Below are 72,089 nucleotides of genomic sequence, written 5' to 3'. Positions count from 1 at the left end.
CTTGGTTCAAAAAAGCCACCCATGACCCGTGTGTATGTAATATATTAATATTTTATATTGATTATTTGATTCTCAAATGGCACATTTGCCATGGCAAGGATTAGGCCCTCTCCACGGTCCACCTCACTCACCTCATAGAGAAGAAGATGAGATAACGAAGAAAATGCTCCGAGTCCTGCTCCCGCGTCCCGCCGCCCGTGTCACAACTCCTCTCAGTAAGTGCCCTAAGGGGTGGAGTCTGAGTGACACACAACACGTTTAGAGGCGGAGACCTCGAGCGGGAAGACGGCAGCATGGCTCCTCCAGTGCGGTCTTAACTTGATGGTCATGACAGTGATTCCGCGGGCCGCGGCGCGAGTGAGGCTGTGGGATTGATTGAATTGAGTTGTGCTGCCTACTGCTACACGCTACCTACTACTAAATTGTGAGTCAGTATATTTTATTTCATTTTTATATATAAAAGCGGTATTGTTGAGCACTACTAGCCACTAGATCTCCTGGCTGTCACTTTGTCACATGTTGGGGAATCACAGCGGCTCGGCTCCAGAAGTGGCGGGTGTCCCCGTCATCCTGCCAGGGCTGCCAAGAAGTTCATCACTTAAGTTATTAATATCTTATGGGGAGAGGACCAATGAGATTTAGAATTGAAATAATTAAATATATATGGCTTTTTGAACCAGTGCAGTCAGTGCCACAGTGCCACCCAGACGCTATCCACCAGTGCCACCACCATTAAGTGTGTTGGTCGGTCACTCGAGCACTGAAGGAGGTGGAAGCATCTGACAAGTGAAGTGACACTTTAGATTTGCACACTGGAATTCATTTATAGACTTTTCGTTATAGATAGGTTTACACACTTCAACTTGTTGCACGCACCTGACCTAACTTATTTCATAACTTATTTTATTGTGATTTATTGTCATATTTTATATGAATTGAATTTACTGTTACATTGTGGGAATAATTATTTTCACTGCATTTAGGCTTTAGCACATTCATGTCACTTTATTTTTGATACTGTGTGGAGTGTGGGCAGGGCACTGGGGGCAACGATGATATTATATCGATTGCACAGGCACTTTATTCGCACAGCCAAGTTGTGTTTGTTAGTAGTTTCTTGATGCACTTTAAGCGCTGTAGCACCATTTATTTGTTTGTTTCATATTTTCTTTTTATTGGAAAGATTTGGTATAGCAGCTTTTATTATACACAGCCTTCATTTTCGTATGCGCTGATTTACAAATGACATTATACACATTTTTTTGAGCTTTATGTAACCTGCCATCTACTGTTCTGGCAGTGGTAATTTTTTTAAAAGTAACGAGTAACTATGCAGCACAAAAAAAAAATACTTGAGTAGAAGTATCGAAATCATCGAAAAAATGTAGTGAAGTAAAAGTGGAAGTAGGAGAAAAAAATTCTACTCTAGGAAAGTACAGATACCGCATTTCGGTACTTAAGTACAGTACTTAAGTAGTTCTACTTCGTTACTATACATCTCTGTATATACTGTATATATAATGTTTGGGGGGTTCTAAGTAATTTTCTAGCAAATAAAAAAAACATAAGTATATTTTTACATGTAGGAGAGAAGTGTCAGGATTGGCCGGATATGGAAGTGGTTAAAGGGGAGACTTCTTTTCCCCGTTTCTCGACCATTAAGGCCCCCCTTTGGGACTGCAAAGTCAGATGACAAGTCGTACCCCATAATTTCCAATGAGTACCGTTCATATCTGTGCGACTTCAAGGTAGTCCCTGCACTACTTTGGTCTGACTTTGATGCGACTTGAGGTCCATAGACCTCAAGATTACACAGGCATTGCTTCAAGTCGCGTCAAAGTCGCACGGCTTTCAGGTCACACAAGTGTGAAAGACCCCTTTTACATTTGTGCAACCTGAAAGTCACGCAACTTTGCCATGGCCTGCAAGCTCCCTTTCACGCTTGTATGACCTGAAAGTCGTGCGACTTTTCCATGGCCTGAAATGCCCCTTTAACACTTGTACGATGTGAATGTTGCGCGACTTTGCCATGGCCTGAAAGACCCCTTTTACACTTGTATGACCTGAAAGTCGTGCGACTATCCCATAACCTGAAAGGCCCCTTTCATGCTTGTACGACCTGAATGTCGCTTGACTTTTCTGCGACTTTGCCATGGCCTGAAAGGTCCCTTTTACACTTGTATGGCCTGAAAGTTGTGCGACTTTGCCATGATCTGAAAGCCCCTTTCAAACTTGTACAACCTGAAAGTTGTGCGACTTTGCCATAACCTTAAAGGCCCCTTTCATGCTTGTACTACCTAAAAGTCGCACGACTTTTCCATGACCTGAAATGCCCCTTTAATACTTATACGACCTGAATGTCGCACAACTTTTCTGCGACTTTGCCATGGCCTGAAAGGCCCCTTTTACACTTGTACAACCTGAATGTCGCGCAACTTTGCTGCAACTTTGCCATGGCCTGAAAGTTCTCTTTCAGGCTTGTACGACCTGAAAGTCGTGCGACTTTTCCATGAACTGAAAGGCCCCTTTCACACTTGTAAGACCTGAAAGTTGTGCGACCTTGCTGCAACTTTGCCATGGCCTGAAAGTCCCCTTTTAGGCTTGTATGACCTGAAAGTCGTGCGACTTTGCCATAACCTGAAAGGCCCCTTTCATGCTTGTACAACCTAAATGTCCTGCAACTTTTCTGCGACTTTGCCATGGCCTGAAAGGCCCCTTTAACACTTGTACAACCTGAAAGTCGTGCAACTTTGCCATGGCCTGAAAGGCCCCTTTTACGCTTGTATGACCTGAAAGTTGTGCGACTTTGCCATAAGCTGAAAGGCCCCTTTCATGCTTGTACAACCTGAATGTCCTGCAACTTTTCTGCGACTTTGCCATGGCCTGAAAGGCCCCTTTAACACTTGTACAACCTGAATGTCGCGCGACTTTGCCATGGCCTGAAACTCCTCTTTCAGGCTTGTACGACCTGAAAGTCGTGCGACTTTTTCATGACCTGAAAGGCCCTTTGCACACTTGTATGACCTGAATGTCGCACGACTTTGCTGCAACTTTGCCATGGCCAGAAACTCCTCTTTCAGGCTTGTATGACCTGAAAGTCGTGCGACTTTTCCATGACCTGAAATGCCCCTTTAACATTAGTACGACCTGAATGTCGCGCGACTTTCCTGCGACTTTGCCATGGCCTGAAAGGCCCCTTTTACACTTGTATGACCTAAAAGTCGTGCAACTTTGCCATAACCTGAAAGGCCCCTTTCATGCTTGTACAACCTGAATGTCCTGCAACTTTTCTGCGACTTTGCCATAGCCTGAAAGGCCCCTTTTACACTTGTATGACCTGAATGTCGCGTGACTTTGCCATGTCCTGAAACTCCTCTTTCAGGCTTGTACGACCTGAAAGTCGTGCGACTTTTCCATGACCTGAAAGGCCCCTTCCACACTTGTGCGACCTGAACGTCGCGCGACTTTGCTGCAACTTTGCCATGGCCTGAAAGTCCCCTTTTAGGCTTGTATGACCTGAAAGTTGTGCGACTTTGCCATAACCTGAAAGGCCCCTTTCACATTTGTACGACCTGAAAGTTGCGCGACTTTCCCATGACCTAAAAGGCCCCTTTCACACTTGTGTGACTTGAAAGCCGTGCAACTTTGCCATGCGACTTTGACACAACTTAAAGAAATGCCTGTGTAATTTTGATGTCTATGAAACCCCAAGTCGCACCAAAGTCCGACCAAGATAATGTAGAGACTACTTTGAAGTGTCTGCGACTTGAAGGCGCACAGATATGAAGGGTACTCATTGGAAATCATGTGACTTCGCAATCCCAAGTCGCAGGACAAGTCGCACAAGTGTAAAAGGGGGCCTAAAATGAATGGGCCCTACATGTGGCGCACAGAAACGTGTGCACGCCGTAATTGGAAGCAGTCACTCCCTAATGAGAACCCCTGAAAGGAGTCCAAACCTTGACGTGACGCAGAGCCCCCTCGTACTGGTCTTATAGTGGCGAACAATGGTGAGCGGCTGGTAAAATCCACCTACTATGCCTTTTCATGAGATCCAATCGGGGTCTGCGGCGGTCACATGGTACCGGCCGGTCATCGCCGTCTCCCTAATATAAAAAATAAATAAATAAATCCAGCCATTTTTATCTGGCTTATAAATAAAGGACGTGCGTGGTTTAGGTTTGTGCGGCGCGGAGCAGCTGGGATGACGGGGCTGTGCGGCGGGCGCTGTGCAACCTCTTCCTAACATACACACTCAGCAGGAGTCTGACAGCTCTGTGATGAATGGCGGGACGGGGGCCTTTCCTGATTTTATTCTGTTTACATGGGCTGCCCCGGCAGCACTCCATATAAGGACGCGGAGCGGGCCCATTAAATTCTCCGGCATGGGAAAATGTCCCAGCTGCTGGTCACACTCGGCGGGACCACGCGCTCACGCGGCTGCGTTCACCAAAGAGGACGTTTATTTGGCTTATATTACCCCCCCCCCCCTCCCCAGTCCCCCTGTTTATCAACGTGCTAATGACACCATTAACCGCTTGCCGACCAGCCGCCATACTTATACTGCGGCAGGTCGGCTCTGTCCAGCGAAACTACCTACCTGTACATCCTGGACCGCTAGTGGATCCGCGCACACGTGCTGATTGGCCACAGGGGGAGCCAATCAGCGGGTCCAGGAGAACTACCTACCTGTACATCCTGGACCGCTAGTGGAGCCGCCCGCACGCACTGATTGGCCACAGGGGGAGCCAATCAGCGGGTCCAGGGGAACGACGTACCTGTACATCCTGGACCGCTAGTGGAGCCGCGCACACGTGCTGACTGGGCACAGGGGGAGCCAATCAGTGGGTCCAGTGGAAAGACGTACCTGTACATCCTGGACTGCTAGTGGAGCCGCCCGCACGCACTGATTGGCCACAGGGGGAGCCAATCAGCGGGTCCAGTGGAACGACGTACCTGTACATCCTGGACTGCTAGTGGAGCCTCCCGCACGCACTGATTGGGCACAGGGGGAGCCAATCAGCGTATCCAGTGGAACGACGTACCTGTACATCCTGGACCGCTAGTGGAGCCACGCACACGCGCTGATTGGGCACAGGGGGAGCCAATCAGCGTATCCAGTGGAACGACGTACCTGTACATCCTGGACTGCTAGTGGAGCCGTGCACACGCGCTGATTGGCCACAGGGGGAGCCAATCAGCGTATCCAGTGGAACGACGTACCTGTACATCCTGGACTGCTAGTGGAGCCGTGCACACGCGCTGATTGGCCACAGGGGGAGCCAATCAGCGGGTCCAGTGGAACGACGTACCTGTACATCCTGGACCGCTAGTGGAGCCGCGCACACACGCTGATTGGCCACAGGGGGAGCCAATCAGCGGATCCAGTGGCCATGATATCCGCCAGGCACCCCGAAATCGCTCCCGGTGGAGACAGAAGGGCGGTCTGCCAATGTAAACACAGCAGATAGCTGTTCTCTCACAGGTCTCTGTGTTCATGCAGCAAGCCCATCCCCCACACAGTTAGAAAGCACCCCCTAGGCACACATTTAATCCTTTGATCGCCCCTGGTGTTAACCCCTTCCATGCCAGTGTCATTATTACAGTACCAGTGCATATTTTTAGCACTGATTACTGTAGTAATGTCAGTGGTCCCCCCAAAAATGTCAGTTAGGGGTCCGATCTGTCCGCTGCAATGTCGCAGTCCTGCTAAAAATCGCAGATCAACGCCTACTGGTAAAATAAATAAATAAAAAAAATATGAATCTCACTTATTGGAGAGATATTTAGTCATATTTATTGATGTATTTTTGATAATCACGTATTAGATAGACATTTTTATTTTATTAATTTATTTGAGCGCGGCCCCTACTAAATTAACTAACTAAATAAATAAAAATGACATAAATCTTTCCCCAATTTGTAGACGCAATAACTTTTGCACAAACCAATCAAAATACACTTATTGGAATTTTTTTATTTTTTACCAAAAATATGTAGCAGAATACAAATTGGCCTAAAATGATGAAAAAATTAGATTTTTACGTATTTTTTTTATTGGGAATGTTTTAAAGCAAGAACGTAAAAAAAATATATATATATATATTTTTTTTTCTTTCATCATGCTCTGCTTCAGTATGTCACAGTACATGTTGGCATTCATGGTTCCCTCAATGAACTGCAGCTCCCCAGTGCTGGCAGCACTCATGCAGCCCCAGACCATGACACTCCCACCACCATGCTTGACTGTAGGGAAGACACACTTGTCTTTGTAATCCTCACCTGGTTGCCGCCACACACGCTTGACACCATCTGAACCAAATAAGTTTATATTGGTCTCATCAGACCACAGGACATGGTTCCAGTAATCCATGTCCTTAGTCTGCTTGTCTTCAGCAAACTGTTTGCGGGCTTTCTTGTGCATCATCTTTAGAAGAGGCTTCCTTCTTGGATGACAGCCATGCAGACCAATTTGATGCAGTGTGCGGCGTATGGTCTGAGCACTGACAGGCTGACCCCCACCCCTTCAACCTCTGCAGCAATGCTGGCAGCACTCATACGTCTATTTCCCAAAGACAACCTCTGGATATGACGCTGAGCACGTGCACTCAACTCCTTTGGTCGACCATGGCGTGGCCTGTTCTGAGTGGAATCTGTCCTGTTAAACCGGTGTATGGTCTTGGCCACCGTGCTGCAGTTCAGTTTCAGGGTCTTGCAATCTTCCTATAGCCTAGGCCATCTTTATGTAGAGCAACAATTTTTTTTTTCAGATCCTCGGAGAGTTCTTTGCCATGAGGTGCCATGTTGAACTTCCAGTTGACCAGTATGAGAGAGTGAGAGCGATAACACCAAATTTGCCACACCTGCTCCCCATTCACACCTGAGACCATTTAACACTAACGAGTCACATGACACCGGGGAGGGAAAATGGCTAATTGGGCCCAGTTTGGACATTTCCACTTAGAGGTGTACTAACTTTTGTTGCCAGTGGTTTAGACATGAAAGGCAGAGCATGATCCCCTCCCTTTGGAGACTGGGCCACAGGGCAGTATTCCAACATGATAACGACCCCAAACACACCTCCAAGACGACCACTGCCTTGCTAAAGAAGCTGAGGGTAAAGGTGATGGACTGGCCAAGCATGTCTCCAGACCTAAACCCTATTGAGCATCTGTGGGGCATCCTCAAATAGAAGGTGGAGGAGCGCAAGGTCTCTAACATCCACCAGCTCTGTGATGTCATCATGGAGGAGTGGAAGAAGACTCCAGTGGCAACCTGTGAAGCTCTGGTGAACTCCATGCCCAAGAGGGTTAAGGCAGTGCTGGAAAATAATGGTGGCAAAATAAAAAATTGACACTTTGGACCCAATTTGGACATTTTCACTTAAAGGTGTACTCACTTTTGTAGCCAGAGGTTTAGACATTAATGGCGGTGTGTTGAGTTATTTCGAGGGGGCAGCAAATTTACACTGTTATACAAGCTGTACACTCACTACTTTACATTGTAGCAAAGTGTCATTTCTCAGTGTTGTCACATGAAAAAATATTTACAAAAATGTGAGGGGTGTACTTACTTTTGTGAGATACTGTTTATATGTGTGTATATATATATAGTGGCCAAAAAAATGAAAGGAACACTTTGAAAACACTTTAGATCTCAATGGGGGAAAATCTTATGCTGGATATCTATACTGGTATGGACTGGGTAATGTGTTAGGATCTATACTGGTATGGACTGGGTAATGTGTTAGGATCCATACTGGTATGCACTGGGTAATGGGTTATTTTCTATACTGATATGGACTGGGTAATGGGTTAGGATCTATACTGGTATGGATTGGGTATTGGGTTAGGATCTATACTGGTATGGAATGGGTAATGTGTTAGGATCTATACTGGTATGGACTGCGTAATGTGTTAGGAATGAAAGGATGTCACATCGTTTGATGGAAATGAAAATGATCACCCTACAGAGAGCTGAATTCAAAGACACCCCGAAAATCAAAGTGAAAAAATGATGCAGCAGGCTAGTCCATTTTGCTGAAATTTCATTGCAGCAACTCAAAATGGTCCTCAGTAGTTTGTATGGCCCCCATGTGCTTGTATGCAGGCCTGACAACGTCAGGGCATGCTCCTAATGAGACGACGGATGGTGTCCTGGGGTATTTCCTCCCAGAACTGGACCAGGGCCTCACTGAGCTGAACAGACTGAGGTGCAACCTGGCGGTGTCGGATGGACCGAAACATAATGTCCCAGAGGTTTTCTATTGCAGTTAGGTCAGGTGAGCGTGGGGGGCCATTCAATGGTATCAATTCCTTCATCCTCCAGGAACTGGCTGCATACTCTCGCCATATGGGGCCGGGCATTGTCATGCACCAGGAGAAGCCCAGGACCCACTGCACCAGCGTAGGGTCTGACAATGGGTTCAAAGACTTCATCCCGATACCTAACGGGAGTCAGGGTGCCATTGTCTAGCCCAGACTTTTTCCAAACTTATAGATGCGTTACACACAGAGTGATATATTTCAAGCATTTTTTTTTTTTTTTTAGTTTTAATGATTATGGATTACAGCTAGTGAACCCAAAATTTAGTATCTCAGAAAATTAGAATATTACAGAAGACCAATTAAAAAAAACGTTGGCCTACTGAAAAGTATGTCCATGTACAGTATAGGATGCACTCAATACTTGGTCAGGGTTCCTTTTGCATAAATTACTGCATCAATGCGGTGTGGCATGGAGGTGATCAGCCTGTGGCACTGCTGAGGTGTTATGGAAGCCCAGGTTGCTTTGATAGTGGCCTTCAGTGCCTCTGCATTGTTGGGTCTGGTGTCTCTCATCTTCCTATTGACAATACTCCACAGATTCTCTATGGGGTTTAGGTCAGGCGAGTTTGCTGGCGAATCAAGCACAGTGATACCATGATCATGTGACCAGGTATTGGTAGTTTTGGCAGTGTGGGCAGGTGCCAAGTCCTGCTGGAAAAATGCATCAGCTGGTCAGCAGAGGGAAGCAATAAGTGCTCTGGAATTTCCTGGTAGAGGACTGCTCTGACTTTGGACTTGATAAAACACTGTGGACCAACACCAGCAGATGACATGGATCCCCAAATCATCACTGACTGTGGAAACCTCACACTGGACCTCATCCAGCTTGGATTCTGTGGCTCTCCACTCTTCCTCCAGACTCTGGGACTTTGATTTCCAAATGAAATGCAAAATGTATTTTCATCCAAAAAGAGGACTTTGGACCACTGAGCAACAGTCCAGTCCTTTTTCTCCTTAGCCCAGGTAAGACGCTTCTGACCTTGTCTCTGGTTCAGGAGTGGCTTGATATAAGGAATGTGACAGTTGTAGCCCATGTCCTGGATACGTCTTTGTGTGGTGGCTCTTGAAGCACCAACACCAGCCATAGTCCACTCCTTGTGAATCTCCTCCAAATTCTTGAATGGCCTTCACAATCCTCTCAAGGCTGCGGTTATCCCCGTTGTTTGTACACACTTTTTCTACCATACTTTTTCCTTCCACTCAACTTTCCATTAAAATGCTTGGATACAGCACTTGGCCAAACCATCACTTCCAAGACTCCTTGTTCTTTACATTGAAGATAGTTCCTAATGACATTAGCTTTATGTTTGGGGTGATTGTCCTCCTGCAGAATAGCTTTGGGGCCAATCACACTCCTCCATGATGGTATTGGATGATGGGTAAGTATTTGCCCATATTTCTCAGCATTGAGGACACCATTAATCCTGACCAAATCTACAACTCCATTTGCAGAAATGCAGCCCCAAACTTGCAAGGAACCACCACCATCTCTAGCCCTTCACCCAATAAACTGCCTCCTGCTACAGCCAAACATTTCACATTTTGGCTCATCAGTCCAGAGCACCTGCTGCCATTTTTCTGCACCCAGATCCTGTTTTCCTGCATAGTTGAGTGGCTTAGCCTTGTTTCCACATCTAAAATATGATGGCTTTATGGGTGAAATTCTTCAATGAAGACCACTTCTTGCCAGACTTCTCCAGGCGTTCCTGGGTCCCAATGGTTTCCTCCAGTTCTGTGCTGATGGCACTGCTGGACACCTTCCGATGTGAAAGGGAAGTAAGCATGATTTGTCTTTCATCTGCTGCTTTGTTTCCTTGGCCGACCACTGGGTCTACGCTCATCAACGTTACCCCGACTACTGCGTCTACAGTCCTCAAAGTTGCCCGACCCCTGCGTCTACGGTCCTCAACGTTGCCCTACCACTGTGTCTATCCTCCTCAACATTCCCTGATCACTAGGTCTATGCTTCTCAACGTTCCCCGACCACTGCGTCTACGGTCCTCAATGTTCCCTGACCACTGTGTCTACGGTCCTCAACATTGCCCGACACTGCGTTAATGCTCCTCAACGTTCCCTGATCACTGCGTCTATGGTCCTCAACATTTCCCGACCACTGCGTCTATGCTTCTCAACGTTCCCCGACCACTGCGTCTACGGTCCTCAATGTTCCCTGACCACTGCGTCTACGGTCCACAACGTTGCCCGACCACTGCGTCTATCCTCCTCAACGTTCCCTGATCACTAGGTCTATGCTTCTCAACGTTCCCCGACCACTGCGTCTACGGTCCTCAATGTTCCCATGACCACTGCGTCTATGGTCCACAACGTTGCCCGACCACTGCGTCTATCCTCCTCAACGTTCCCTGATCACTACGTCTATGGTCCTCAACGTTTCCCGACCACTGCGTCTATGCTTCTCAACGTTCCCCGACCACTGCGTCTATGCTCCCAACGTTCCCCGACCACTGCGTCTATGCTTCTCAACGTTCCCTGACCACTGCATCTACACTCCTTAACGTTCCCTGACCACTGCGTCTATGCTCCTCAACGTTCCCCGACCACTGCGTCTAAGGTCCTCAACGTTGCCCGACCACTGTGTCTATCCTCCTCAACGTTCCCTGATCACTACGTCTAAGGTCCTCAACGTTGCCCGACCACTGCATCTATGCTCCTTAACGTTCCCTGACCACTGCATCTATGCTCCTTAACGTTCCCTGACCACTGGGTCTAAGCTCCTCAACGTTCCCTGACCACTGCATCTACGCTCCTCAACATTCCCTGACCACTGGGTCTACGCTCCTCAACGTTCCCTGACCAATGTGTCTACGGCCCTCAACGTTGCCCGTTTCTTTGAGCTTCTTCAAAGGAGCTTGAATGGCACATCTTGAACCCCCAGTCTGCTTTGAAATCTTTTCCTAGGAGAGACCTTGCTGATGCAGTAAAATTACCTTGTGTATTGTTGCTGTGCTCAGTCTTGCCATGGTGTATGACCAGTGACCTGAAACTGTCCTCCACAACCTCACCTTAGTAGAAGTTTGGTTGTTCCTCACCCAGTTTTAAGCCTCCTACACAGCTGTTTCTGTTTCAGTTAATGACTGTATTTCAACCTACATATGAAATTGATGATCATTAGCACCTGCTTGATATACTTGGTTAATCATACACCTGACTAGTCCTACAATATTCCTTACTGTGCAAGTGTACAAAGTGTGCAAGTGTAAGAACTGATGCAGGTTTGAAGCCAAAAGGGGGGTCACACCAAATATTGATTTGATTTAGGTTTATCTTCTGTTCGCTCATTTTGCATTTTCTAAATTGATAAAAATAAAGAATTAAAATATATCTTTTTGAAAGCTTTCTTATTTGACAGCATTTTCCCACTGTCTAAAACTTTTGCACATTATTGTATAAATGTATTAAAGCAATTAAAAAATATTTTTTACTAATATTAATAATAATTATTAATATTAATAAATACATTTCTGAAAGCATTCTTACTTGATAGCATTTCTTCACACCTGCCTAAAACTTTTGCACAGTGCTCTATATATATATACAGTTTCCCCCAAAAGTGAGTACACCCCTCACATTTTTGTAAATATTTTATTATATCTTTGCTACAATGTAAAGTAGTGAGTGTACAGCTTGTATAACAGTGTAAATTTGCTGTCCCCTCAAAATAACTCAACACACAGCCATTAATGTCTAAACCGCTGGCAACAAAAGTGAGTACACCCCTAAGTGACAATGTCCAAATTGGGCCCAAAGTGTCAATTTTTTATTTGGCCACCATTATTTTCCAGCACTGCCTTAACCCTCTTGGGCATGGAGTTCACCAGAGCTTCACAGGTTGCCACTGGAGTCCTCTTCCACTCCTCCATGACGACATCACGGAGCTGGTGGAGGTTAGAGACCTTGCGCTCCTCCACCTTCCATTTGAAGATGCCCCACGGATGCTCAATAGGGTTTAGGTCTGGAGACATGCTTGGCCAGTCCATCACCTTTACCCTCAGCTACTTTAGCAAGACAGTGGTCGTCTTGGAGGTGTGTTTGGGGTGGTTATCATGTTGGAATACTGCCCTGCAGCCCAGTCTCTGAAGGGAGGGGATCATGCTCTGCTTCAGTATGTCACAGTACATGTTGGCATTCATGGTTCCCTCAATGAACTGTAGCTCCCCAGTGCCGATAGCACTCATGCAGCCCCAGACCATGACACTCCCACCACCATGCTAGACTGTAGGCAATACACACTTGTCTTTGTACTCCTCACCTGGTTGCGGCCACACACGTATTTCACCATCTGAACCAAATAAGTTTATCTTGGTCTCATCAGACTACAGGACACGGTTCCAGTAATCCATGTCCTTACTCTGCTTGTCTTCAGCAAACTGTTTGCAGGCTTTCTTGTGCATCATCTTTAGAAGAGGCTTCCTTCTGGGCGACAGCCATGCAGACCAATTTGATGCAGTGTGCGGCGTATGGTCTGAGCACCGACAGGCTGACCCCCCACCCCTTCAACCTCTGCAGCAAAGCTGGCAGCACTCATACGTCTATTTCCCAAAGACAACCTCTGGATAAGACGCTGAGCATATGCACTCAACTTCTGTGGTGGACCATGGTGAGGCCTGTTCTGAGAGGAACCTGTCCTAGTAAACCACTGTATGGTCTCAGCCACCGTGCTGCAGCTCAGTTTCAGGGTCTTGGCAATCTTCTTATAGCTTAGGCCATCTTTATGTAGAGCAACAATTCTTTTTTTCAGATCCTCAGAGAGTTCTTTGCCATGAGGTGCCAGGTTGAACTTCCAGTGACCAGTATGAGAGAGTGAGAGCGATAACACAAAATTTAACACACCTGCTCCCCATTCAGACCTGGGACCTTGTAACACTAACGAGTCACATGACACTGGGGAGGGAAAATGGCTAATTGGGCCCAATTTGGACATTTTCACTTAGGGGTGTACTCACTTTTGTTGCCAGCAGTTTAGACATTAATGGCTGTGTGTTGAGTTATTTTGAGGGGACAGCAAATTTACACTGTTATACAAGCTGTACACTCACTACTTTACATTGTAGCAAAGTGTCATTTCTTCAGTGTTGTCACATGAAAAGATAGAATAAAATATTTACAAAAATGCGAGGGGTGTACTCAGTTTTGTGAGATACTGTATATTAAAAATGATAGAATTAAATACATTTTTTTTTTTTTACTAATAATAATAATAATTATTATTATTAATAATATATATATATATATATTTCTGCAAGCAGTCTTACTTTACAGCATTTCTTCACACCTGCCTAAAACCTTTTCACAGTAATGAATAAGAATTAAATAAAATATTTTTAACAAATAATAATAACTATTATTATTAATATTAATAATAAATATATTTATGAAAGCAGTCTTACTTTAAAACATTTCTTCACACCTGCCTAAAACCTTTGCACAGTAATGTATAAAAATAAAAAAATTAAATAAAATATTTTTTTTTTACTAATAATAACAATTATTTTTAATAATATATATATATATATATATTTCTGAAAGCAGTCTTATGTTACAACATTTTTTCACACCTGCCTAAAACGTTTGCACAGTAATGAATAAAAATTAAATAAAATATTTTTAACTAATAATAATATTAATTATTATTATTAATAATAAATATATTTTCTGAAAGCATTCTTACTTTAAAGCAATTCTTCAAGCCTGCCTAAAACTGTATATACAGTATATTAACATTTATTATTATTATTATTATTAATAATATTAATAATAAATATATTTCTGAAAGCATTCTTACTTTAAAGAATTTCTTCAAACCTGTCTAAAACTGTATATATTAACATTTAAAGAATTAAATTATTTTTTTTACTAATAATAATATTTCCCATTATTATTAATATTATTATTCATAATGGTTATAAATATTATTATTTGTTATTTATTTATAAAATATAATATGCATGATTTGAGCGCATGTTAGCGCATGTGCTAGCGTGCGTTGCTAATGCACACTAGCACGCCTGCCAGTGCACAACAGCGGCTTAAAAAAATAAAAAGCAGCCATTTTTGAAAAGGCAGTGCACCCCAATGAGATGGTGTTGCGGCGAGTTGTGCGTTTGGCTGTGGGGGTTCTGTTTAAAAGGAATGCCATTGCTCCATCGGCGTGCGTCAACGCCAGCGTTTTGGCACTCATTGGCACAGCACAGGAGTGTGAGATAATGGGAGATAATCGCCCGGCCTGACCGTTATCAGATAAGCACAATAAAAATACATTCTCTGAGCTCCAACTTCCCTTCAGAGATACGCGGAGAGGAATTTATTGGGACGTCGGACTGCGCCCAACCCAGAAATATCGCCTGCCCAGTAACGGCGCAGATAAAATATTACACCTGTGTTTCCCTTCCCATTATGTGTTTGCTAGGAAACGGGGAACCTTCACCCATCCCCCCACCCTCATAGATCAGCATCCTATCAGGCTGCCAAGTTTATTAAATGTCTTTACAGGACAAACGTCTGTTTCAGCGGCTTTTTGTGGCGGCAGCGGCTGCTCTATTTGCTTTGCAAAGTCTATTTCTTAGTCAAATTGTCGGGGGAGGGAGGGAATGGGGGGGGGGGGGTGATCAGCCCATTCACAGCCTACACCATCCTTCTCCAGACAGATCCCAGGGCTGCAAAGCATCATGGGAGTCGTAGTCTGGCGGCAGCACAAGAGGTGACTTTGCAGAATACAAATGGGGGACGGTGCGAAGGCTCGCTCCCACCTACCGATATTGGGAGCATTGGGAGGCAGGACAGCGAAACCGCCGGTGTCACGAACGTTATCGGTCGCCTATATTTTTTCCTGTCCATTATCATCGTAATGCGTCTACAGCCACCTAATTAGGGATGAGTGGAATTGAGAGTTTTCATTTTTACAGAAATTTCTGCAAAAAAATTGGAAATTGGGGCAATTTTCTTTTTTAATATAATTATAATTTACTAGAATATTTTATTGAATTTTATTTTTTTATATTTTATTGTTTTAATTTACTAGAATATTTTATTTAATTTTAATTTTTATATTTAATTTTTTTTTAATTTACTAGAATATTTATTTTAATTTAATTTTTAATTTTTCTTTTTCATTTTCTTTGCTTATGGGTTTTAGGAGTAAAATGGGCCTTATATGGCTCCTGAGTGTTCCGGAAGCTCCATTCTGGACTTGTTCTACAAAAATAAATAAAAAAACATTTTTTTCCTTTGTGTTTTTTTTCACCAAAAATAAATAAAACACTTTTTTTTCCTGTCCATTATCATCGGACTGCATTTACAGCCATCCATTTAGGGATGAGCGGAATTTAGTTTTCTTTTTTTACAGAGATTTCTGCAAAAAATTGGGAGATTGGGGCAATTTTCTTTTTTAATATAATTATAATTTACTAGAATATTTTATTTAATTGTATTTTTTTAATTTACTAGAATATTTTATTTAATTTTATTTTTTATTTTTTTTTCAAATTTTCTTTGCTTATGGGTTTTAGGAGTAAAATGGGCCTTATTTGGCTCCTGAGGGTTCCAGAAGCTCCATTCTTCTATTCTGGACTTGTTCTTCTACAAAAATAAATAAATAAATATATATTTTTTTTTTCACTGAAAAATAAATAAAACACTTTTTTTTCCTGTCCATTATCTTTGGACTGCGTTTACAGCCATCAATTTAGGGATGAGCGGAATTGATTTTTCTTTTTTTTTTTTACAGAAATTTCAGCAAAAAATTGGGAGATTGGGGCAATTTTCTTTTTTAATATAATTATAATTTTATAGAATATTTAATTACATTTTATTTTTATATTTTATTTCTTTTAATTTACTAGAATATTTTATTTTATTTAATTTTTTCATTTTTTTTTAATTTTATTTGCTTATGGGTTTTAGGAGTAAAATGGGCCTTATTTGGCTCCCGAGGGTTCCAGAAGCTCCATTCTTCTATTCTGGACTTGTTCTTCTACAAAAATAACTAAATAAATATTTTAATATTTTTTTTTCACAGTAAATAAAGAAAAACCTTTTTTTTCTGTCCATTATTATCGGAGTGCGTTTACAGCCACCCATTTATGGATAAGCAGAATTGAGTTTTCTTTTTTTACAAACATTTCTGTAAAAAATTTGGAGATTGGGGCAATTTTCCTTTTTAATATAATTATAATTTACTAGAATATTTTATTTAATTTTATTTTTTAGTTTTTTTTTAATTTTCTTTGCTTATGGGTTTTAGGAGTAAAATTGGTCCTTATTTGGCTCCTGAGGGTTCCGGATGCTCCATTTTTCTATCCTGGACTTATTCTTCTACAAAAATAAATAAATATTTTTTTTTTTTCACCAAAAATAAATAAAACACTTTTTTTTTCTGTCTATCATTATTGGAGTGCATCTACAGCCACCCAATTAGGGATGAGCGGAAGTTTTCATTTTTACAGAAAGTTCTGCAAAAAATTGGGAGATTGGCGCAATTTTTTTCTATATTTATAATTTACCAGAATATTTTATTTAGTTTTTTATTTATTTATTATATAATTATTTTTTGCTTTTAGTTTTTTTCCTTTGAAAAGAAATAAAACCCCATAAAGAAATAAATAAACATAAAAAAACAAGAGCAAGTACACAAATAACAATACAAATATAAAATAAGCATTATATGGTTCCTGAGAAGTCCGAAAGCTCCATTTGTCTATCCTGGACTTGTTCTTCTACAAAAATGAATAAATATTTTTTTTTTTTTCACCGAAAAGAAATACATTTTTTTTTTTATGTCCATTATCATCCTAATTAGGGATGAATGGAATTAAGGGTTTTCATTTTTACAGAAATTTCTGCAAAAAATTTTGCAATTATTTTTTTTTTCTATATTTATAATTCACTAGAATATTTTATTTTATTTTATTTTTTATATTTTATTTTTTTAATTTACTAGAATAATTTATTTCATTCTATTTTTACATTTAGTTATTTTTTTATTTATTGTTTTTTAATTCTTTCTTATATGTGTTTTTAGGAGTAAAATTGGCCTTATATGGCTCCTGGGGGTTCTGGAAGCTCTATTCTTCTATCCTGGACTTGTTCTTCTACAAAAATAAATAAATAAATATTTTTTTCTTTTTTTTCACTAACAGGAAATAAAACACTGTCAAAGAACAACAAATACAAAAATAAATATACGCACACAGATTTATATATAAATGGGCTTTATATGGCTCCTAAGAGTTCCGGAAGCTCCATTCTTCTATCCTGGACTTCTACAAAAAAAATTAAATAATTATTTTCATCTTTTTTTTTTTTTTTTTCACTGAAAGGAAATCTAACATCATAAAAAAAAAAACAAATGCAAAAAAAAAAAAAAAAATTTAAGAGAAAGTACTCAAATAACAATGAAATTATAAAATGGGTTTTATATGGCTCCTGAGCATTCCAAAAACTCCATTCTTCTATCCTGGACTTCTTCTACAAAAATAAATAAAGAATTATTTTTAGATTTTTTTTTCACACTGAAAGGAAATGAAACACCATAAAAAAAAAAAATAAATAAAAAGGACGCAGTTTTCTAATCTTATTTTCCCAATTTAAAGGAAATAAAACACCGTAAAAAAAATAGACATTAAAAAAAAAGTGATTGCTGGGGGAGAGGAGACTGAGGAAATGCTTCCTCCTGCCTGCAGCCTACGGATGACATCTCAGCCTAGACACAGTCACCGACCGGAACTCAAGGACGGCTTTTTAGTAAACGGTGGAATTTTCCTGCAAATGTTGCTGTATATTGTGACAGGCCGGGAATGTACTCATACAGGCCCTGCCCAGAACAAGCATGCAGCAAGTGAAGTCAAAGTGAATAATTTCCTACTTCTGTTCAATGGCCGCAGTTGTGTCACCCTCCCCTAATGGATTGTCAATAATATAAAATACATAACTAGTACATCCAGCGGTCAGAGAGTGACACCCTTATGGGAGAGGCCAATACATGGGAAGTCCCACCTCTGGGGACAGAGAAGTCGAGTAATGACCCAGGACAAGCATGTAGCAAGTGACGGCAAATAGAAAAAAAGAAATCCTACAGGTGCACATTTGTCATAATAGTGTCACCCTCACCTAATGGGCTGTGTTTTATATATAATAATTAATGAGCACATTCAGCTGTCAGAGAGTGACACCCTCCTTATGGCCTTATATGGGGGGGAGGCCAATACAGGGGGAAATTCACCACTGGGAACAGAGTGCTCAACCTACTGGCCCAGAGCAAGCATGCAGCAAGTGAAGTCAGACTGAAAAAATGCTATATGTGCACAATTATTACCTCAATGGTGTCACCATGTTCTAATGGATTGTCATTATTTATAAAATAACTAATAAGTACATCATAATATTAGTAATACTATCACATACATTTTTATATTAATTATTGTTATCTTATTATTATTATAATCATCGTTATCATTATTCTCAACATATTATTATTGGTATCATTATTTATATTTTATACATTTTTTATTATATTATTATTAATTATTATTATATCAGTAATAATAATATTATTATTATTGTTGTTATTATTATTATGTTCATATTTTTATTATAATTATAACTGTTTTATTTATTATTAATATTATTATTAATAATATTATTTATATTTTGTATTAATATTATAATAACAGTATTATTTTTATGCATTTATTTATTTATTATTCTTTTTTTATTATTATTTTTAATAATAATAGTTATATTTTGTATTATTATTATACTAACAGTATTATTATTTATTTATGTATTTATTTTTTTATTATTATTATTATTATATTAATATTATTGTAACATTATTAATCATTATTAATATTATTTATAACTATTAATATTATTATTATGTTCATATTCTTATTATTATAATTATAACTTTTATTTATTATTATTAATATTATTATTTATATTTTTTATTAATATTATAATAACAGTATTATTTTTATGCATTTATTTATTTATTATTATTATTACAGTTTTTTATTATTATTATTATTTTCAATAATAATAGTTATATTTTGTATTAATATTATACTAACAGTATTATTATTTATGTATTTATTTCTTCTTCCTATTATTATTATATTAATATTATTGTAACATTATTAGTTATAATTATTAATATTATTTATAACTAATATAAAACTATTATGATTTATTTTTAATATTATTATTATCATATTATTATTAGAACAGTAATATTTATTATTTTTAAAACAGTAATATTCTTTATTTAATATTACCGTTATCATATTATTATCATATTAATATTATTGTAACAGTTTTATTTATAATAATTATTATTATTATTTATAATTAATAACATATGTCGGAAAGTGTGCACTGAAACGCGTAATCGGGCCCTCCAAGGAAGTTTAGGAAGATAATTTAAAAAAACAACGTATAGGCGCTGCTTTGCACGGTCAGGTCACCCCCGGTATGGGCGGGGAGCTCAGCGATTGGACACCCTAATCGTAACCTTTTAACCCCTGCGACTTAATTCCACCTATACACAAACGTTTTATTAATTTATTTTTAATATGATCTTTAATAATAAATGCACATTTATAACATTTTAGGTCACAAAAGCGAATCATCAATTTCTACCCTGGCGCTCAGCAATTGGACACCCAATCATGACCTTTTTAACCCCTGCGACTTAATTTCACCTATACACTGCGGGACAAACATTTTATTTATTTATTTATTTTTTACTATTTTTAGTTTCATTTTTTTTCTTTAATAATAAACGCACATTGATAACATTTGAGGTCACGAAAGGGAATCGGCAATTTACACCCCGGCGCTCAGCGATTGGACGCCCATCATGACCTTTTAACCCCTGTGACTTAGTTCACCACCTATACACTGCAGGACAAATGTTTATTTATTTTTTTTAGTTTTTTTTTTGTTAAATAATAAAAACACGCATTTAAAACATTTGAGGTCGCAAAAGCGAATCGGCAATTTCCACCCCGGTCCTCAGCAATAATCATGACCTTTTAACCTATACACTATGGGACAAATGTTTTATTTTTAATTTTTTTTACTTTTTTTGACCTTTTAACCCCTGCGACTTAATTCCACCTATACGCTGTGGGCCAAATGTTTATTTATTTTTTATAATAAACGCACATTTAAAACATTTGAGGTCGCTAAAGCGAATCGGCAATTTTCACCCCAGCACTCAGCGATTGGATGCCCATAATGACCTTTGATCGGTCATGATGGATGTGATTGGATGCCATAATCATGACCTTTTAACCCCTGCGACTTAATTTCACCTATACACTGCTGCCCAAATGTTTTATTTATTTATTTATTTATTTATTTATTTTTTACTTTTTTTAGTTTTATTTTTTCTTTAATAATAAACGCACATTTATAACATTTGAGGTCGCGAAAGAGAATCAGCAATTTCCATCCCGGCGCTCAGCGATTGGATCGCCTAATCATGACCTTTTAATTCCTGCGACTTAATTCCACCTGTACACAAACGTTATTCATTCATTTATTTTTATTTTTTTACTTTTTTAGATTTCTTTTTATTCCTCTTTAATAATAAATGAACGTTTATAACATTTTGGGTCACAAAAGAGAATCGGCAATTTCCACCCCGGCGCTCAGCGATTGAACGCCCTAGTCACGACCTTTTAACCCCTGCGACTTAATTCCACCTATACACTGCGGGACAAATGTTTAATTTGTTTTTTTTTTTAATAATAATAATAATGGTACATTTAAAACATTGAGGTTGCAAAAGCAAATCAACAATTTCCACCCCCGTCGCTTAGCGATCGGATGCCCATCATGACCTTTGATTGGTCTTGATGGATGCGATTGGATGCCCTAATCATGACCCTTTAACCCCTGCGACTTAATTCCACCTATACACTGTGGGACAAATGTTTATTTTATTTTTTTTTTGTTTATTTATTTATTTTTTCCTTTAATAATAAACGCACATTTTAGGCCCCAAAATGCATCTACAATTCCCAATTTCAATTTCCAATTTCCACCCCGAGCGATTGGATGCCCATCATGACCTTTGATTGGTCATGACGGATGCGATTGGATGGCCTAATCATGAACTTTTAACCCCTGCGACTTAATTTCACCTATACACAAACATTTTATTTATTTTTTAATTTTACTTTTTTTAGTTTTATTTTTATTTTTCTTTAATAATAAATGCACATTTATAAAATGTTTAGGTTGCGAAAGCGAATCGGCAAATTTCCACCCCGGTGCTCAGCAATTGGATGGCCTAATCATGACCTTTTAACCCCTGCGACTTAATTCCACCTATACACTACAGAACAAACATTTATTTATTTATTTATTTTTAGGTTTTTTTTTAATAATAAACGCACATTTAAAACATTTGAGGTCGCGAAAATGTATCGACAATTTCAACCCCCGGCGCTCAACAATTGGATGCTCTAATCATGACCTTTGATTGGTCATGACGGATGCGATTGCATGCCCATCATGACCTTTTAACCCCTGCGACTTAATTCCACCTATACACTGCGGGACAAATGTTTATTTATTTATTTATTTTTTGGTTTGTTTATTTATTTATTTTTTCCTGTAATAATAAACACACATTTTAGGTCGCAAAAATGCATCTGCAATTTCCAATTTCAATTTACAATTTCCACCCCGAGCGATTGGATGCCCATCATGACCTTTGATTGGTCATGACGGATGCAATTGGATGCCCTAATCATGAACTTTTAACCCCTGCGACTTAATTTCACCTATACACAAATGTTTTATTTATTTTTTTATTTTACTTTTTTTACTTTTATTTTTCTTTAATAATAAATGCACATTTATAACATTTTTAGGTCGCGAAAGCGAATTGGCAATTTCCACCCGGTGCTCAGCGATTGGATGGCCTAATCATGACCTTTTAACCCCTGCGACTTAATTCCACCTATACACTGCGGGACAAACATTTATTTAGTTTTAGTTTTTTTTTTTTTTTTTTTTTAATAATAAATGCACATTTAAAACATTTGAGGTCGCGAAAATGTATCGACAATTTCAACCCCCGGCGCTCAACAATTGGATGCTCTAATCATGACCTTTGATTGGTCATGACGGATGCGATTGGATGCCCATCATGACCTTTTAACCCCTGCGACTTAATTCCACCTATACACTGCGGGACAAATGTTTATTTATTTATTTAGTTATTTTTTGGTTTGTTTATTTATTTATTTTTTCCTGTAATAATAAACACACATTTTAGGTCGCAAAAATGCATCTGCAATTTCCAATTTCAATTTACAATTTCCACCCCGAGCGATTGGATGCCCTTCATGACCTTTGATTGGTCATGACGGATGCAATTGGATGCCCTAATCATGAACTTTTAACCCCTGCGACTTAATTTCACCTATACACAAACGTTTTATTTATTTTTTTATTTTACTTTTATTTTTCTTTAATAATAAATGCACATTTATAACATTTTTAGGTCGCGAAAGCGAATTGGCAATTTCCACCCGGTGCTCAGCGATTGGATGGCCTAATCATGACCTTTTAACCCCTGCGACTTAATTCCACCTATACACTGCGGGACAAACATTTATTTATTTTTATTTTTAGTTTTTTTTTTTTTTTTTTTTTAATAATAAATGCACATTTAAAACATTTGAGGTCGCGAAAATGTATCGGCAATTTCAACCCCCGGCGCTCAACAATTGGATGCTCTAATCATGACCTTTGATTGCGCATGATGGAATGCGATTGGATGGCCTAATCATGACCTTTTAACCCCTGCGACTTAATTCCACCTATACACTGGGAGACAAATGTTTATTTGTTTATTTATTTAACTTTTTTTAGTTTTATTTTTCTTTAATAATAAATGCACATTTATAAATTTTTTGGTCGCGAAAGCGAATCAGCATTTTCCACCCCGGTGCTCAGCGATTGGATGACCTTTTAACCCCTGCGACTTAATTTCACCTATACACTGCGGGACAAACATTTATTTATTTATTTTTTTGTTTTTTTCTTTTTTTTTTTTAAATAATAAACGCACATTTAAAACATTTGAGGTCCCGAAAATGTATCGGCAATTTCAACCCCCGGCGCTCAGCAATTGGATGCTCTAATCATGACCTTTGATTAGTCATGACGGATGCGATTGGATGCCCATTATGACCTTTTAACCCCTGCCACTTAATTCCACCTATACACTGTGGGACAAATGTTTATTTTATTTTTTTGTTTTTTGTTTATTTTTTATTTTTTCCTTTAATAATAAACGCACATTTTAGGTCACAAAAGTGCATCTGCAATTTCCAATTCCCAATTTCAATTTCCACCCTAAGCGATTGGATTCCCATCATGACCTTTGATTGGTCATGACGGATGCGATTGGATGCCCTAATCATGACCTTTTAACCCCTGCGACTTAATTTCACCTATACACAAACGTTTTATTTATTTTATTTATTTTTTGTTTTATTTTTATTTTTTTTTTAAATAATAAACGCACATTTAAAACATTTGAGGTCGCGAAAGTGTATCGGAAAATTCAACCCCGGCGCTCAGCAATTGGATGTGCTAATCATGACCTTTGATTGGTCATGATGGATGCGATTGGATGGCCTAATCGTAACCTTTTAACCCCTGCGACTTAATTCCACCTATACACTGCGGCACAAATGTTTTATTTTTTTATTTTTTTTTTACTTTTTTTAGTTTCACTTTTTTTTTTTTCTTTAATAATAAATACACTGCTGACAAACATTTTGTTTTTCATTTTTTTATTTTTTTTTCCCCTTAATAATAAACGCGCATTTATAAGCTCGCCAAAGCGCAACGGCGATTTCAGCGCGTTCCTGAAGGTGCGATTAAAGGGGAAAAAAGCCAAAAACCAGTGGAAGAGGGGGTTAATAAGCAGCAGCCCAGCCATTGCCTGTTAAGGGGTTGTGCAAAGACTACAGCTCCCATCATGCATCAGGCCTGGCTCAGCCCTGCCTCCTCGCAGGGAGGGGAGGTAGTTGGTGAAGAGGGGGGGAGGGGCTAGAGCTGAGTACAAAGCTTTGAGCAATGTGTTACCTTGTAGCAAAGCAGAGTCAGCTTGTAGAGAGAGAGAGGAGCTGGTGAATGGAAGGGGGGGAGCCTGTCTGCCGCTTGTTGATCGCTGCGCACCACAAAGCTGGAATAACTACCTCAATAACGCCGCCACTGCTGCCGCCCCCCCTTTTATATCATTACTATTATTATTCCTGATTTTGGGGGGGGTGGCTGATTTATACACCTCTACCTATGCAGTGGATTTAACACCCTGGGACGGTTATCCATTACGTTTTTTTTTTTTTTTTTTTTTTTGATGTTGGCGACCTGTCGGTGAGGATCGGCCGCCATGCACACGGTGCAGAAGGACACGACTTTAACCAAGATCTTCGTCGGGGGTCTCCCCTACCACACCACCGACTCGTCCCTTCGGAAATACTTTGAGGTCTTCGGGGACATCGATGAGGCCGTGGTCATCACCGACAGGCAGACGGGCAAATCGCGGGGTTACGGATTTGTGAGTATCCATCAGCCACCACCGCTGCGGTCACTTTTTTCTTTAAACGATTGGGGTGAACTTTTTTTTTTTTTGGGTATTTGCCCCGACCCCCGCCCCCCCCCCCCCCCCCCCCATCCCCAGCTGGGGAAGAGCACTTCACCTTCTTTGTTCAATATTCGCTTGCACCGGCTCTTGAGGTACCCGCTGCGCGCAGGTGCAAGACCACCGCGGAGGCTGGGTACACAGCCGCCCATTGGGCGTTCCAGACGCAGCCGTCGCCTCTCCATGGCAACCTGAGGAGCGTGACCACAGAGGATACTTCACGAGCCTGTCCAGGGGTAGCCCAGCAAGGGAGGGGATAGGTTATTTGGGGATCTGCATTCAAAAATATTGGTAATGTTTCGCTCTGGCGGCTGCGATATAACCGGCAGTCTCACTCTGGCGGCTGCCATTTTTACCCGGCAGTCTCGCTCTGGCGGCTGCGATTTTTTACCCGGCAGTCTCGCTCTGGCGGCTGTGATATACCTGGCAATTCTCGCCCTGGCGGCTGCGATATACCGGCAGTCTCGCCCTGGCTTCTGCGATTATACCCGGCAGTCTCGCTCTGGTGGCTGCGATATTCTTGTGGTCTCGCTCTGGCGGCTGCGATTTTTCCGGCAGTCTCGCTTTGGCGGCTGCGATTTTTCGGCAGTGTCGCCCTGGCTGCTGCGATTATACCCGGCAGTCTCGCCGTGGCGGCTGCGATTATACCCGGCAGTCTCGCTCTGGTTGCTGCATTCTCTGTCATGCCTGATGATGGGTTGAAGCGATTTTTGCTCAGAGAGTCGATGGCATCCTCCCCACACTGACATTTCTAGGTGGTCTCCCTTCTTTTGTTACACTTTGTATGTTATTTGTGTGTTGTCTGTGCTGCTCTCTTGTGTTGGGAAGGTCTGGGTGATGTTTAGCTCTCACTTGGTCCTTTGTATTCTTGTATTGTCTTTTGCTGGTGGGCATTGTGTGTGTTTCCAGACCCGGCCCCTTGAGGTCTCCTCCTCTCCGGGCCAAGGTCAGTACCCCCCCCCCCAAGTGTGGCTCCGGCCTTGCCGCCCCCCCCCCCTTTAGCTGTATGTTACACAGAAGTTTTGTTGCCATTCCACACAACAGGTCGTTTCACAATGACACATGTTTACACTCCAAACATCTCCACTATGTTTATTTTATATTAACAGGATTCTGTTGGCTTGTGATCTCTGAAGGTAAAGGAGGGGGGGGGGGGGGCTTTAGGCTGGTGATCACTGGAGGAGGGGGATAGCCCTGTCAGGCTGGTGATCACTGGGGGAAGGGGGGGGGAGCCCTGTCAGGCTGGTGATCACTGGGGGAAGGGAGGGGGGGGGCTCTGTCAGGCTGGTGATCACTGGGGGAAGGGGGGGGGAGCCCTGTCAGGCTGGTGATCACTGGGGGAAGGGAGGGGGGGGGCTCTGTCAGGCTGGTGATCACTGGGGGAAGGGAGGGGGGGGGGCTCTGTCAGGCTGGTGATCACTGGGGGAAGGGAGGGGGGGGGCTCTGTCAGGCTGGTGATCACTGGGGGAAGGGAGGGGGGGGGCTCTGTCAGGCTGGTGATCACTGGGGGAGGGGGGGAGCCCTGTCAGGCTGGTGATCACTGGGGGAGGGGGGGAGCCCTGTCAGGCTGGTGATCACTGGGGGAGGGGGGGAGCCCTGTCAGGCTGGTGATCACTGGGGGAGGGGGGGAGCCCTGTCAGGCTGGTGATGACTGGGGGAAGGGGGGAGCCCTGTCAGGCTGGTGATCACTGGGGGAAGGGGGGAGCCCTGTCAGGCTGGTGATCACTGGGGGAAGGGGGGAGCCCTGTCAGGCTGGTGATCACTGGAGGAAGGGGGGGGAGCCCTGTCAGGCTGGTGATCACTGGGGGGAGCTCTGTCAGGCTGGTGATCACTGGGGGAAGGGGGGGGAGCCCTGTCAGGCTGGTGATCACTGGAGGAAGGGGGGGAGCCCTGTCAGGCTGGTGATCACTGGAGGAGGGGGAAGCCCTGTCAGGCTGGTGATCACTGGGGGAAGGGGGGAGCCCTGTCAGGCTGGTGATCACTGGGGAAAGGGGGGAGCCCTGTCAGGCTGGTGATCACTGGAGGAAGGGGGGGAGCCCTGTCAGGCTTGTGATCACTGGAGGAAGGGGGGAGCCCTGCCAGGCTGGTGATCACTGGAGGAAGGGGGGGGAGCCCTGTCAGGCTGGTGATCACTGGGGGAAGAGGGGGGAGCCCTGTCAGGCTAGTGATCACTGGAGGAAGGGGGGAGCCCTGTCAGGCTGGTGATCACTGGGGGAAGGGGGATCTCTGTCAGGCTGGTGATCACTGGAGGAAGGGGGGAGCCCTGTCAGGCTGGTGATCAATGGAGGAAGGGGGGGGAAGCCCTGTCAGGCTGGTGATCACTGGAGGAAGGGGGGGAGCCCTGTCAGGCTGGTGATCACTGGAGGAAGGGGGGGAGCCCTGTCAGGCTGGTGATCACTGGAGGAAGGGGGGGAGCCCTGTCAGGCTGGTGATCACTGGAGGAAGGGGGGGAGCCCTGTCAGGCTGGTGATCACTGGAGGAAGGGGGGAGCCCTGCCAGGCTGGTGATCACTGGAGGAAGGGGGGGGGGGGCCCTGTCAGGCTGGTGATCACTGGAGGAAGGGGGGGGGGCCCTGTCAGGCTGGTGATCACTGGGGGTAGGGGGAAGCCCTGTCAGGCTGGTGATCACTGGAGGAAGGGGGGGGGAAGCCTTGTCAGGCTGGTGATCACTGGGGGAGGGGGGGGGGGAAGCCTTGTCAGGCTGGTGATCACTGGGGGAAGGTTGGTTGGTAGTTCATATAGAACTGCCCCATTAGGCTGGTTGGCGATAACTATAGGGTCACACCATCAGGTGGGTCGGTGATCACTACAGGAGCGCCCTGTCAGGCTGGTTGGGGATTACTATAGGGAAACACCATCGGGTTGGTTGGTAGTTCATATAGAACTGCCCCGTTAGGCTGGTTGGTGAGTACTATTGGTGCACCTTGTCAGGATGAGTGTCAATCAATGTTGTGCCAGCTACTTATCACTAAGACGCTGTTCACCAAACCTGGCGTATTAGTTAGTCACTAGGACTTTCATATGTACGATTGTGCCATGATCATGGAACACCTACACTGGCAAAAAAGCACATGGTGGCTAATATCCAAACAGTGCTTTGGGGCTACAAGAAAAGCACATGTATCCCATCCAATTATCGCAAGATAGCAGAACAAACCCAACCCAAAGCACTACTGCATGGATGGTCCTACTAAAAACGAGTAGGTTAACCAGCCTTCACTTCAGATCGCCATGTTTAGGACCCCTTCTATAGATCTGAATGGGGGGGACCCCAGCTATAGATCTAAGGGTGGTCGTATGGCTCAGCTACGCGCGTGAGTTGACAACTGGCAGAGATGAGACTCTCTCGGATGAGGTGCTTGCTTACAAATGGTTAAATCTCTGACCTTCCAGCCATTGTAACTGAGCTGTTGGCCCCCCAGTGTGGCCCTAGTGGGAGGTGATTGCTGCTTGTCTCATTGCCTTTTGTTCCTTGGCCGAAACTGGGATTCTCCTCCTCTGCTGGCTTTGAGGCCTTATCTATTATATTAGCACCTTTTTGGCTATTTTCCCCAGAGGACCCCAGGTCACAAATGTTTATATGCTCAAGTAGACCCCTTTATCATGGTGCATCTACAGCAACCATTCTTATTCCACCTGTTGGCGGTAAAAAGTGGTCAAATGGGGGCCTTTACTGCCAGCATACTTGTTGATAATGACTCTCTAGTTCCCTTTAATCATTTTCATTTTCCTAGCAGTGTACGATCGGCCAAGTGTGTAACCAGTGTTATGGGAACTCCAGGGAAATTCAGGAGGTGGGATGACTCGGTCTACTTGTGGGGGAAGTTATTGAAGGGGAAAAGTCCAACCGCCATCCAGTTTTATTCCAGGCAACCCAGGCAGAACTAAGAGCCAAACCTGGACTTCCCTTTTTGCCTGGTGTTTGCACTGTTGGATGGCTGCTGCAGCACTTCTTTTCCTGGAGTTTTTAGGAAATGGCAGCAGATTCTCTCTGTCTGTCGTGACAGGTTCACTTTAAACAACCATTTACGACTTAGCCTGGTGACCAATTGCTATGTCATTGTAGGTATGATGTAAGATCAAAGCGAATTCCAAGAGCTGGGTCAGCAGTGTGACAGATTAAAAAAAAAAAAAAAAATTCAGTTTTAGGAGCCAGGTTGCCAATGTGACTTTGTTAAAAGAAAAGGGGGGGGGGAGGGGGACACGTTTGTGACCTGAAATTGCCCCTGATATTTTTGTTTTTTACTAAAATTCACAAAGTCACATTTGTGACCTAAAATTGCCCCTGATATTTTTGTTTTTTACTAAAAGTCACATTTGTGACCTAGGATTGCTTTTTTAAAAAAAAACAGACACATTTGTGACCTCAAATTGCCCCTGAAATTGTATTTATTTTTTTTTAAAAGCAATTCCAGGTCACAAATGTAAGTTTTCAGTGAAAAAACAAAAATATCAGGGGCTAATTCAGGTCACAAATGTGGCTTTTTTTTTTTTTTTTTTCATTGTGGTCAATCTCAAGTCAGGCCACCAATGTGTTTGACATAAGAAATCAGTAAAACAGGGGGGGGGGGGGGGTATATAGATGATAGATTTTATTTATTTATTTTCCAAGGACAGTTCCAGGCCACAGGTTTTGGGGTTTTATTTTTTTACTAGTCAGGGAAAAAAATATACAATTTCAGATCACAAATTTGTCTTGTTTTTTTATTTCCTATTTTGGGATGGGGTTTGTTGGGCTGTCAGGCTGGTTTATCACTGTGGGAGGGGTGGTGGGGGGGGGGGGGAATATTCGCCTGGCAGAGGCCAGGCCCCTCTTTTTTGAACTGATGGGCCTAGGCCCAGTACAGGGGGGCTGGCTGTACTGCCTTATCAGCTGCCCTGAGTGTTTACCACCCCTCCCCGAGCTCTTTATTGGCTCAATGGGCCATACACCTCCAAAGGATGGGGGAAGCGGAATCTGAATTCGGTGAGCCTTATTTGCTGCAAGCGATATCGCTATTTCTGAGTGAGTTGACCTCAGTCGCAAGAATGCTGACCGATGTGACTTAAAGGAAAACTCCAGGCCTGAATGACAGGCCAAGTGATTCAGCAATGGCCCCAAAATGCCTTCATGCATAGAAGTGATGTTTCCTTTATTGTCCTCCTACTATTCTTCAAATATTAGGAAATGTGCTGTCATTGGTGGCGGAGGAATAGTGTTCCGTCATTGGTGGGCTGAGGAATAGTGTCCCGTCATTGGTGGGCTGAGGAATAGTGTCCCGTCATTGGTGGGCTGAGGAATAGTTTCCCGTCATTGGTGGGGGGAGGAATAGTGTCCTTCATTGGTGGGGGGAGGAATAGTGTCCTTCATTGGTGGGCTGAGGAATAGTGTCCTTCATTGGTGGGCTGAGGAATAGTGTCCCGTCATTGGTGGGCTGAGGAATAGTGTCCCGTCATTGGTGGGCTGAGGAATAGTGCCCCGTCATTGGTGTCGGTGGGAGGGCAAGCAAAGGGCCACAGCTTGGAGACCCCTGCTCTAGATCAATGGCTCATTTTAATGGCCAATATAGGGACCTGGTGGTCTAGCTATGAATAGTTATATTCCAGGGTAATGGCTTAGTGGTGATTACTTTTAATTTCTACTGGAAGGTGTTCTCCTCCCACTAGCCGCTTTTTTTTTTTTTTTTTTCTTCTTCGTAGCCTGGAGAGTTGTGTGAAGTCTGAACCCTTATCTGAAATCAGACAATGCTAAGGAGGCTTGTTAGGAGCCGTCACTAACACAAGTGAGAAAAACATCTGATGGTACCTCCTTGAGTCCCCCTGATCTTCAATGAAGACTCATATGCAGTGTCTTCCCTCATTTAGGCCTGTAGAAATCAATGAGCTGCAGGCTGTAAGTTGCCCAACGCCCACTTTGGCAACTAATTAAAAAAAATTATTGAACTCCCTTTATCAGCTCTCCCCTCCAAAAAAACAAAACAATCTGAGACTTTACTAGAACCTGCCGTGACTTCCTGAACTCCAGCAGCTGAACGGACGCCAAGCTGGCACAGAGAGCGGTTACATCACTTAATTATTCTGGGCAGAGACGCCGAAAAAAGGCTGCTAGCCCTGCGAATAATATGGACAGCAGTGAACTTTGTGGCACATCCTGTTCTTGTTGGATCAAGTGGCGTTTTCCGCGGCCCGGGTTGCAATTTGTTTACCAAGTTGTTTTTTTTTCTTTCTTTTTTGTTTTTATATGTATATATTTATATAAAGTGTCGTTGGTGTTTTGTGTGGCTTTTCTCTTCTTAAGTGGCCAGCAAACCTGAAAATCCAGTTACCGTTAATGGGGAAAGGCTGCTTGTCCTATTCACAAGGATGAGGATAAATATCCCATTGGAGACAATTGGATTTGTATAGGCGGTGAGGCTTGGCCCAGCCCAGCCAGTTATCCATTACTTTAGGCTAACCGGTAAGGGGTGGGGGAGGGAAATGCAGAGTTGTTTTCAGTGGGGCCAGCAATATCGAGCAAGTTGAGTAGAATGCTTTAAGATTTTAACAGTCCAGAAATCTTTTATCATTAAAGGCCAATGGTATTGGAGAAGCCACCTCGTTTCGGGGCTCCACAACATGCCCCCTTCAGGGCTTTATTTTAACACCGGGGTTTACCTTTTCTAGCTGAAGGGAATTTAAGTTTAAGAATAAATCCTTGGGGATATCCAGAAGAAAGGGGATTAGTAAAACCTCAAAATTTTGTCAAAGTTTTCCAATACTGGCCTTGGACAGAGTTCAGGGCCCCCCCTACGTTCTTCCAACCTGTCTGACCTCCTCTTCGTCCCCTGAGAATGAATGTTTGTGGCTGTCAGGAGTTCCACATTGCGTAGTTTCCCATCTATGGTTGCTCATCTCTTGATATGACTCCTATAAAATAGGAAGTCAAGGGAAATCTCCCAAAAGACTGCAATAAAAAGAGATTACAGAACAGGATGGCTGTAACGAGGAATTTTTGCTTGGTCAGCTAGTAACAAAGGTGTCTCCACCTTCACAGCTGGACCCCTCCGAAATGTTTATCCTGCGTTAGGGAGGACCCATGGGGGGTGGGTGACATAATTCGGCTCTGTAATGGCAACAGCAATTTGACAGATTGTAGAGAGGTTTCACAATGGGGGTCCCTGAGCAATGCAGGAAAAACAGCATGTGGCTGAAGTGACTTGATAAGATTTGGCTTTAGATACACTTCGATAAAAGCCTTCTCAACCTTTTTTTGACACGGAGGAACCCTTGAAATACTGGTCTCAGGGAGCTCCTACCAATAATCACTGAGGCACCGTTCACACCTTAGCAGTTTTCTGCTTGAAGCTTGTAGCTCTAACATGCTCAACCATCAAAATCACACCTATTTCATTGGCCCCTGTTCACATCTGAGCATTTTGTTTAGATCAAGACTTTGTGTAGGCCAGTCAAGTTACTTTCTTCTCCCCTCCCCCCAATTTCTCACACATCCATGTCTTTACGGACCTTGCTTTGTGCACTGGTGCGCAGTCATGTTGGAACAGGAAGGGGCCATCCCCAAATTGTTCCCACAAAGTTGGGAGAATGAAATTGTCCAAAATGTCTTGGTATCCTGACGCCTTAAGAGTTCCCCTTACTGGAACTAAGGGGGAGGTCCAACCCCTGAAAAACAACCCCACACCCCTCTACTGAATGATTTGGACCAGTGCAATGTCTGTAAAGACATGGATGAGCGAGTTTGGGGTGGACGAACTTCACTCGCTTGCAGAGAGTCCTGACCTCAACCCGATAGGACACCTTTAGGATAATTAGGAGCAGAAACTGCGAGCTATGCCTTCTTGTCCAACATCAGTGCCTGACCTCACAAATGCACTTCTGGAAGAATGCATTTCCATAGACACTCCTAAACCTTGTGGACAGCCCAGAAGAGTTGAAGCTGTTATAGCTGCAAAGGGTGGGCCAACCAACTCCACATTGAACTCTACAGACTAAGACTGGGATGCCATTAAAGTTCATGTGCCTGGAAAGGCAGTCGTCCCAATACTTTTGGCAATCTAGTGTATCTGAGAGGCAGAAATTTCTCCTCACTCAAGGAACCCCTATGAACCTTTGTAGGATCCATGGGATTCTGTAGTTTAGAGAGGCCGCGTTTGAAGCTGTACTTAGTGAAAACAAGTTCCCCTTTTCTTGTGGATGTTTGTAAATATTTTACAGCTCCTTGTTGCGTTTCCGTACTAATGCAAGCCATTAAACTAAAATTCCCCATGTGCTGGAAATCCCCAAACTCTAACTAGAACATATAGTACACAATATATAAAATCCCAATATGTTCGGAAAGCATCCAGGACTTCCAGGTCTTTGGGTGGCCTATAGAATAAAGGGAAGAAGGATTTTACTGCGTGTCGTCTGCCTCTACCAGTTGGCCAAAGAGGGTTGGGGCAGAGTCCTGGTCCTGGTTGTAACGTAGAGACAGTGGAAGGGCCAAATAGATGAGTCCAAAAGTGTATTGAATTGGTTCCTCAAATGACAATAGGGTAACACAGGGCCGCCAATGTGTTTCGGGGGCCTAACAGCCCCCTTCGTCCATGCTTTAACAGTATCTAGGCTATTGGGATACAACAAAGACCTCTTGGGTGCTTTTTAAGAATTTGTTTTTAGTGCCTCACCTCCATTTGGATTTCTGGCCCTTGTGGTCTTCATTGTGGCCATTTTCTTAAGCGACACAGCATAACCTTTTCTGCAGAAATGCATGGAAGGAAGTGGTGGGATTGAACTCTCAGACCGATGGTTAACCCTAAATTAGACCTTTTTTAGTCACTTTAGTGTGCGTATTCCTAAATGGTCCAAATATACAGAAACCATATCTAAAAGCTTTTACTTTTATCATTGCCACCATTTGAGCTCAAGTCAGCGTCTTGATCTAGGCTAGGGGTGTCACATCAGCAGTATAGTTGCCATCTCTTAGTGGAAGCTTTGAAGCTCTGTTGTGTTCTGTATACGATTGCGGAGATGCCCCTAAATGTCCCAACCTCCACAGACCGCTTGTGTATTTTTACCTAATACAGAAACTCCTGTTTCTTTTGAGCACAGAACTGTTTCTTGAGATGTATAAATGACCCACAAAGTGTTCTCCTGCCCTAAACTGCCATTGTTCTCCTCTTTACAGGTAACTATGTCTGACCGGGGGGCTGCCGACCGAGCCTGTAAAGACCCCAATCCCATCATTGATGGGCGGAAGGCCAACGTTAACCTCGCCTACCTGGGAGCCAAGCCACGAAACCTCCAGAGTGGTAAGACTTCTGCCCTTCTTATTTTTGAATTGTCTCTGCTATTAGAAAAAATCGAAGTACAACCGATTAAACTTTTACCCCTATCCCAATATAATGGGGTACAGCATTTGCCCCTCACTTGCTGTCTTGGAGATGCAACAGGAAGTGGAGGTAATCTCCAGTGTTCCAATGGCTTGTGAACTCTGCGGAATAACCTCACATTATCTCCTACGGTGCTCCATTCACATGAGCGGTACACAGACCTTGGATAACAGACGCTAAAGGTTTGGGGATGTGTATGGGCCTCAATGGGACTGGCCCATCCTTTTAAGAGGGTGGGAAGGGAGTCTCACTCCTCTTGTCAAGAGCAGGGGGAATCTCTTCACTCCAGATAAATTCCTCAATATGAAAAGTCTAACGAGGAGCCGGACTTCTGCTCCTGGCTGACCTGGATGGGCAGAGTTGGAAACACAAATGTACAGTCTTCACCACTAGTTATAAGAAGTCAGGGGTGAGTCCATGATCATTCCCCCCCCCCCCCCCCCCCATATTGGAAATAAAAGGCTGATTGACCCTCCAAATCTTTCTCAAGAGTAGATCCATGCTGCTTTAACGCTCTCCTGTCCCGTAACTCCACATAACATAATATTCTTGTTTTTGCAGGTTTCACGATCGGAGTCCAGCAATTACACCCGGCTTTCATCCAGCGACCCATTGGGTGAGTTCTGCTTCTGTAGCATCTTAAGGTGCTGAGCCATATGAAATATTAGCAAACGGACGGACTGACCACTCGGGAACTGCCCAAGGGCCTGGGGCCAGTAGGGAGGCCCATGCAGTGTTGTCAAACTGTCTCTAAAAATACTGAAGTTGGCTTTACACTGTAGCTTTAGGAGTATCTCATGTCCTGACTCCTGCTGCTGCTTCTCACCTGTGCACTGTGTGTAAACCCTGGCGTGCAGAGCAGACCCAGGTAGAACAGAACTGGCTGCTGTCTGCACCGGGAGTCTAGTCCCCCATCATGACCGTTCACCTTCTGTCTGCTGCTCTTTACTGATAAGAGGACAGCTGTCAGTCACCTCATTCCCCAGGAAGACATTCTTTCAGGTGGGGTGAGCTGCTCACGTGGGGGAGGGGTCTTTTACATGAAGACAGCCAACCAGCCTGTCCTCAAAGTATTACTGATTGTAATGCTACCCTCCTTTTTATTGTTTTTGGAATGAGATGAAAGTGATACTAAAAGGGTTTTATTTTTTTCTTGAATTTAAAAACATATACTTACCTTCTGACTCCTATAGCAGGTCTGCAGTCTCTGACCACCGTGTCCTATAGCAGGTCTGCAGTCTCTGACCGCCGTGTCCTGTAGCGGGTCTGCCTGCAGTCTCTGACCGCCGTGTCCTGTAGCGGGTCTGCCTGCAGTCTCTGACCGCTGTGTCCTGTAGCGGGTCTGCCTGCAGTCTCTGACTGTCTCCTGCGGTATATCTAGTACTAAATAATATGCACGTCCTTTTCGGCGTGTCAGGGGCTGCAGTTGAGGCCCCCAAAATCTCATCAATTGATCATCACAGCAATGTGTACACTTGGCTGGCAGTGGAGTTCAGGCTGGCCAGGTTGTTGTTGTCCTCTGCCAGTGGCTCTGCCCGATTTAGTGAGGTCCAGTCAGCAGCCGGAGCAGTCTAGGCTGATGGGAAAGTGGCAACCCACCTACGGGGAAAAGTTCTGCCAGAGGAGAAAAGGCCTGATATGAGGGACGAAGACTCCTCTGAAGTGAGATGAGGGACGGAGGCTCCTCCTGAGGTGAGATGAGGGACGGAGGCTCCTCCTGAGGTGAGATGAGGGGCGGAGGCTCCTCCTGAGGTGAGATGAGGGACGGAGGCTCCTCCTGAGGTGAGATGAGGGACGGAGGCTCCTCCTGAGGTGAGATGAGGGACGGAGGCTCCTCCTGAGGTGAGATGAGGGACGGAGGCTCCTCCTGAGGTGAGATGAGGGGCGGAGGCTCCTCCGGAGGTGACCGTGACAGAGCTTATATAATGCGGTGGTGTCCTCCTCTCTGAAGTGTGTGTCCTCCCTCACAGGATCTTCTAACAAAAAAAATTATCTGAGGAGACTTTATATAACACAGGAACTTCTACTGTCATTACTACATACAGTCTCCGAACTATTCTGTCACCAAATATTTTTACACACATAGACTGTGTCCTGCCACTGAACATTACTACATCAAGAGCCTCCAAAATGTCTTGTCTTGGCAATATGGAGGTGAGGCTTTGTGTGGGTGTGGCTTTCGTGCGGGCAGGGACACGGGGCCCATTATTTCCTATTGCCCAGGGGCCCCATGAGTTGCCAGTTCACCCCTGTTAGCAAATGTGTGGGAGGACTAGTAATATGAAAATCAGCAGAGCCCCAAATTGGTAATTTGGTGGCCAACTGGCGGCAAGCTGTGCCCCACACATATCCTAATTAGTTTGCATTTTTCCACATGTACCCCACTATTTGGAGGCATAGACAGTGTGTTGTGTGCTTTTGTTCCCTGAAGTGGTGTGTGTTTTTTAGACTGTTTCAAAAAGGAGAAAAAAACGAGAACCTGCCAATCAGATGATTGATGTCCTAGTCCAACCTGTGCTAAAAAAAAAAAAATCATAGAAGTGCAATAACTTCTCAATACTCGCTAAGTAAGGGGGATCTGCACGCTGTCTGCAACGTCTTTCCTCTTCTATAGTTTGCTGTGCCATGCAGATATTTTCCAGCAAGCTGGATGACATTTTTTGAGCACTGAAAACACTCTAGTTGCCCAGAAGGATAACCCTAAGAGTCTGACATATACCTTAGTGCTGTACAGAGGACACTAAGCCTGTCACATCAGTCTCTGCACCAGAGGAGCTTACACTCTGACTCTCCACAGTCACACACATTATTATTATACATTTTAGGTGTATAATATGTGTATGTATGTATAAATAATATATACATACTGCAGTGCTGTACAGAGAACACTCCGACAGTCACCGTACCAGAGGAGCTTACACTCTAATCCCCCCCCCCCCCCACAGTCGCACATCATCGCTATTGTTACTATTAGATATTTAGATAGCCTTGACATAAACTGCAATGCTGTACAGAGGACACTAAGCCTGTCACATCAGTCTCTGCACCAGAGGAGCTTACACTCTGACTCTCCACAGTCACACACATTATTATTATACATTTTAGATGTATAATAAATATATGTGTATGTATGCATGTATGTATGTATGTATGTATAAATAATAGAAATATATATATATATATATATATATATATATATATACTGCAGTGCTGTACAGAGAACACTCCAACAGTCACCGTACCAGAGGAGCTTACACTCTAATCCCACCCCCCCCCCCCCCACAGTCGCACATCGTTATTGTTACTATTAGATATTTAGATAGCCTTGACATTAACTGCAATGCTGTACAGAGAGCGTTGAGGCAGTCACATCAGTCTCTGCACCAGAGGAGCTTACACTCTAATCCCCCTCAACCGCCCCCCCCCCCCCAACACATACTACTATTTACTATTATTATACATCGCTCTGACATATACTACAGTGGTGTACAGAGAACACTGAGCTATATATACACACCAGAGGAGCTTACAATCGAATGGTCCCGCCTCCCCCCCACAATCACACACTATTATTATTATTATACATTTATATAGCTCTAACATGTAATGCAGTGCTGTACAGAGAACACTTATTAGTCTCTGCACCAGATGAGCTTGCATTCTAATCGCCAAGCATTCTCTGGTGGTGAATCAATCGCAAGGACCATTTAAGATTGGCCTGCGATGGATGTTTGGTGAATGTGGCATTCACTGCTTTACACATAAAATAACCGTAGGAGGATCTGCAGTTACAGCCTTGTGACGTGCTGTAATAGGATTGGTGTCCGGTGAGCGTGGGCCCTCCAGCCGTTGGTAGTCCCCCTTGGACAGATGTTTTGTCCTGGGTCCCTGACTCCCCTATTGTCTGGCCCCCTTTTCAATGGCTCATCCACCACTTTCTTCTTTTCCCTCACACTCTAGAATAGTCGGCTAATTGGGCACGGCAGCTGCTCTGGAAAACACGAGCAATCCGGCGGAACAATAGAGGCGACACAATGCCCCCGTTTAACCCTTGGCGGCCTCCCTGTAGCCTGCTCCCTGTGCATGTTGCTGAGCGGCCATCCCAGCTGCTGTACGGTTAATGCCGGCTGCCAGGCGGATGGTGGCTCCATCCCAGCTGTCCTTCCCTATTATTGTATAGCTGGAGATCCGCACTCTATAGAAAAGGGGATAATGTGCCCCGGTCACCAACCCCCGCCCTGTGGAAGTGTGCTGGGGGCCCATCTCCGGGTCTTTGTAGTGTCTGGCCCAGGATGACCCCCAACTTTTATTCCTTTCGTATTTTTAGCTTGAACCCCCTAATAAGTTCTCAGATATTAAACCCAAATTTTTACAATTTATTTCCCCTGTGATTTAAAAGTGGACCTGTCATTAACATGACACGCCTCTGTGAATACTTTCCCTGTATTCCAATGTACCCAATGGTGTGTCCCAATACACAGCACCTGTATCACTTTCCGGAGAGATCTGCCTTTTATCAGCTCTTCCAGAAGTGCTTTTGTGAGGTCAGACACTGATGTTGGACGAGAAGGCCGGGCTCTTATTCATCCCAAAGGTGTTCTATCGGGTGGAGGTTAGGACTCAGGGCAGCCCAGTCAAGTTCCTCTACCCCAAACTCGCTCATCCATGTCTTTTATGGACCTGGCTTTGTACACTGGTCCAAATCATTTGGTGGAGGAGGGAGTATGGTGTGGGGTTGTGTTTCTCCGGTTGGGTTTGGCCCCTTAGTTCCAGTGAAGGGAAATCTTAAATGTCAGCAAACCAAGACATTTGGACCATTTCATGCTTCCAACTTTGTGGAAAGACTGCAAGCCAGGCCTTCTCATCCAACATCAGTGCCTGACCTCACAAATGCGCTTCTGGAAGAATGGTCAAATATTCCTTAAGACACTCTTAAACCTTGTGGACCGCCTTCCCAGAAGAGTTGAAGCTGTTATAGCTGCAAAAGGTGGACCAACTCAATATTGAACCCTACGGACTAAGACTGGGATGTCCTTAAAGTTCCGTGTGTGTAAAGGCAGGCGTCCCAATACTTTTGACACTTTTGTGTGCATCTATATTTTAGTATACACTGCATATTCTCCAGTCTAGCGACTTTGCTTAGGCTGAGATAATGCCCTCAGTCTGCTGCAGGCAGAATCAAGCATTTCCTCAGTCTCCAACCCCTAGTTGTAACCTTGTAACGAGCCACAAGGTAAGAGGCTGCAACAGGGGAGGCTGCAACAGGAGTTGTCAGTCGTTTTTAACACCGCCAAGGAACTTTAGAAGAACCAGGATTTACATGTGTTGGCATCTCACTCCAGGAAGTGGATGGTGACCCTTGATGATGCTTGAACCAAGCTGGCGCTGTCCATCTGGAGATGTGTGACAGATATTGGAGAACACAGCCAAGAACTGCACAGGCACCTGAATTGACATAATTGTCATGGCATCTTGGCCAAGAAAGTAAATGGTGACCCTAAATGATCTCTTATGTGATGGAGAATGTAGCAGGAGGAGGTGGAGTACACACAGGTGGGTGGACAGGAGCAGGGTCAGGAGAGGATAGCAATGGTTGGAGTCACCAAGACCTTCAAGTAGCCGAGGCCACCTATGGTTTGAATATCGCTGTTGGGTGAACTGGTCCTTTAAGCCTATCCCAGGACTTATGGGAAGGCACACATCAATTCAAGGAACCTGCTGTTCCTAGAAGCACATAGACCAAGGGCAGCTGCTGTGAAACTACAAGTCCCATGAGGCACTGTAAGACTGACAGTCAGAGGCATGACTCCCAGGGGAAGAGGGATGATAGGAATTGTAGTTTCACCACAGCTGGAGCTATATGTTTGCCTACTCCTGACTAATGGAGTAGGCATGTTGAAGGAGTTGCTCCCTGCCAGGGCAGATAACAAAGCTTGGATGAAGATGACCACTATGGAACCTGCACCTTTTTAAATGCAAGGGGTCCATGGCAGCCTGTAAGCTCCGCTGTTGCTGCTTCCTGATGTCTGAGAGGGTGCAGGAGGAACTCCCTGCACAGAATCATGGGACTGGAACATGTTCTGCTCAGTAGCACTCTGAAAATCTTCCTGTATTTGGCTGCAACACAGTGTATCTAAACCCAAAAGTATTATTTTATCTGTTTTGAATGGAGTAGGCACAGGTTAAGCCCTGTCAGGTTTAGTCTTCGAGGGCGTGGGGAAGGATTCGAACCTCCTGCCAGGTTTAGGTTGATGTGGGGGAGAATAAGAGCCCCTGGACAGGTCCAGTCTTGGATTTAGTGGGGAAGGTTTAGAATCTCTGTCAGATATAGTGGGGAAGAGTTAGAATCTCTGGCAGGTTTTGTTTTGGATCATGGCCAGATCTAGCGGGGTGCTGGGGTGGGCTGCACCCACCCCCCATCCCTGGCGCTTTGCCAACCATCTCCCATCCCTGCACAGTACACAGCCTGCAAGGCCGCAAGGTCTCCTCCCCCCGCACACACTGTAGCTTAAATCCGATTCCCCTACAGCAGTGGTCCTCAACTCCGGTCCTCAGGGCCCACTAACAGGCCAGATTTTAAGTATTACCTTGGAGAGATGCAGACTAGAGTACTGCAATCACTGAGCAGCAAATGATATCACCTGGGATGTATATCAGTTATCTTGCAAACCTGGCCTGTTAGTGGGCCCTGAGGGCCAGGGTTGGGGACCACTGCCCTACAGGATATGTACAGGGGCTATTCGTCTGTAGGGCCGGGGACAGTGGGCAGAGCGCTTTCTCCCATTCCTGCACGGTACACTGTCTGAGCACAAGAAGCAAGATCTCCTCCTCCCCACACAGCACACACTGTAGCTGTAATCTGATTCCCCTACACACTGCTACAATCTGCAGTTATAGCTGGCTACTGCAACTGTGCTGCATTCTGACCAACCAGGCATTTTCACTAATCAGAACTGCAATATAGCAGCCAGCTACACACACTGCAGATCGTAGCTGTGTGTAGGGGAATCTGATTTCAGCTACAGTGTGTGCTGTGTGGGGAGGAGGAGATCTTGCTTCCTGTGTTTAGGCTGTGTTAGGGATGGGAGAAAGAGCTCTTCCCACTGTCCTTGGCCCTGCAAACTGCTGACAACCCCCTCCAACTCCCCCTATCCTCTGTCCCTGACCATTTTTACTGCACTCTCAAGCCCCCCTGACTCAGACAGGCTAGATCCAGGACTGTTTTGGTTGGCGCCAGAAAAGGGTTAGAAAACCTGTCAGGTTTTGATTGTGGTCCGTGACATACTCTCTTTGCCCTGGTGACCACTGTCATTGGAATTGCAAGTGAAGGGAGATTAGAAATTGTTAAAAATGTTCTAAAATCTATCAGAGGTCCTCCCTCCTTGTGCATTAGGGGGTGCAGTCAGAACGATGCATATTGCTGTTCCATACACAGTTTTGGCTAAACGTTCACGCCCTGATTTAATTCTGTGACGATGGCGATTATGGTTAAAAAAAAAAAACTCCAGAGTGGCTCTTCTTGAGCCTGTCACTGATGTTCCCAAGCGGACTCGGATCTATTTTATGTTTCTTGCGGCAAAAATCTCTATAGCGACTGCCTGTAAGAAACCGGTGGTAGACCTAGCTGCTCTGAAACGTAAGCTGATGTGGATCATGCTCAATGAAAAGCTGATCAGCATACTGAGACCGGTCTTCTAGGTTTGACCATGTTTGGGGTCCTTGGACCCCAGAAGCGTTTTAACCTCAGGCAACGTGGGGGGTTCTTTACTGTTAGGGCTACAAGATTGTGGAATTCTCTACCACAAGAGGTGGTTTCTGCGGGAAGTATGGCTACTTTCAAAAGACTCTTAAGCCTCGTACACACGTACCGATCGTCGGCCGACTGATCGGCCGTCTTTTTCCCGGGCTGTCCTGTCCGCTGAAAACTGCAAAAGACTGCACACGAATTTTGTCGGCCAACAACAGCCGACTGCAGAAGTGATGTCATGTGATGGTTAACTTTCCGTGTCTTTTTTCTTCTCTGAGCATGCCCAGTCTTGCTAATCTGCTGATTGTCGGCCGAATTCTGTACTGACTGGCGAACAATCGGCCGTTCTGGTGTTGGCCAACAAAAATTTTAATGCCTGCACGACAGATTCTGTTCGGCCTAAAATGCGCTGTCGGCTGTCGGAAGCATCATACTAACAAGCCTACAATCGGCCGACAATCGGTACGTGTGTACGGGGCATTAGACGTACATCTCAAGGATCAGAACATTCAGGGGTATGTGAGATGATTACGGCCACACACACCTACACAGGATGAACTGGATGGACTATTGTCTTTATACAACCTCAACTACTATGTAACTATGTAAATTCCTCCAACTTCTGGCTGATTGAAGTGTGCGGATGGGGGATGTGGGCTTCTTCTTTATTTTTTTTCTTCTTTATTTTTTTTTCCGCTCCTCTTCTTCCTCTCCTTCTCTTGTCTTCTTCTTCCTCTCCTCATTATCTTCCTTTTCTTCCTCTTCTCTCTCTTCCTCTTCATGCTCTCCATCTTCTTCTCTCTTCCTCTTCTTGCTCTTTCTATTCCTTGATTCTAACTAGCTATTTTTATAGCACTCTTATAAAGAGCATCTTGTGGACCCACGTTGGCTGGCTGGTGGGTTGTAGAGATGTCGAGACACTATTCCTTTGAGTCCCCAGTGTAGGACTTTTGCACGCTTTGACAGGGTACTTTTGTTGCTAAGTTGAGATTGTATTCTACTTTGCTTCTTGATGTCTTGGCGTAATACTTTGATCTTTTACATTTTGTGGGCCTTTTTCTTCTTTGGTATCAGTTTGCCTACAATTTTTGTGTATTTCTTGGGAAAACTCTTAATAAACATATTGAAACAGAAATGTTTCGTTGTCACCGTTGGAAGGTTTCCTCTCCCCTCCTGGCTTCGTGAATGTGAGCTGTGGGGCCTTGGGAGATGCAGAATGGAAGCTTGCATTTGCGGCTTCTCACAGAGGACTTCAGTGTTTCTTGCTTAACTGTGATTTTCATGGCTTGGCTTGTCCTTCTTCTCCTCAGCTTCTGTCCAGGTGGCCCCTCTATTTATACCGACGGACCGTCTGCGTCTCATCAAGTGTGATTTGAAAGGGTTTTCTCTTCATGTCCTTCGCTCCTCGTCCCAGGGCCGGTTGTCATAGCAGGAGCGGTGGCGATAATGCGGTGCAAATCCTTCTACCGCCGCGTGGAAGCGGTAGGCTCAGGGCTGCGAAGGCAGATAATAAAGTTGATGTACGGGTTGGCGGGGAAGGAATCTTTATTGTTTAAACAAATCGTATATCGCCTAGTGATTAGCGTAGTAGCGAGCGCCTCAAATCCTCCATGTCCCATACGCCGTGTTTTATCGCCCCAAGCTGAATGTAATGTATGTATACCAGGAATCCCAACCTGTCTGGGGGCCAAGAACCGAGGCAGGCCAACCAGGGAGGTGGGACATTAGAGTGTAAGCTCTTCTGCTGCAGAGACTGATGTGACTGGCTCAGTGTTCTCTGTACAGGACTGTGGTATATGTCAGAGCTATATAAATGTATAATAATGTGTGACTGGGGGGGTTCGAAACATTGGAGTGTAAGCTCCTCTGGTGCAGATACGGATGTGAATGACTCAGTGTTCTCTGTACAGCACTGTGGCATATGCCAGTGCTATATAAATGTACACTGCTCAAAAAAATTAAGGGAACACTTTTTTAATCAGAGTATAGCATCAAGTCAATTAAACTCCTGTGACATTGATCTGGTCAGTTAAGTAGCAGAGGGGGTTGTTAATCAGTTTCAGCTGCTTTGGTGTTAATGAAATTAACACATGCACTAGATGGGCAACAATGAGACCAGCTCCAAAACAAAAATGGTTTTACAGGTGGAGGGCACCGAGGTGTTTTTATTTTATTTTTTTATTATCCCCCACCTTCCCCTACTTCTCCAGCTTTTCTGACTGTTTTCTCACTAGTTTTGCATTTGGCTAGGGTCAGTGTCAGCATGAGGCGATACCTGTACCCTATTGAGGTTGCACAGGCAATCCAACTCCTCCAGGATGGCACATCGATACGTGCCATTGCCAGAAGGTTTGCTGTGTCTTCCAGCACAGTCTCAAGAACATGGAGGAGATTCCAGGAGACAGGCAGTTACACTAGGAGAGCTGGACAGGGCTGTAGAAGGTCGGATCCATCAGTAGGACCGGTATCTGTTCCTTTGTGCAAGGAGGTACAGGATGAGCACTGCCAGAGCCCTACACAATGACCTCCAGCAGGCCACTGGTGTGAATGTCTCTGATCAAACAATCAGAAACAGACTTCATAAGGGTGGCCTGAGGACCCAACGTCCTCTAGTGGGCCCTGTGCTCACTGCCCGTCACTGTGGAGCTTGATTGGCATTTGCCACTGAACACCAGGCTTGGCAGATCCACCACTGGTATCCTGTGCTTTTCACAGATGAGAGCAGGTTCACCCTGAGCACATGTGACAGATGTGAAAGGGTCTGGAGAAACCATGGAGAACGTTATGCTGCCTGTAAATGTGTTGAGCATGACCAGTTTGGTGGTGGGTCAGTGATGGTCTGGGGAAGCATATCCATAGGACACACAGACCTCTACAGGTTAGACAATTGCACCCTGACTGCCATTCGGTATCGGGATGAAATCCTTGGACCCATCGTCAGACCCTATGCTGGTGCAGTGGTCCTGAGTTCCTCCTGGTGCATGACAATGCCCGGCCTCGTGGTGAGAGTATGCAGCCAGTTCCTGGAGGATGAAGGAATGGATACCATTGAATGGCCCCCACATTCACCTGACCTAAATCCAATAGAACACATCTGGGACATTATGTTTTGGTCCATTCGCCGCTGCCAGGTTGCACCTCAGTCTGTTCAGGAGATCAGTGATGCCCCTGGTCCAGATCTGGGAGGAAATACCCCAGGGCACCATCCGTTGTCTCATTAGGAGCATGTCCCGAATATGTCAGTCATGCATACAAGCACGTGGGGGCCATACAAACTACTGAGTACCATTCTGAGTTGCTGCAATGAAATTTCAGCAAAATGGACTAGTCTGCTGCATCATTTTTTCACTTTGATTTTCGGGGTGTCTTTGAATTCAGCCCTCTGTAGGGTGATAATTTTTAATTTCCATCAAACAATGTGGCATCCTTTCCTTCCTAACGCATTACCCAGCCCATACCAGTATAGATCCTAACACATTGCCCAGCCCATACCAGTATAGATCCTCACACATTACCCAGTCCATACCAGTATAGATCCTCACACATTACCCAGTCCATACCAGTATAGATCCTCACACATTACCCAGTCCATACCAGCAGTGGCGGCCCGTGCATAGGGGGCGCCAGGGCGCCGCCCCCCCTAAAAAAAAAAAAAAAAACAAGTTCGAAAAAAAAAAAAAAAAAATCGGTTCGCCGGCCGGCCAATGTGGTGGCTAAAGGGGGGGTGGGGTTTATGACCCAGAAGAGGCGCCGATTGGCTGCCTTCTGGGGGCGTAACCTGGGCGCAGGAAAGAGCGCTTGGCCACCCCCACCATCGTGATATCCTGGCTGTGATTGGTCCAGTCTCCAGCCTGGACCAATCATCATCCAGGATATCGCTGACGTCGCAATGGGGGCGGTGCTGGTGCGTGCGTCAGTCACTCACCGTCACCGCCGCTCAGAGAAGAGTAGAGGCCGCCCGCCGGTTCCCGCCGCCGAGACGAGGGAGAAGGACCCGCCGCAGAAGAAGAGGAAGAAGCTGAGCCGCGCCGCCGCCAGGTAAGTTTGAAGGGAGCACGCACGCTGGTCTCTGCATTGATTGGGGTACAATGCTGTGGGCACTGCAATCATTGGGGTACAATGCTGGCACTCTGCAATCATTGGGGTACAATGCTGGCACTCTGCAATAATTGGGGTACAATGCTGGCACTCTGCAATAATTGGGGGACAAAGCTGTGGCGCTCTGCAATCATTGGGGGACAATGCTGGCACTCTGCAATAATTGGGGGACAAAGCTGTGGCGCTCTGCAATAATTGGGGGACAATGCTGGCACTCTGCAATAATTGGGGGACAATGCTGTGGCGCTCTGCAATCATTGGGGGACAATGCTGTGGCGCTCTGCAATCATTGGGGGACAATGCTGTGGCGCTCTGCAACCATTGGGGGACAATGCTGTGGCGCTCTGCAATCATTGGGGGACAATGCCGTGGCGCACTCTGCAATCATTGGGGGACAATGCTGTGGCGCACTCTGCAATCATTGGGGACAATGCTGTGGCGCTCTGCAGTGATTGGGGACAATGCTGTGGCGCTCTGCAGTGATTGGGGACAATGCTGTGGCGCTCTACAGTGATTGGGGACAATGCTGTGGCGCTCTGCAGTGATTGGGGACAATGCTGTGGCGCTCTGCAGTGATTGGGGACAATGCTGTGGTGCTCTGCAGTGATTGGGGACAATGCTGTGGCGCTCTGCATTGAAAGGGGCTCGCACGCTTAACTCTGCATTGATGGGGGCACGGAACAGTTGCATTGAAGGGGGCACGCACGCTGAACTCTGCATTGTCGGGGCACAGAACAGTGTTTATTGCATTGAAGGGGGCACAGCACAGTGTTTATTGCATTAAAGGGGGCACAGCACAGTGTTTATTGCATTAAAGGGGGCACAGCACAGTGTTTATTGCATTAAAGGGGGCACAGCACAGTGTTTATTGCATTGAAGGGGGCACAGCACAGTTGCATTGAAGGGGGCATGCACGCTGAACTCTGCATTGTGGGGGCACAGCACAGTGTTCATTGCATTGAAGGGGGCACAGCACAGTTGCATTGAAGGGGGCATGCACGCTAACTCTGCATTGTGGGGGCACAGCACAGTGTTCATTGCATTGAAGGGTGCACAGCACAGTTGCATTGAAGGGGGCATGCACGCTAACTCTGCATTGTGGGGGCACAGCACAGTGTTCATTGCATTGAAGGGGGCACAGCACAGTGTTTATTGCATTGAAGGGGGCACAGCACAGTGTTTATTGCATTGAAGGTGGCACAGCACATTGTTCATTGCATTGAAGGGGGCACAGCACAGTTGCATTGAAGGGGGCATGCACGCTGAACTCTGCATTGTGGGGGCACAGCACAGTGTTTATTGCATTGAAGGGGGCATAGCACAGTGTTCATTGCATTGAAGGGGGCACAGCACAATGTTCATTGCATTGAAGGGGGCACGCACGCTGGTCTCTGCATTGAAAGGGGGCATGTACACTGGTCTCTGCATTGAAAGGGGGCATGTACACTGGTCTCTGCATTGAAAGGGGGCATGTACGCTGGTCACTGCATTGAAAGGGGGCATATACCATCTCCTGTACCATCACCTGTGCCATGCCTGTACCATCACCTATGCCATGCCTATACCATCACCTGTGCCATGCCTGTACCATGACTTCAAAGTCACGCAATTTTTTACTGCGTTTTTTGACGCGAAGCAATACCTATTACATTTTTCTTTTTGCGCCCCCCCCCCCCCCCAAAAATTTTGAGCACCAGCCGCCACTGCATACCAGTATAGATCCTCACACATTACCCAGTCCATACCAGTATAGATCCTCACACATTACCCAGTCCATACCAGTATAGATCCTAACCCATTACCCAGTCCATACCAGTATAGATCCTAACACATTACCCAGTCCATACCAGTATAGATTCTCACACATTACCCAGTCCATACCAGTATAGATCCTAACCCATTACCCAGTCCATACCAGTATAGATCCTAACCCATTACCCAGTCCATACCAGTATAGATCCTAACACATTACCCAGTCCATACCAGTATAGATTCTCACACATTAACCAGTCCATACCAGTATAGATCCTAACACATTACCCAGTCCATACCAGTATGGATCCTAACACATTACCCAGTCCATACCAGTATAGATCCTAACACATTACCCAGTCCATACCAGTATAGATTCTCACACATTACCCAGTCCATCCCAGTATAGATCCTTACACATTACCCAGTCCATCCCAGTATAGATCCTTACACATTACCCAGTCCATACCAGTATAGATTCTCACACATTACCCAGTCCATACCAGTATAGATTCTCACACATTACCCAGCCCATACCAGTATAGATATCTAGCATGATTTTTCCTCACTGAGATCTTTTCATTTTTTTTTTTTTTTTTTTTTTTTTTTGAGCAGTGTATACTAAGTGTGTGAATGTAGGGGGACATTAGAGTGTAAGCTCTTCTGGTGAAGATACTGATGTGACTGGCTCAGTGTTCTTTGTACAGCACTGTGGTATATGTCAGAGACGTTATGACTATATTAATAATCACTTCCTATGCTCGGTGTTGGCCCTGTGTAATGGGACGGGGTGTCATTTGTGTGGTGCAGCTGAGGAAGTCCTCTCAGGCACACTTTTTTTTTTTTTTTGTCTTTTTCATCTGAGATGTATCAGGGCTCTTCCCAAAAGGGTGCTTCTTGCACCGACCATATCTTCCCCCCCACCCTCTTCCCCCGGCTTCCTGTGTCATCTTCTCAGGGGCCCCTTACAATTTTATGCTCATCTGAAGATGTCTTATTCCTTTCTGCCTCTGTCTTGTGTTTATATGACCGTGGCAGTTCATGGCTCTCGGTAAGAAAGTACATAACCCATTTTAATAACTTTTCATTTTCCAGCTGCTGTTTTAGCAGCAGTTAATTTATGTTGGCTCCCGAATACACCACAAAGCTGCAGTGTGAGAGTAATAAAAGGCATGCATTCCATCTTGTACATAAAACCAGCAGCACCCACATTCAGAAGAAAACCCTGTTTCTGATGCCTTGGTTAGTTGTCTCTTTTGCTGCATTGCTGTAAAAATCTTTGAAATTTAGTAGCGTGCTTTATGCCTGTAATGAGGTTTAAATTGACTGCGTATCTGACTACTGTCATATTTTAAGATTATTGCAGCCTGGGACATTTAAGCAACTGTTTCAGGCGTGCTTTTGTCAGAATTTGTAGTTCCTCGGGGGAGGGAGTAAGTGCATGTGACAGCCAATCAGAGTCCATCTAGTATAGTAGTGCAGGCTTGGAAATCCAAGTTGTTTGCTTGCCTTACCATGTCCTTCTGGGAGGGTCTAGCTCAGGGATATGCAAACTGTGGCCCTCCAGGTGTTGCAGAACTACAAGTCCCATGAGGCATAGCAAGACTCTGACAGCCACAAGCATTACACCCAGAGGCAGAGGCATGACGAGAGTTGTAGATTTGCAACAGCTGGAGGGCCACAGTTTGCATATCCCTGGTACTAGCTCATGGGTGCTCAACCTGTGGCCTTCCAGCTGGTGCGGAACTACAAGTCCCATGAAGCATTGCAGGGCTGACGGTTACAAGCATGACTCGCAGAGGTATGATGGGATTTTTAGTTCTGCGACAGCTGGAGGGCCACAGGTTTGAGCACCCATGGTCTAGCTTCATTATCACAGCTGCAGCTAATTCTGTGTTGGAGGAATGTTGCTGTGTTGTATCAGAGGACGTAAACTTCTTGCTGCAGGGGATGCTTGTCATTTGTATCCCAGTGCAGGGTTCTGGGAAAAGCAGTGAACCAAACACACAGGCCGAAAATAATAAAATCGCTGGGGGTGTTCAGTACATATACAGTAAGACTCCTCCCCCATGGTCATGGCAGCAACTGCTTTTTCCTTCACAGCGCTCCTCAGGGGTTGGGTCAAAAAAAATGGCTAAACAGACAAACTCTGCTCAATTTTGCTAATTTTATACACCCTGAAAGGGTAACGGTTTAGCAATTTTAAGTAATAAAATGCACTTTTTAGAAAATAATTGGAGATGAAAAAAGTGTCCAGTTGCCATGCCGCCTGAGTGTTTGAATAATTATAAATATACCCTCTTATGGTAATGAGGTGCGCTGTATGGAATATAAAGGAAAATCACAGAGAATGTGACTGATTTCCAGCTATAAACATGTCCTCCACACTCAACGCCTGGTATAAATATTCCACTTTTGTTATAAATATGAAGACCTGAAAAGTTAACATTTTTGTTAACTCCCCGCTGATGGAGGTCGGCGGTGTACCGCTGAGTTTCCTTGGTTACGGGCTTGCCCTCCCTTTTTTTTTATATATATATATATATATATATATATATATATATATATATATATATATATATATATATATACACATATATATAAAAAACCAGAGACCCAGTAGAGCTGCATGGCCTCTATAAGGTCCATATTTCCAGCAGAGGTGGTGGGCAAACATTTCCGGCTGCTTGATCCTCCCGTAGGAGAGTCCTGTGACTTAAAAGAGGACTCTGCAGTTTCCAGTAATGGGACTGGGATGGACAGAGAAGGCAGAGGGAGGTGGTGATGGCTTTGTCTCAACAGTTTTAGCATCTGCTGACTTGGGGGGGGGGGGGGGGGGCAGCATTTGCCCTGCAATCTGTCCTATAATGGGCACTCACTTTGTTTTGTGTTCCACAGGGTCATTTGCTCTGCCTGTCTCCGAAGGGATATTTGCCTCTTTCCCGTGTCATTGGGGGCATTTGGCGTCGCTCTTTCCCGTGTCATTGGAGGCATTTGGTGCCGCTCTTTCCCGCGTCATTGGGGGCATTTGGCGCCGCTCTTTCCCGCGTCATTGGGGGCATTTGGTGCCGCTCTTTCCCGCGTCATTGGGGGCATTTGGCGCCGCTCTTTCCCGCGTCATTGGGGGCATTTGGCGCCGCTCTTTCCCGTGTCATTGGGGGCATTTGGCGCCGCTCTTTCCCGTGTCATTGGGGGCATTTGGTGCCGCTCTTTCCCGCGTCATTGGGGGCATTTGGCGCCGCGCTTTCCCGTGTCATTGGGGGCATTTGGTGCCGCTCTTTCCTGCGTCATTGGGGGCATTTGGCGCCGCTCTTTCCCGCGTCATTGGGGGCATTTGGCGCCGCTCTTTCCCGTGTCACAGTCCCTGTCCCTCTCCATCCTGTGCCATTGGGGCCAATTTTCATAGGTCACCATCCTGAGAAGTGGGGCATTTTTGCTTCCTCCTCCCTCCTTCTCCTTTCTCCTCCCTCCTCCCTCTTTCCTCATCCCTCCTTCTCCTTCTCCTCCGTATCTGTTAGCCCCTGTGTATGTCTCCCCCCCCCCCCCCCCCCCATATGTAATTTTAATACTTTTAGTATGGATGTATATAGCTGTTCTTCGAAAAACCCCCCCCCCCCCGCCTTCCAACATGTGTTCTCTGGAATTGTCCCCGGAAGCTTTTTTTTTTTTTTTTTAAACTAGACAGTCACCAGTAGGGCATAGCAGCTCGGCAGTTAGCACTGTTGCTTGCAGCACTGTCACTGTAGGTTCACCCGGCACCATCTTTGTGTAGGAACCTTTTTTTGGGAACACAAAATTTTATACCAAATTTTACAGTTTTGAACCTTACAGTGTAAGCTCCATTGCATCCCAATCTACAGTATAAACTGTATGGAAAGCCACAAGTCTTTTATTCCTAAAAATGTTCCAGCAAAATATTTGCCTACGTTTTGATAAAATTTCATCAGTAAATCGAAGAATCTAATAAAATTCCCTTACGAGTCTAATAAACCCTCCACATGAGTCAGATAGGTTTGGGAGGAACGAATGACTAATAACGGATCTTTACCACTTTGTGGATTCTTCTCATCTTTTATAACACGTCGTGGCTCCATAATCCGTATCTCCTGATTTTATCATAAAACCGTTCTCCTCGCTATCGGGAAGATTTTACTGTTGCCCCTCGGTGGGGGGGGGGGGGGGGGGGATACAAACTTTTCCTAATGTGGTAATAGCTTCTCCTCCTCGCCATGTACCCAGCATGGGAAAAGGCAGCGGATAATCTTAAGTATGTTGGGTTTAACTAGTAAAATCTGCTTCTCGGGGAATTTAGCTGCAGATAGTTGTACATGTGGGTGGGGATGCTGAAGTTCTCATGTGAACACAGCCTGTGTAAGGCAGCTCAATTACTGGCAGAGCTTGCTGGGACATGTAGTTCATTAGCAGCTGATCAGCCAACCCCTTTTTTTTGTTTTGTGTGGAGAAGAAAATGGTTAGGGGGTTTTATTTTTTTTTTTTTTTTTTGGGTCTGTGCTGTGGAAAATTTACCCTTTCTCCATTCCACCTCCCGAAGAGGTAGGACCCTTTCCTGACCCCCAGGGTGCAAGACTGCGGAGAGAGGCAAGGCACCCTCATGGTCCATCTGGCCAAAAGGCCTTCAGGGTAGGCCCAAAAAACCAACACCCTCCATCCAAGTTAAAAAGACAAACACGTGGAGAAAACCTGTCTAAAGCCTAGTACACACGCAACGATTATCGGCCGACCGATCGTCCGTCTTTTGTCCAGAGTGGTGTTTTGTTGGTTGGAAACTGCACACGAATTTTCTCGCCCGACAAAATTCTACTTCAGAAGTGATGTCATGTGTTGGTTTGCTTTCTTTGTGTTCTTTCTTCTTGGAGCATGCCCAGTCTCGCTCATTAGATTTTTTCCCTGTCAATCTGTACTGACTGCACGAAAATCGGCCGTGTTTTGACGGCGGACAAAAATTTTTATAGCCTGCACACCAGATTTTTTCCGGCCGAAAAGTCGGAGTCGGTTGTCGGAAGCATCATACTAACAAGCCGAAAATCGGCAGATCAGTCGTCGGACGAAAATTCCCTGCCGATTTTTGACGCGTGTGTACGAGGCTTCGGTGAAGGTAAAGACATGAAAATGTTTCAGAATTGGCCTAAAGACTCCAGCTAATCACAAAAGTATTCTGCCTAATTTAATAAGAGATCCCTTCTGCCCATCCTCCAATTGGCAGACTAGAGCCATGACCTTGGGGGTTTCTTTTTTAAACTCTTTAATAAAGGAGATAAAGCTTTTGGTATAATAAACCAAGCACTCAACATGAGCGCAAAAAAAATATAATGCGGTATAACATATTACAATAAATTTCAAAACATAATAAGGTCAGTAAGCATGCTAAATAACAAAAAGAGTCGACCTTATGAGTATCAGGGAGTGTCAAAACCAACATCCAACACCAAACTATCTGGTTCAAAACCCTCCAGGATAAGGTAATCAGTACTCTCAACAATATCCTTAAGCATTAGATACAGTGGGTGCAGAACCCCCCCCCCCCCCCCCCCCGTGCCCCAGACCTTATCAAATTTAGCCGGGTACCCTCTATGTTCAAACACAAGCTTTTCATACGGCAACACCTGATTTACCAACTGCAACCATATATGCACCGAGGGAGGATTGGGCTGAATCCACTTAAGAGCAAATACCTTGCGGGCCAAGAATAATGTCTCCATTAGCATAATTCTAGTATGCCTCGGTCACTGCTCCTCATCCAATACCCCCAGCAAACAGATCAGTGGGGTGCATGGGAGAGACAGGACCGCAGACAATACTCCGGTCATCCGTGTCCAATATCAAGCTATGACCGGACACAGCCACATAACATGGGCAAAGTCCGCACGCAGACAAGTACATCTAGTACAGGTAGGGGCTGGCAAGCGGTGCATTGCGTGCAGCCTAACCGGTGTTAAATAGGATTGGTGCAATATGTATAAATAAATGTTGACTGCCGGAGATACTGAGAGATGAGAGGAGCATGCCTCCTCCCAGTCGTCAGACAAATCAGGGATAAGCTGCTGCCATTAAGTACTGTCAGTAGTAGTGTCAAAGGGAATCTGTTAATTGTGACGGATATTAAATGTAAATTGTAGAGATAAGCCCCCTGGGCCCTTGAGACCACATAACCTCTATCAGCGGGTAGTCAGAAAGACCAACGTCATTGGTCCCAAACTGGGGGTGGAGTACATGGCGAAGTTGGAGGTATCTATAGAAGGCAGTACGGAGAAGATCACATTTACCCTGCAGTGTTTGAAAATAACTGAAGACATTCCCCTCATATACATCCCCCAAGGTAATAACTCCCTTATTCTCCCAGAACCGAAAATCCATAAATTGACGACAGGGGAACATTGGGTTATGCCAAAGAGGAAGAGCTGAGTCAATGTCCCCAAGTCCTCATCTTCTTGGCCTCCCGCCACACTGCTCTGGCCATGGTCAGCATCGGAATGAGTCGCCCAACCATGAGTCCTGGCCGGAGCCTCTAGAGCCACCAGCAAAGTCCCTTAGCTTGAGCACCTGTGCAAGGTATGACTCCACTACAGTTGGAGAGGTCGGAACCAACCAGTCAGTCAAGTGGCGCAATTGTCCTGCTAGCTAGATAATAATAGTACAAATTGGTTTTTATACAATATTTGTGTAATTGACCCACTAGCTGCCCATGTATTGTTGGGATTGGCCCACCTGTTGCCCATGTATTTGTGCATTGATCCATTGGCTGCCTGTGTATTGTTGGGATTTGCCTACTCGTAGCCCATTTATTTGTGCAAATGGCTTATTGGCTGCCCATGTATTGTTGGGATTGGCCTACCTGTTGCCCATGTATTTGTGCATTGACCCATTGGCTGCCTGTGTATTGTTGGGATTAGCCCTTTTGTTGCCCATCTATTGGTGTGCTTGTTGCCCATGTAATTTCCCATTTGTGCAATTAGCCCATTACATGCCCGTGTATTGTTGGGATTGGCCCTTTTTTGTTGCCTTTGGCCCCATACCGTATGTATTTCTGTGATTGACCCATTGGCTGCTCATGTATTGTTGGGATTGGCCCATATATTTGAGCAGTTGAACCATTGTATTGTTGCTTTTGGCCCAATAATTAAAGACATTGTTGCCGTTGGCTGCTCATGGAGTGATCCCCCCCCTTTCCATTCTACCAGATCTATGGGGTAGTCAGCATGAAGTTTAGAAATTGAGACCAATTTTCTGTCCTAGGTTTTTCTAATAGGTCAGGTTTGTCCTCTTATCTCCTGTGTCCAATGTCACAAGGAGCACGACCCATGATCAGCGTTTTGTTCTGCAAACATTTATTTAAAGGATGGGCTAAAAAAATAAAAAAAAATTAAATACAATGTAGATACATTGTTCCCTCAGCTGATCAATCAGGGCCAACCCAGGGAGGTGCTGTTTTCTTTTCCGCGTGTTCTGTATGTTACCATAGTGGCTTGACCGCGAGCCCTGTTCAGTACCATATTCCCCGTGTCTGTTTTTTTTTTTTTTTTTTTTGTGTGTTTGTTTTTTTTTTTTTTTTTTTTTTCAAATGCGACCTTGATAAGAGGGAGGATTTTTTTTTTAAATGTAAGTTATTTATTATAATATATACATTATAATGTGTTTATTTTTTTGTTTTTTTATATTTTTTACATTTCTGCTTATTCAGGCTCCTAAAATAATCCTTAGTTTGGCACTTCCCTGCCATGGGAGACGTGCCAATGCTGCAGCGGGTTTACACACCCCTGTCTGTAGGCTTCTACGATGGGCAGTGCCATTGACACCATGGATACTTCAAGAGTCCGTGTGACCATAAAGGAATGGATTAAGACTACTTTGTATTAAATAAAAGAAAAGGGGGGGGGGGGGGAATATACATATATTGTGTATAAAATAAATAAAAGGGTGAGAAAAGGAAGAGAATTATTTATTATTTTAATATATTTATTAATATGTATGTGTGTGGGTGTATGTATATATGTGTGAGTGTATATATCTATATACACACACACGCTATAAAAAAATATATATTTTTTTTATATATATTTTATTACATTATATATATATATATATATATATATATAATATAATATAATTTTTCTTTTTTTTTTTTGGGAGGGTAACCTTCCGGGATGGGAAAAAAAAATATTATTTATATATATATATATATATATATATATATATATATATATATATATATATATATATATAATATATTTTTTTTTTTTTTTTTCCCATCCCGGAAGGTTACCCTTCCAAAAAAAAAAAAAAATTATACACACACACACACACACACACACACACACACACACACACACACACACACACACACACACACACACATAAATAATATATATTTATTTATATTATGTGTGTATGTATAATTTTTTTTTTTTTTTTTTTTTTGGGAACGGTAACCCCTTTATATATGCCATGCATTCTTTTGTTATGGCATTTGAACCAGGGTGGGGTAGTCTCTCACAACTTGAGGACCCAACAGATTGTTGGCCTGAATATCTCAGAGCTTAGACAACAGCCTTTTTATTTTAGCAAGCTCGGATCGGAGAGAAGGTGACAGATGTGGGGAGGAGCACTGACCATGGATTAGGACACCCAGAGAGACACAACCTGTGTTGGCTTTCTTTTGTGACGGAGATAACCAGGGAGGTTATGGGGAGGTGAGCCAAAAAGCAGCAGACAAACACTCCCAGCAGGGATACCGTGATATTGGCCATAGTTTCGGGATGAATCGTAGCCTCAGCCAAATTGCTCTACAGTCTAGTGTACACACTGGCTGGGTCAGTCCACCCAACACCTGATCTTTTACTCCTCAGTGAATGCTGGAGCGTTGAACCCCCATGGAAGTCTATTCTCTACCTTTTGTCGGCTCTGTTGGTGGGGCGATCTCTGCGCTGAGTTCCTGGGTCTGCACACATTATGTACTGTTTACTATGCTTCAGTTTGTGAATGAACAGGAAGCCACAGCACAGAGCACTTCCCATTCATACCCTGTCCATTCACCGTTCACTGAGGCTGCAGAAAAAGGGGACTGTGGAATCCCTGTCCTCAATCCCTCTCTCTGTTTCAAAGTGAGACATCAGGGGTCTGTATATATGTATGTCTTGTGTGTGTATTTGTTTATGTGTGTATGTATATATGCGTGTGTAATATTAATAAATATATATATATATATTTAACCAAAGCCCCCCCCCCCAACCTTGGGGGGGGGGGGGCAATCTTTCATGTTGTTCAGGTAGCCTCTCCAAGGTTTCCTTTCCTCTGGGTTATTGTATAACGAGCCACTTTTTTTTTTTTTTTTTTTTTTTTTTTTTTATTTTACATTTTGTTATTTTTCTTTCATTTTGAATAGTGTTGAACCCCTGTTAGGTTTTTAGTTGTTGGTGACCCTGGCTGGGGTATGCACCCTCTTTTTTTGCCTGTGTAACTGGAATAGAGGGGTGATCTTCTCATGGGGACACTTGTATAATATGAGGATTTCCCTTTACTTTGTAGAGCTCTCTTACTTTCCTGTTCTGTCTGCAGGCAGGAAGTGAAGGAAAGTCTCTCCCCAGTTAGATAGCATAAATATTACTTGATTTACCCAAAACTAAAAACAGTTTTTGGATTTTATATATCATTTATTTTAAGTATTAGAGCCGGTTCACACTACCGCGACCAGAAGGTCGCCCCATGAAGGAGCGACTTTTTAACGTGACTTGGGTAGAGACTTGGGTAGAGACTTGGGTAGAGACTTGGGTAGAGACTTGGGTAGAGACTTGGGTAGAGACTTGAATGATAGGCAATTTTGTCTGTGGGGAATGCCTGGCTAATCTTTTTCTTCTTCCTGGAAAGTCTGATCACATTCGCTTAAAAATAGATAAGGATCCGACTTCGAGGCGACTCCCATTGAAGTCTATGTGCACAAGTCGGATAGAGGTCGCCTTGAAGTAGTACAGGAACCTTTTCGACTTCAGTAGTGCATATTAAGACGGCTCTCATTCATTTACATTGAATTTGTGATGACAAAAGACTTGGGGCGACTTGAGGGCACACAAGTCGTGTCCCAAGTCGGAGTAGTGTGAACCGGCTCTTAGAGAGGTTATTATTATTTCTGTATTTTTGTTTTTTATTTAAATTTTTGTTTTTTTGTAATGTATTTTTGCCAATTCCTTACTTTTAAAAAAAAAAATGTGTTTTTGTATTTTATTTTAGCTTATTTTTTTTATTTATTTTTTTCCCCAGGCTGACACCGCAGTACATCTATCCGCCTGCCCTCATCCAGCCCAACGTGGTTATCCCAACGCCAATCCAGTCCCTGCCTTCTCCATACATTGAGTACAATGCTGCTACGCAAGGCTACACGCATTACACCACCGCTGCCTATGAACAGTATCCCTACGCAGCATCGCCTGCTGCCGGTTACGTCGGCTACGGCTACACCACTGTCCAGCAACCCATGTCCGCCACAGCCACCGGAGCGCCTCCTACTGCGTACATCCAGTACCAACCCACACAACTTCAACCGGACCGGATGCAGTGAAATCGGAACACTAATGTTCAGTAACCTTTTTTGGGTTTTTTTTTTTTTTTTTTATCCGAGGAAAAAGTTTGCTTCAGCGCAGCAAAACAAAAAAGTAAAAAATAAAAAAAATAAAAATTATATTAACACACAAAATGCAGAAGATTTACAAGCTGTGCCCTAAAATTTCAGTTGTATTAGGAGTAAAGTTGGAGGTTTTTTTTTTTTTTTTTTTTTTTTTTTTGCAAAAGCTTATTGGGCATCCTGAGAAGAGTTGGTGTTCTTGCTGGAAAAAGGGATATAGAAGATGACATTGATTGGGATTTTTTTTTTTTTTTTTAGTTTTTGCCCATCCTGTCTTTCTCAGCAATTTAGAAGAACACATTTCAAATGAAGATCACGTAATAAATGGAAAAAAAAAAAAAAAGTTTCTTCTATGGACTATGTCTAAAACCTAAACACTCAGCGATGCCTTATAGAAGTAACTGTTTTTGAATATTTATTGCATATTTTTTTTTTTTTATGTTCACCTGGGCTGTGAATTGCTATATGAAGGGTGGACAACCTAGTCGCCTTGTTAAATTTTTTTTTCTTTTTTTTGCTAAATTATTATTTTTTTATTTTTTATTTTTTTTTTTTTTACAATACTTGCTGGCTATTTTCAATATGCAAATGGAGGAGTTTTTGGACTTAATTTCTCTTATTTGGCACGAGAGAAGCGAAAGCAGGGACAGACCTCCATAGTCGCAGCACTGTAATGTTTTATTGTATTGTGTAAATATATAAAAAAAAAAAAATCACATTGTTAAACTGCTAAGGTCTTGTTATTGCTGCAATATAGAGACATAATGCAGTGTTTTATGGTATAGTTAAGGCAACAAAAACCTAAAGTGATTTTAGTAGGATGTACGTATAAATGCAAAAAAAAAAATTTTTTTTTTTTTTTTTTTTTTTTTAATATCTACAGAAAACAAGCTCTTCCCACTATTTTACGGTTTTCTGTGCATATGTGATATAATTTTTTTTTTTTTTTTCATAAAATGCATAATTTACTGGACTATTTTTTCCTGACTTGGAAGTAAGGTGTTTTCACAAACCTGGGGAAAAAAAGGAGCCAATTTTTTTTTTTTTTTTTTTTTTTATTGTTGTCTGCAGAAAAAATAAATAAAAAAAAATTTCACAAAAAACCCTTACCTATCGGAAAGGATCATGTTTGCAGTTTTTTTTTTTTTTTTTTTTTTTTTTACAACTGTAAACACAAGATCAGGACTGTTATTGTATGAAGGACAGCAGCGCTGTAAAGGGTCACTACTGAATTTTGTGACTAGATTTACAAAAGAAAAATTGACTTTTTTTCAGTGGATTTAAATGTTCAGGTCTTAATGGATGCACACATGGTAACAAGGCACAAAAAAAATGGTGGACCAGATTTACGAAAATGGTGGACCAGATTTACGAAAATGGTGGACCAGATTTACGAAGCTGTTTTGTTTTTTCTTATGATGGTGTACAGGTCAAGATGCTGCTGTAGTGAATTATCATAGGCAATTTTTTTTTTTTTTTAACCTATTTAAATTTGCCATGTATCCCCCCCTCCTTATTCGGGCCTTCTCCATGCCAGCCAAAAAACTCTCCCGATTTTTCTTAAACATGGTGGAGGCAAATAATTGGAACCAGTATTCGGTAACTCCAGCCTACCAATTTTTTTGCTTGGAGTCTTGATGCCAAGAAGGCCTTTCTATTTCTTTTTTTCGCTTGGTCTTCGTATTTCCTACCTCCACTGAATTGGGGCTGTTGCCTAGATTTGATTTCAGCCAAAAATAAGCCAAGTGGTTGGCGAGGGAATTCCATGAAAAGACGAAAAAACTCACTAAGAAGGTAACAAATGGAGTAGCTGGTAACGCCAAACTGACATTATTACAGAGCAGCGTGGACACCTCCGACCACATCGTCCATTTTATTTGGGGTATGGGGTGGATTGGTGCATCTGGTATGAGGACTTGTTCTTTTCTTTGGGGCTCCACTATGAAAATAAATGGGTGGGTGTTTGCCCCACCAACCTCACCCCAATCTCTGCTCTGTCTACCGACACATTGGCTCCATTTGACTTGATTTGACGGAAGCCCAAGGGTGTCTAAAAAGCAATCAACAGATATACTTCACAATAGGGCACTGTAGGCAACTTTCTTTTTGGGTGGAGCGGTCTTAATAAAGATGGCCACTGCTGAACTGCTTTCTAACTATGCAACTGTATCCTCCTAAGTGGTCTCCAGTTTACAACTTTGAGGATATATATAGATTGTATCTTTTTTTTTCGACATACTTTAATTTATGGATTGGTATCTCTTGTGGCTTTTAGGTAAAAGGTCTTACCACTGGGCTTTTCTGAATCTCCTACTCAAAAATATTCCCAAGGAATCTGAATGTTTGTTTTTTTTTTTTTTTTCTGTGGAAGAATGCTGAGTCACTCCATTGAATTCAGACGTTTTTATCCCAGAGCACAAAAGGTTTTCAGCCATGCAATGGATGGATTGGATTTTTTTTTTTTCATGTAGGTTCTTAAGACTTTGGCTCTCTGCAGTTAAGAAGATCGATGGATTACTAGCTAGGAGAGGGTCCTCCTAGAACCCCCTGGAGATGTTTGGAGCCAACCAGTATCTCCGATGACTAGCTAGGAGAGGCTCCTCCTAGAGCCCTCTGGAAATGTTTGGAGGCAATAAGTATCTCTCTGATTACTAGCTAGGAGAGGCTCCTCCTTGAGCCCTCTTGAGATGTTTGGAGCCAACAAGTATCTCTGATTACTAGCTGGGAGAGGGTCCTCCTAGAACCCTCTGGATATGTTTGGAGCCAACAAGTATCTCTGATTACTAGCTAGGAGAGGGTCCTCCTAGAACCCTCTGGAGATGTTTGGAGCCAACAAGTATCTCTGATTACTAGCTAGGAGAGGCTCTTCCTAGAGCCCTCTGGAGATGTTTGGAGCCAACAAGTATCTCTGATTACTAGCTAGGAGAGGCTCCTCCTAGAGCCCTCTGGAGATGTTTGGAGGCAACAAGAGCTAGGAGAGGCTCCTCCTAGGGACCTCTGGATATGTTTGGAGCCAACAAGTATCTCTGATTACTAGCTAGGAGAGGCTCCTAGAGCCCTCTGGAGATGTTTGGAGCCAACAAGTATCTCTGATTACTAGCTAGGAGAGGGTCCTCCTAGAACCCTCTGGAGATGTTTGGAGCCAACAAGTATCTCTGATTACTAGCTAGGAGAGGCTCTTCCTAGAGCCCTCTGGAGATGTTTGGAGCCAACAAGTATCTCTGATTACTAGCTAGGAGAGGCTCCTCCTAGAGCCCTCTGGAGATGTTTGGAGGCAACAAGAGCTAGGAGAGGCTCCTCCTAGGGACCTCTGGATATGTTTGGAGCCAACAAGTATCTCTGATTACTAGCTAGGAGAGGCTCCTCCTAGGGACCTCTGGATATGTTTGGAGCCAACAAGTATCTCTGATTACTAGCTAGGAGAGGCTCCTAGAGCCCTCTGGAGATGTTTGGAGCCAACAAGTATCTCTGATTACTAGCTAGGAGAGGGTCCTCCTACAACCCTCTGGAGATGTTTGGAGCCAACAAGTATCTCTGATTACTAGCTAGGAGAGGGTCCTCCTACAACCCTCTGGAGATGTTTGGAGCCAACAAGTATCTGATTACTAGCTAGGAGAGGCTCTTCCTAGAGCCCTCTGGAGATGTTTGGAGCCAACAAGTATCTCTGATTACTAGCTAGGAGAGGCTCCTCCTAGAGCCCTCTGGAGATGTTTGGAGGCAGCAAGAGCTAGGAGAGGCTCCTCCTAGGACCTCTGGATATGTTTGGAGCCAACAAGTATCTCTGATTACTAGCTAGGAGAGGCTCCTAGAGCCCTCTGGAGATGTTTGGAGCCAACAAGTATCTCTGATTACTAGCAAGGAGAGGCTCCTCCTAGAATCCTCTGGTGATGTTTGAAGCCAACCAGTATCTCTGATTACTAGCTGGGAGAGGGTCCTCCTAGAGCCCTCTGGAGATGTTTGGAGCCAACAAGTATCTCTGATTACTAGCTGGGAGAGTCTCCTAGAGCCCTCTGGAGATGTTTGGAGCCAACAAGTATCTCTGATTACTAGCAAGTAGACCAGTTAGATGTCTTTTTTGGATTTGGGATGGTACAAGGTATGATGGGACTCATAGTGGCCAATCCAAACCAAAAGGCAATAATGGTCCTATTAAGGGCTATTGTAGAAAAGTAGACACCTAATCCTATTAAAGCAATCCAGTAGGTTGGCCTAATTACTGTAGATCGCAAGCCATATACAGTATGAGCTACTAAAGTGATCCTTTTTGGTTTCTCTTCTGTGTCCTGGCCCCCACTCTGCCCCTTTACAGTCAATAAAAATTTGGCCCAGTGTTAGTACCGTAACTTGTACTGAAGATGCGATGCATGGCCTTACGGGTGTGTAGTACGCGTACAATGCAGGAGCACTTCTCTGGATTGACTAAGGCCAGCCATACGCGCTTTTTGCTGAACCAGGCCAAGATTCGAACCATCAATGGGCAGGCAGAATGTACCGAGTTGATCGATCAACTTGGGTACAACCAGCCTGCCTGATTCTGTGCTATAGCCCTTATTGATGATCACTGGCTTCCCCCCGACAGGAAAAAAATTTGGATCACGTATGGCCAGCCTTAGCCCCAAGTATAATTAAGATGATCTACATAATGGGAGAGTTGTAGCTGTGAACAAATTTCACTTCCTCAAAGTCTGCGGGCTACTGCTGGTCTTTGCACCTTGCTGGCTATACCCAGGAAGCCCTTTTTGTTCATTACAAAGGCAAGTCCAGTAAATGTCAAGCCCGATCAGCTGGCCACACTCCAGATCCAACACTATGCCTAAACTATAAAAAATGCTAGTAGACTGAAAGATTTTTTTTTGCACTCCTTATTCCCTGTGCTACCGTAGAAGAGGCTTAGACTTGAACTGCTGTTGGCCTGCTTCAGCAGTGGATAGGGCAAAGGGCTTAAATGGGAAGACTCTTAAGCTACATACTAAATATGGGGCAGTGAAGCTGAACATATACTGCTAATTGCAAGCATTATTACCCCTGAAGATGGGAACCCAGCAGAAACTTCCATCTGAGGTTTGCTACAGAGATCCTTTACTTTGTAACCTTATTTTTGAGAAAGCTTTAAAGCAGATCTTCAATGCAATTGCTTGACATACATGGCCATTTAGCAGCTTTTTCCTAGATCTTCAATGCATCTGAGCACCACAACCCAAAAACACCATTAAATTCATTTTTATTATTCAAAGCAAACTTCCCCCATCCATGTCTCCATGCTTTATTTTGTTGAGAAATCACTTGAATAAGGGCAGTTGATCCATGTAGCATTTACTTCCTGGAGTCCATCTGCCCTTAAAGTGTTACTAAACCCACAACAGTAAAATCTGTAAAGCATTCTTGTTCTACTCCACTGTGGAACCTAAGGGGGGTTTATCCTCTGCATTGCGTAAAAAGGCTGTTTGATCCTCTTTTCCTCCCCTACAGTCCCCAATCCATCTGCTCATAGTACAGAGCCTTGGAGGCACTCTGCACATGCTCAGTTTGGTGTGTATTGCCAGAGGATGGTTTTTTTTTTTTTTTTTGGGGGGGGGAGGGGTGCATGTGATCAGCATAGGGCCAATCGACATTGTCCAGACAGAGGGTCAGGGGTCATGCAGCCTCATAGCACAGTCAGAGCAGAATGAAATCTCCTCCTTCAAGCTTCAACTGGACACTGATAGAAGTCACAAGACTGCTATATACTGCTGATGAGAAAAGGTATTTACTAAAATATCTGCATCTCCACGTTCTGTGTACTGTGAGAGACCAGATATAGTGAATGCAGGCTCCTAGGTTTAGACCCGGTCCACACTAGCGCGACTTGTCAGCTTGACAAGTCGCGCTCCCTCGCAGTCCATTGACTTCTACAGGACCCGTTCTAATAGGAGCGACACAAGTCGCTCCAACTTAGAAAAAGGGTCCTGTACTACTTCGGAGCGACCTCGGAGCGACTTGCATAGACTTCCATTATGTGAAGTCCATGCAAGTCGCTCCGAAGTCGTGGTGCATGGGAATGCACAAGTCGCCCCCGAAGTAGTACAGAGTCGTGTCGCCTCAGTGTGAACCGACTCTGAGTGAGCCTTTAACTAAAACATGGCGGAGAATGTGGGTGTAGCTGAGAAAACCCCTCCTGGAGACTTCTGGGATGTGTGCCATCATTTGCCTAAGCAAGAAACCAGGAAGTAACTGAAGAAATGTAAAAAAAAGTTTAAAACCAGTATATATGCTTTTCCTATTTTCTAATTCTGGCAGCATGAGGAATACAAATCATTGTTAATTGGGAGAGTTTAAGCAGGGCTCTCCAACTGTTGAGGAGCTTTAGCTCCCATCCTTCCTCTGGAAGTCATGTCTGTGGCAGTCATAGTCTTACAATACCTCATGAGATTTGCAGTTCCGCAACAGCTGAAGGGCCACAGCTTGGAGACCCCTGGCCTAAAGGAAGACCCAAAAACCCATAGTGACCAATCCAAAATGGTCTTTTACCCATGTGGCTGCTGTAATCTGAAATCCGGCTGACGTGGGTTACTGGGCTTGGTGTGCACATCCAATCTGCAGAATAATGGTGGCAGGTTTGTAGTTGCTTGTGTTTTTGGTGAGAAGTCATCAGTTTCCAAAACAACGGGGAGGTCACTGAGCCCGTCAGCAGTTTTGTGTAAAGGAGAAAAGTATTCGGCCATGACAGAGGGCAGTCCATTATGGAGGGATGGCTGTCTAGAAATGTTAATGCCCCCTATTGAATCTGCTAGTAGACTTGGATCAAGCCCCACAATGGGCCTCATCTACGTAGTGCCTGTAGGGAAAGTGGTCTGTGCCATCAAGGAACCAGATTTTCTTTCTGACTCTAAAGAGGGTTAGAACAGCTACAGCTGCTTGGTTTCTGGAGAATAACAGGCAGTACTACTTTCAGGCCCTTCCTTTGTAATGACCAAGAGGGTCACTAAATCAAGACATAGGCATCAGATGACCATGGCACAACCCAGCCTGCTTTGGTTGGAATGGTCAACCATGCCTACAACAGCCCTGAGTGCACAGGTTAAAAGAAAATCTCAGATCTTTCTTTTCTTTTTCTTCCTTTTTTTTTTTTCTTTTAAACATTGTTGGCTTGGGTGCGTCACTAGGCCATGCTTGAGTGAAGGCCAGCCGACACTCCTCCAGGAAGTCAGGCATGGTCTAGATATCTGTCTGATTTTTGCCTTGGTATTGTAAGCTTTCACAGCGGCTGGTCTACATCAAAATGGCAGACAATGTTATTTGCGCCATAGTGATGGTGGTAGTCTTAAACTGAAAAATGGCGGGCCACCAGCACTCTGTATGGCTCCTAGGTGCAGCCAACGCTCTGTAGACTCCGCAAGGCATCATTGTGCCCTGGGATTACCTCGGGCAACCATGCTGGTGTAACCTGTTTGCCCCGTGCCCTTAAATGCAGTCCAGTCTGTCTTCCTTTTTGACATATTCAATAATGTTAACACAAACCAATTTTTTTTATACTTCCTGTAAGTCATTTTGTTCTCAACTATGACTTGAAGAAAAATGTATTATGAAAAGTTAGAAAAAATAAAGTTAATTTACTTGAATTCCGGTGTTGTGTGAGTGATTGGGGGTTAGTTCACGGTCTATATGGATTATGATTACGTAGCCCTATGAAAGATAGTAGTCTGTTGGGCGCCAATCCGAGTTAATGTTATTGAGTCCTGTTGAAAATTAGAAACTCTGATTGGTCGGTCTATGTTATTGACTTTTTATTGGTTATTTGACATCCCATTCTTTCCTATATCATTTTTTAAATTAAATTTTATTTTTTGTTTTTGTGTTCCCCAGTTGGAGAGACCTCTCCTGTAGACACAACGGGAAGTAAGAGGGAACCCCTTATTAGACTTTTTATCACTTGAACAGGTATTTACTGTTCAATGGAAAAACTGTTCCTGCTTTTGGTGACTACTCCAAGATTTAGGATCTCTTTACCTCGTAGTCCAATGGACGATGGTTGCTGGGACAAATGGAGAGGGTGGATCTCCCTTAGGTGTTCAAGCTATTCTCCACTCCATTGAGGACTAAAAATAATGGTTTTAAACACATTTAATGGCGCTTTTCCACTGCATGGAACCGAACGGTTCGGCTCGCTTTGGTGCTTTTCCACTGCTGGTACCGCATGGTATGGTGTAGGAACGGTTCGGTACGGTACAGCGGCGCTTTTCCACTGCATGGAACCAAACGGTACGGCTCTCAAAAACAGTACCACCTCGATTGTGGTTCCAAGAGGTACCATACCGGTACCATATCCCACAATCCTTTGCATGCAGTCACTACTAGCCACTGATTGGTCAGAGAATCGTTGTTATCCCACCCACTTAACTTTAGTACTACTTTAGTGGAAAAGCAAACCATACCGTACCGAACCGTTCCAACACCGTACCATGCGGTACCAGCAGTGGAAAAGCAAACTGGGCCAAGCAGGGCCGAGTAGAACCGAGCCAGTACTTGCAGTGGAAAAGTGCCATTAAAGTCCAATTCTAGATAGACAGACAGTAGAAAGGTCCGAACCTTAGAATTTTTCAGTCTACCCCATGGGGGGATGGGTGTTTGAGCTGTAAAGGATATTGTGAGGCTGAATACAGTGGCAATAAAGGGTTGCCTTTTGAGGCCAGATAATGTACAATGGCTTTAACCCTGGTGTAGGGTTTTGTGCCTGGAATTTGGCATTTAGTGGATTGATCCTTTTATGCCACTGTATTGAGCCACATAATATCCTTTTAAAGTCCAACATCCCCCCCCCCCCCACCTCTTGGAGGCAGACCAATTAAAAACACTAAGCTTCTGACCCACCCTTCTACTCTCTATCAATAATTTGGACTTTAAAGTTTATCAAAAGCCAAACTTTTTTTTCGATTTTTAGGAAGAGGTAGAAGGATTAAACCCCAGTCAGATATCCTCCTTTTTATTTTTATTTAACCCATCTTTTGTCCTGTTGGAGATTTTGCTTCACTTGTAGTCACGACAGGAAGTGAGAACAAATCCTCTCCAAAAGCCCACTATTGTCAACAGAACAAGTAAATTAACCTCAAAAACTAAGGTCAAAATGCAAAAGTGACAAGGTGACACTCGGCATCTAAAGAGATTCAGGGCCACAGGGGACCCCCCCCCCCCCCCAAAGTGATGGCAAGGTGGCAGACATCTGCCAGAATCCCCTTGAGAAAGGGGTTCATTGTGAACCCCAAAAACTTTTGGTGTGACCACTTTTGTGTTTTTGCCCTTAAGGAGTTGAGATACATGGGCTTTAGTCCCGGTTCACACTGAGGCGACCTGTGAGGCGACCTGGTCGCCTCACAGGTCGCTGTAGGTCGCCTTCCATAGGGAAGCTGTGGACCCGTTCTAATAGGAGCGACACAAGTCGCTCTGACTTAGAAATAGGGTCCGGAGCTTCTTTGGGGCGACCAGGAGGCGACCGCCATAGACTTCAATGTTATGAAGTCCATGGCGGCCGCTCCGAAGTCGCGGCGCGCTGCTCGCACCGCGACCTCAGAGGTCGCGGTGCGAAGTAGCGTCGCCCCTATGTGAACGGGGCCTTACAGTGCCTATTTCTTATTATTGAGCTGGTGTCACCATAATAAAGATTATATGGATTCCGTTCTAGGATATGTAAGAAATATAAGGGCTGCTGCCTACCTCAGATACCCCAATAGGGTATAACAATGTGAAAAGGAAGGAAAGGTATGGTGTCACCATAAGCCAAACACCCGATCATTGAGCGTAAGGGTATAAACCTGGATTGATCGGATGGTTTTCTAATGATAGACCCTTTATCACTCCTATTAAAAAAAAAAAAAAACACCTGGGTGGATGGTATTCTTGATACCCCTACCCTGTTACTTTCAATCTATTGAGAATGCGGACCCCTGTCTTTTGCTTGCTGTGAGGATGATATGACGTATATTCCACATGTACACCATCCTGGAAAAAATTTATATAGTGAAGAGGGGGATGCAATGACTCCCGTCTGATCACACTGTATGTTATGGTTAAAATATGCTGACATACAAACAAGCTTGTTTCAATGTCTAGAGCTCTTTATTGCGTGACCACATAGATCAGGGGTCTTCAAACTATGGCCCTCCAGTTGTTCAAAAACTACAATTCCCATCATGCCTAGTCATGTCTGTGAATGTCAGAGTTTTACAATGCCTCATGGGATGTGTAGTTCCGCAACAGCTGGAGGGCCGTAGTGTGAGGATCCCTGACATAGATGATGTTTAATAACCCTTCATCAAGTAGGTGTTGAAGTCTCTCTAATAAAGAGTCTCTATGTGGTCCCGAAATGCTGTCTTTCTATGTGATCAAGCAATAATGGAAAAAAAAAAAAAAAATATAGACAACGATCTCCCTAGAAGACGCTCTTGCAATGGACTGTGGTGTGTCTACTGGTGAGACTTGGGCTCCTCTGCCTTCTCCAGGAATCTCTTCGGAAAGGATGGTGACATCACACAGCGATGTGGGAAAAAAAGGGGTAAGATAAATATTAGTGTAATAGTTCTCTTTACAGATATATATATATATATATAAATTAAAGTTAGATTTATACATATCTTACTCCTGGCATTGCTGTCCATGACGTCACCGTCGTTCCCGAAACATTCCTGGGGAATGCAGAGCAGATCAAATCTCACCATAAGACCCTCCAGTCCATTGTAAAAGCGTGTTCTCTGCTATTTCGGTGGCAAAATTTAGCCTCATCTTTGCCTAGGCACCAAGGATGGAAGGTGGGGGGTGAAGTAAGGATAAGTCTAGCTTTTTTTTTTTTTCTTAACTGGTACAATTTGGGACTACTAACAGCTGATTTTTAAAGGGGGATGGTCAGATGTGTGGACATTTCATTAGATTTAAACAGGAGAGGGAAAATCTTCCTAAAGGGGACACTTGTTCTGATGACAACAGGTAATTTGGAGAGGTCTCCTTTTACTTCCTGTGTGCTCTGGGACAGGAAATGAAGGATAATCTCACTTATGTGGCACAAAGCGCAAACCAGACTGGGGTTTTAACCCCTCACTACTCAATCCAAAACTAAAAGGAAAAAAAATATGGGAGTTTAGGCTTTAGCTGCACATTGCAGGAATCCTGTGGCGAAAACTCTATGCATCTTCCAGTGTTGACCTCACTTTTGTGCTCTTAATCAAAGACCTGGGATGAGTTCTGTGAAGTCGGGACTTCTGCACACATACTTGATCCAGGTCGCTGCTTCAGAAAATATTGCAGGTCATTGCAACATCATGACAACCAAGCAACTAGCAGTTTCAGATAGGCAGGTCAGGAAGGGTGGCTGCCGCACTACCATAGATGGAGTCGATTCCCCCATCAACACAGTTAGTGTTGATGGGGGGAATCCCTCCCGCGGAGCCATTGTGTTCTCGTGCCAGAGGAGGGAAAGGGAAGGTGTCCCTGCCAGGAAAACAGTGATTATTGCTAGCAGTTATAACATCCGGCAGGGTGGTTGAACCTAAGTTGATAGACTTTGGTGCATTCAGCCTGCTCATACATGGTTCGAGTCTTGGCCAGTTCGAGATTCGAACCGTCTACGGCCAGATTCAAACAGCCACTGCACCAAAAATAGAGCCTTATGAAGGCCATAGATGATGCAAATTTCTTTCCTGCAACAAAGAAACCGTATGATTCCCCCATCAACACAGTCAGTGCTGAAGGGAATCCCTCCAGCTGAGACATTGTATTCTGCCAGCGGGGGAAGTTGACCCCACCGGAAGAAAATAGTGTTTGTTGCTAGAGCCTAAAGCGGCCACTAGCGATAATTGCGAGTTACTCCAGCAGGCTGGTTGTACCCAAGTTGATCAATCAACTTTGTACATTCAACCAGCCCATACATAGTTCTAATTTTGGCTTGTTCCTGCTGAACAGGCAGAGATTTAAACCATCTATGGCCGGCCTTAGAGCAAGGTTCTTGTTGCATTTGAAGTGTATGTAACGTTTTGCCGTAACTTATGCATTACTGCAACATAATTATGTCAATGGACCCTCAATGCTGATACAGTAAGAAAAGGTTAAATTCTGTTCTTCGTTTTTATTTTGCCACCTGTCTACTCTACCATTGAAAACATTTTCCTTCACCTCCTGTCCCAAAGCCCCTAGAGAAAATCTCCCAATGTGAGAATTCCACTCTTAAGCCTCGTACACACGCAACGAATTTCCGCCAACCGGTTGTCGTCTTTTGTCCAGAGTGGTGTCTGTTGGTTGGAATGTGCTCTAGACTGCACACAAATTTTCCTTCACGACAGAATTCTACTTCAGAAGTGATGTCATGTGTTGGATTGCTTTGTATGTGTTCTTTCATCTCTGAGCATGCCTAGTCTTGCTCATAAGGTTTTTCCCCATCGAAATCTGTACTAATGAGTCGAAAATCGGTCGTGTTTTGATGGTCGACAAAAATTTTATAGCCTGCACACCAGGATTTTTTCGACCGAAAAGTCGGAGTCGGTTGTCGGAAGCATCATACTAACAAGCCGAAAATCGGCAGATCGGTCGTCGGATGAAAATTCCAGGCCGAATTTCCACTCGTGTGTACGGGCCTTTAGACAGTTGACCCTGGAACATGTGTCCCCTTTTGAAGATTTCCCTTCACCTCTTCTGGGGACAACTCTAAAATTTTGCATCTCCTCTCAGTTTCTTTCTTGGTTACAGTGATCGCTAGTAGAAACACAGCAGTGAATTATGCCAGAGAAAACAACAGCAATAAATACTTGACAAGTTCTTTAATTCATCCCCGTTCTATCAAAATCTAAAAAAAAGGATTTTGCCTGGAGATAAAGTTGTTGCTGAAGAATGGTCAACAATGAATTTGCAATTCTTGGAGTATCCTATGCTGGTGTCCCCTGCTGCCCTTATTAGTGTCCTTCGCTGGCCTTTGTGTCATTGACAATTGACGAAGGGGTTTAATGGAGGAAGTCAATGCACATTCCAGACTGCCATAAGATCTTTGAACAAGCTTAGATCTACAGCATAGTGGAGTTTGGTGGTGTGGACATCAGCGTGCCTTTGTCATTTTTATTATACAGGATTTATATAGTGCCAACAGTTTTCACAGCGCTTTACAACACGAGGACAGACAGTACAGTTACAAAACAATTCAATACAGGAGGATCTTTATGAGTCTTTGAAAGACTTAAAAAAGCCCTCCAAGCCTTCATTCTTGGGACATCTAACTAAGGCCGTGCAGTCACGAATCGGAAGTATTTGAAATCAAGACTCAAATCAACACCTCAACCCATGGAGATATCACCTTCCTTTTCCAGAAATAAAATACTCAAGAAATTCTCAATGTCTCTACTGACTCTGTGTAACATAAATGAAAAAAAGATGACAGCTATTAGTAGGCTTCAGGGGCAGGTCCTTCAAATGACCAACAGTTTTCTGTTTATTAATACATTTTAATTTCCAAACCTAATTAGCTGTCCTTCACACATATCATCCAT

General features: G+C 43.9%; 1 protein-coding gene across 1 annotated transcript; it reads left to right on the top strand.

The window, feature by feature from the left end:
• Window positions 1-24,494: 24,494 nt before the first annotated feature.
• On the top strand, window positions 24,495-58,629 carry RBM38 (RNA binding motif protein 38). Its single transcript, XM_082271353.1, has 4 exons — window positions 24,495-24,933; window positions 34,159-34,282; window positions 34,925-34,979; window positions 58,233-58,629. Exons 1-4 carry the CDS (start codon window positions 24,766-24,768, stop codon window positions 58,528-58,530), a joined length of 645 nt encoding a protein of 214 aa, XP_082127479.1. The 5' UTR covers window positions 24,495-24,765; the 3' UTR covers window positions 58,531-58,629.
• Window positions 58,630-72,089: the final 13,460 nt, after the last annotated feature.

The sequence above is a fragment of the Pelophylax lessonae genome (genome assembly GCF_965119305.1).
Source record: "Pelophylax lessonae genome assembly, chromosome: 11".
NCBI lineage: Eukaryota > Metazoa > Chordata > Amphibia > Anura > Ranidae > Pelophylax > Pelophylax lessonae.
Note: the sequence above shows the minus strand (reverse complement) of the source record. Positions and strands in the feature narration are given on the sequence as shown.

What these genes read in the sequence shown, in the direction of transcription:
- RBM38 (XM_082271353.1), top strand. Translation starts at nt 24,766, where the DNA reads ATGCACACGGTGCAGAAGGACACGACTTTAACCAAGATCTTCGTCGGG. An exon ending in AATCGCGGGGTTACGGATTT is followed by an intron (nt 24,934 to 34,158) that starts GTGAGTATCCAT and finishes TCCTCTTTACAG; the next exon opens with GTAACTATGTCTGACCGGGG. An exon ending in GCCACGAAACCTCCAGAGTG is followed by an intron (nt 34,283 to 34,924) that starts GTAAGACTTCTG and finishes TTGTTTTTGCAG; the next exon opens with GTTTCACGATCGGAGTCCAG.